At 57.3% G+C, this 68,455-nt stretch overlaps 3 protein-coding genes across 10 annotated transcripts in view; all 3 read right to left on the bottom strand.

Moving 5' to 3' along the window:
* Positions 1 to 10,633: 10,633 nt before the first annotated feature.
* Positions 10,634 to 28,056, bottom strand: IL2RB (interleukin 2 receptor subunit beta). Of its 4 annotated transcripts, XR_003520178.2 has the most exons (11): positions 27,926 to 28,056; positions 24,568 to 24,688; positions 23,992 to 24,109; positions 23,086 to 23,164; positions 20,898 to 21,003; positions 19,332 to 19,480; positions 18,088 to 18,247; positions 17,517 to 17,640; positions 16,074 to 16,158; positions 12,002 to 13,424; positions 10,634 to 11,822 (listed from the first exon to the last, which is right to left on the bottom strand). XR_003520178.2 is itself a non-coding variant. In XM_027595721.2 (10 exons), the coding sequence occupies exons 2-10, from the start codon at positions 24,662 to 24,664 to the stop codon at positions 12,669 to 12,671; spliced, it is 1,674 nt and encodes a 557-aa protein (XP_027451522.1). In that variant the 5' UTR covers positions 24,665 to 24,688; positions 27,926 to 28,056; the 3' UTR covers positions 10,634 to 12,668. The 4 variants fall into 4 exon arrangements, 3 of the variants coding, with proteins under 3 accessions (XP_027451522.1, XP_027451524.1, XP_027451523.1); XM_027595721.2 differs by having other exon boundaries at positions 10,634 to 13,424; XM_027595723.2 differs by having other exon boundaries at positions 10,634 to 13,424; positions 17,517 to 17,631.
* A 20,420-nt stretch (positions 28,057 to 48,476) lies between these two features.
* Positions 48,477 to 60,938, bottom strand: C1QTNF6 (C1q and TNF related 6). Of its 3 annotated transcripts, XM_027591673.2 has the most exons (5): positions 60,383 to 60,938; positions 58,192 to 58,259; positions 56,895 to 56,996; positions 53,897 to 54,152; positions 48,477 to 50,745 (listed from the first exon to the last, which is right to left on the bottom strand). In XM_027591673.2, exons 4-5 carry the CDS (start codon positions 54,144 to 54,146, stop codon positions 50,198 to 50,200), a joined length of 798 nt encoding a protein of 265 aa, XP_027447474.1. In that variant the 5' UTR covers positions 54,147 to 54,152; positions 56,895 to 56,996; positions 58,192 to 58,259; positions 60,383 to 60,938; the 3' UTR covers positions 48,477 to 50,197. The 3 variants fall into 3 exon arrangements, with proteins under 3 accessions (XP_027447474.1, XP_027447473.1, XP_027447472.1); XM_027591672.2 differs by lacking the exon at positions 58,192 to 58,259 and having other exon boundaries at positions 56,895 to 57,254; XM_027591671.2 differs by lacking the exon at positions 58,192 to 58,259.
* Positions 60,939 to 65,834: 4,896 nt separating this feature from the next.
* The window catches only part of SSTR3 (somatostatin receptor 3), a 9,304-nt gene continuing 6,683 nt past the window's right edge, over positions 65,835 to 68,455 (bottom strand). For all 3 annotated transcript variants that reach the window (XM_027591792.2, XM_027591791.2, XM_027591790.2), the window contains one exon: positions 65,835 to 68,455. This exon is cut by the window's right edge and continues 514 nt beyond it. In XM_027591792.2, the coding sequence (XP_027447593.2) occupies positions 67,635 to 68,455 (821 nt within the window). In that variant the 3' untranslated portion in view covers positions 65,835 to 67,634.

Below are 68,455 nucleotides of genomic sequence, written 5' to 3'. Positions count from 1 at the left end.
GTGTACCCCACGAGGGGGTTGCCCACCTGGAACCCTGTGTGCTGTGTTATGTGGGTCCCAGGGTGTGTGTGAGTGTGAAGTAGGATGATGTGTGTGGAGCGTGAGATGTGTATGTGGAGCGTAAAGGGGTGTGAGGTGTGAGTATGGAGTGAGGGATGTGTGTGAGGAGGGGGAGGTGTGTGAGCGTGGAGTGTGTGAGTGTGGAGTGGGGGTGTCCAGCATGTCTGGGCCACGTAGCCATGTGCCCCGAGGAGCAGGCAGGGTTGAGGACAGCTGCAAGGGTGAGGGGTGCTCCTTCAAGTGCTCTTACGGGCCTGCCGCAGGCGTGCGTGCATGCGTCATGTGCCTGTGTGTGTGTGTGTGTGTGTGTGTGTGTGTGAGGGGGGGAGAGAGAGAGAGAGAGAGAGAGAGAGATCCTCTCCTGGGGTGTGTCCGTCAAGAGTGGGTGTCCGAGCGCGGGGGTCTGGGCACAATTTCTTTTTTTTTTTTTTTAAGATTTTTTATTTATTTGACAGAGAGAACACAAGCAGAGGGAGAGAGAGGGAGAAGCAGGCTCCCTGCTGAGCAAGGAGCCCGATGTGGGACTCGATCCCAGGACCCTGGGATCATGACCCGGGCCGAAGGCAGCCGCTTAACCGACTGAGCCACCCAGGCATCCCTGGGCACAATTTCTGTACCGCGTGCTAGCTGCAGAGGGGCTGGCCCGGGGAACCTGGGCGGGGGACACCTTCCTTCACTTCTCCTGTTCCTCAGGCCTGCCCTGAGGGGACCCTGGGACTGAGGCCCCCAGCCTTGCCCCCGCCGCCCCCGCCCCGGGCAATATTCCCTCCTCCCTCCATCCTCCCCTCCTCCCGGGCCCCGCCACCCCCCTGCAAGCTTTCCAAGGCGGACGGGATTTGGTCAGGGGCAGGGGGCGAAGAGACCCGAGCCCTGTCTCCGTACCGCATCCTGTCCCTCAGGAGGCAAAGTGGCCCAGGCCCTGGACTGGGCAGGCTAGAAGCCGGACAGTCTGTAAAGCAGAAGATCTTGCGCAATCGAGGTCCTCTGTACTTGGCGGCCACCGGGCCATTGATCGGCCAGAGCCTTGGGGGGAGGGGCTAACACGGGAGGGGGGCAGCAAAGTGCTGAGGGGGCTGTTTGAAAGCAAGGGTGCAAGGGGCGATGGCGCCAACTCCCCGAGAGCTCAGGGAGCCGTGGGCCGGGGGGGACAGCCTCCCACCCAGTCAGGGCTTCCCTCTGTCAGTGGACAACCACGTGCCCTGGACGCCCTTTTCCCCGTGGCAGAGGGACGCGTGCACACAGAGACAGCACGAAAGCTTCAATGCCCGAGGCAGTCTGCATGTCACCTTAACCCTGGGCCCCCTTGGGCTCTAGGGACAGAGAAGCTCCCTGGAGGCCTGGTCAGTGAGGCTTCGAGGCCCGGGCGCACAGCAGGCTTGAGCCAGCAGGACCGGGAAGGACAGGCCTCAGTGGACCCACCACACTGAGGTGACCAGGATCCAGCCAGAGGCTGGAGAGTTAGAGGCCTTGGCTGGAGTCCCCTGCCTCCCCCTGTTAGTGACCCAGCAAGGCACGTCGCCTCCCCAAGCTGCCATCTTGTCAGATGCGGACGGGGGATGATAAAGCTCGGTTGTTGGAGACAGGAAAAGATGGAAGGGAATATAAATTGCAGGAGTTGTGCCCTGTACCCCGGAGGCCTCTCTTTTAATCCCAGGGGTGAGTGGAATTGGAAGTGGGGGCAGCCTGCTGTCCTCCGTCTCACACCCCTGCAGCCTCATGGTAACGGCCCTCAGGTCCTGGCTGATGCTGTGGAGGGCATCACCGTAAGGCCAGGCCCTATGCCCAGCGCTTCGCGGGCTATTCCATTTACTTCCTCTTTTTTTCTTAATATTTTATTTATTTATTCCAGAGAGAGAGAGAGAAAGAGAGAGAGGAGGAGGAGGAGGAGAAGGAGAGGGACAAGCCGACTCCGTGCTGAGCGCGGAGCCCCACGTGGGGCTTGATCCTGGGACCCCCGAGAGCACCACCTGAGCCGAAACCGAGAGTTGGTCGCTCAACTGACTGCGCCACCCAGGCACCCCTGTTGCATTTACTTCTCACAACAGCATTTTTAACCCAAATTTGCAGAGACCTCGGCCCTGGTGAAATGTAACTCCCAACTACTGTGCCAGACGCTGGGGACAGGGACATGAAGGAGACACATCTGACTTCTGTCCAACGGAGCTGGATGTTCTACAAAAGTTCTCGGCTTGAAAAGAAAACGGTCGGACATTCAACATCCCACTCCGAATGCCCAGCTCCAAATCCATAGGTGGCCATCCTAACCTCCAGCGTCTCTGGATGGGAACTTACTTGGAATTAGGGTTATAATTAGTTAAGATGAGGTCATAGTGGAGTAGTGGAGTCGGGGTCTGCCTGATGTCCTCCGAAAAAGGGGAAACGCGGAGACAGACACACACAGGGGGAGTTCCGGGTAGAGATGAAGGCAGAGATCAGGGTGATGTGTGCACTGGCCAGGGAGAGCCAAAGATAGCCAGCTAACCCCCGGAGAGTAGGAAAGAGACATGGGTCTTCCTCCCAGCCCCCAGAAAGAACCAATACCTCGATCTTGGACTTCCGGCCTCCAATCTGGGAGACAATGAATTTCTGTTGTGTGAGCCGCTTGGTTTGCGATCTTTGTTGCACAGCCCCACAAACGAACACAGTGCTTAATGAAATGGCTTTGGATCAATGCCCGCTTCTTGGTCCCGCCCCCTCCCAGGGCCCTGCATACAGCAGGTGCTCACAACTGCCCACGACTCGGGGCCTTCGGGCAGTGGCATGTCTGAAGCCATGGAGTGGAAATGAGGGGGGCAGCTCAGGCACGGAGGTCTCTCACTCCCTGCTGTCCCATCCTTAGACTAGGAGCTCCATGAAGATAAAGGCTTAGTCTGCCTCGACCCTGCCGGATGCCAGCCCGGCACACGGGACGGACAGACACGCACTTGCTGAGTGAGCAAATGATAGTTCCTGTCACCTCTCGCGATGACAATACGATCAGTCCTTTGAGCCCCGGGCCCCGAGCTGGACCCTTCACAGTGATGCTTCAAGTCCAGGATTGGGGGTGGCGAATACATGTCTCCGATCCGCAGAGAAGGAGACTGGGGCTCTGGGAGGAGAGGTTGACTTGCCCCGGGTCCCACAGCGCAGGGGCTCTGGCCCGATCCCTCTGATGGGAGGTGTGTCCTATGCCTGGGCTGCCACGAGGAATTACCATAACCTGGGCTTAAAACAACAGAAATGCATTGTCTCACAGCTCTGGAGGCCAAGATCAAATGTCAGAGGTCTGTGCTCTCTCTGGAGGCTCTAGGAAAGTTTCCTTCCTTGCCTCTTCCTGGCTTTTGGGGATTGCTAGCAACCCTTGGCGTGTCTTGGCTGGTAGAAGCATCCTTCCAGTCTCTGCCTCCCTCCTCATGTGGTCTCTTCCCTGTGTGTCTGGGTCTCTGTGCCCAATATCCCTCTACTTTTAAGGACACCAATCTTATTGGACTGAGGGGCCACCCTAATCCAGCATGACCTCATCTTAACTTGCTTCCATCTGCAAAGGGCTTGTGTCCAAATAAGGTCACGTTCACAAGTTCCAGGTGGACATGAAAATGTGTGTGTGTCGGGGGGGGGGGGGGGGGGGCGGGGGTAACACTATTCAATCCAGCGCAGGAAGCGATGGTTCTGTGCTACTGTTCCAGTGGGGATCAGCCTGGGAGACAATGGGAAGGCCACCCCTCTCAGTCAGCCTGTGCAGTGGGTCAGCCATGCCTCAGGGTTCAAGGCTGGGGTTGAGGGTGGAGTTGGGAGTCTAGCCCTCCCTGGAGGAGGTCTTCTGCTGGCCGAGCCTCTCTCTGAATCCCTTTGAGGAAATGCAGGCTCACAGGCCCAGGGGCTGCGGTGGGGGCTGAGGGGCCGGTCTCCATGTGCCCCTACCAGATGCTGCCTGAACAGGTGTTTGGGAAGACCGAACTGCCCTAAGCTCCAAGTAATGAATTAGTTCCCGAGCACTGTCCTAACAAGGTACAGCCAATCGGGTGGTTTAAAACAGCAGAAATTTATTCTCTCACCACTCTGGAGGCTAGAAGTCCAAGATCAAGGTGTCGGCAGGACCAGGCTCTCTCTGAAGGCTCCAAGGGAGGATGGCTCCTGCCTCCTCCTAGCTTTGGAGGTTGCTGGCAATCCTGGACATTCGTTCAATCTCTGCCTCTGATGTCACATGGCCTTGTCCCCGTGTGTGTCTGTCTCGGAGTCTCTTCTTTCGTATAAGGACACCAGTTAATATCGGATTAGGACCCACCTAATGACCTGATTTACATCCGTAAAGACCCTTATTTCCAAATGAGGTCACATTCCTAGGTACCAGGACTTCAACATATCTTTTAGGGGCCACAGTTCAAGGGGAAGAGGGGTGGGAACAGGCGGGTTATTGACAATGCCACGGATGCCGTTCCAAAGGTTCATGTAACCCTGAGTCCTCACATCGCTTCTGAAGCGTGTTGCGTCTCCACGCCTGAGCTACTACCGCCGTCGCTCTCCTCCCACAGAAACACAGCTTTAACCTGCCTCTTTTCCCTCCCGTGCCTCTGGGGCCCCCCGGGCAGCCGTCCTGTGGCTGGGAGGAAAGGAAGCTCCGGGAGCTGCACACAGCTCTCCCGTTGCCTCGACCAAGACTTCAGAGGCTGCCCAGGCGGGGTCCCCGGAGGCCACCTCTGTCACCTCCGCCCAGCACGGCGACTCGCTGGCTCACTTATTAAGCAGGCGTCGGCACCCACACGGGGCTGGCCTGGGCTGGGCTCCCAGGCCACAGAAACAAACCAGGCCTGATCCCTGCTCTTGAAGGACGCCGCCCAGCCCGGGGAAGACAAGACAGCGGGACAGACGACAGACTGAGCTCTCAGTAGCAGGCAGAGGACCAGGCCCTCAGGGGTACTTAGGGGTGTTCCTTAGCGTTTCAGATCCGTCCAGATGGCCTGTCATCGATTCAAGTGTGAGACCCCTCGGGAGTCACTGCCCCCGTGGCCCTACTTCCCTCAGCCGGAGGGGGATTCCAAGGGCTTCTGGGACCCTTATGGAGGCCCCGGAGACTCTGTGGCTTTGCGATACAGCTAACCAGACACAGGACTGGCCTCATCCCCTAATAAGAAAAATGGCCACTTGACCCCATTTTACAGACGAGGAAGTGAAGATTCAGAAGGCAGATGTTACTCGTTCTCATCACAAGGAGCGGGGAAGTGCTGGGATTCAAACCCAGGACCCCCTGATGTCGGAGCCCCCAGATGCCCCCCTTCTGTGTCCGTGTCCCTCCCTCCTTGACATGCCACCACGCCTGGGCCCCTCACCCCTTCTGTCCCAGCCCTGAGTCCTGGCCTCTGGCCCTTGTGGGAGGCGTGGCCCTGACCGGGCCCCCTGATGCTTTCCCAGCCAAAGGTCAGGGGAGTGGCTTCCGATCAGGGGCTTGGGGTTTGAGCGGTGCCACCTCAAGGCACAGTCGGTTGGGGACACAGAATGGAAACTCCTCCTGCATCACCCAGCCTGGCCTTCTCCACTGTGCTTCCCTCCCTGCAGTCTGGGAGCCAGAGACGCTGGTCGGGGGAGGTCAGTTGGCGAGGCTGTAGCAAGCCCGGGACCAGAACCCAAATGACTTGTTTCCCATCCTGTGCTCCTCCCCGGACTCTGCCCCAAAATAAAATTTTAAGAATAAAATAAAAGGACGGGCAGTGTCTCTATACATACAAGCCATCAGGCAGATAGTCAATAAAAATTTCCAAGGCACACAGAATCCCAAGTTTCAACATATAGGTGTACTTTTTTTTTTTTTTTTTTTTTGGTCTCAAAATGTTGTTACAGCCAAGGCTCCTCCCCTCCAGGCAGTTCCGGTTGAGGGTCCAGATCCGAGGGCACACCAGCCAAGGCTGGAGGCGCAGAAGGTTCTCCAAGGAGCCGCTTTCTTGCTGCCCTTCAGAGGAAGCATCCAGCACTGGCTCAGGGCCCCCAAGTGCCTCTCTCCTCTGGATAACTCATGTCGTCAGGGCTGCTGGTAACCCTGGTCGGGCTGTGAGAGGTCCCAGCGCCTATAGGCTCTGTCCCGTCTGCCATCCATGTTGGTTCCAATTTATATACAAGTCCAGGTTCGTAGACCTTCCCTGTAGCTCTCCTGTCCTCCCTCCCTCCCTTTCTTCTTTCCTTCCTTCCTTCCTTCGCCTGTCCACCAATATGCATATTCACTCAGCGAACATCCTGTGGCGGGTGCTGGGGTGCTGGGAGGGACTGCTGTGGGGACAGGGACCCGTGAGGGCCACCGCGGAGCATTCTAGGCCTTTTGGGTCTCTTCAAAAGCTGCGTTTATGGAACACTTAGCGTGCACCAGGCTCTGTTCCAAGCGCATTGTGTTATTAACTCACTTGATCCTTACGACAACGCCATGAGGGAGAAGGTTGGTACTCTTCTTACCCTCATTTTATAGATGAGAAGACTAAGGCAGAGTGGTTAATGACTTGCCCCAGGCCACACAGCTAGAACTCCGTGAAGCGAGGATTTAAACCGGGAGGACTTTAGCACTCATAAGGGCAGGCTTTTCACTAATTTTAAAGTGTGAGCACGTCTAGTATCGCACACAATCTCTCAGCGATCCAGTAAAACAGGAACGACCGAGATTCAGAGTTCTGTATCACAGGTGAGGACAAAGCCAAACAGGGAGTTTGGATGGGGGCACCGGAACCCTGGGCGCTCACCCTTGCATCCTACCATCTCAGGGCCACTGTTGTTGGGGGGTTGTGGGGGAGGCGGTTGGGTTGTTGATTAAACTTCACTCAGTCCCAGCGCCTGGGCCTGGCCACTGTGACAGCCCCGGGACATCCCCTTGGCTGGCTTGCTCAGAGATATTTTCCACCACCACAGTATGACACACTTGACGACACTCCCATCACAGGGCCTGGGGGGTGGGGGGGGGGGGTGGGTGGCACAGGGCTGTGGGAAAGCAAGGCCGGAAGTGCTGAGTGGGGAGAGAGATGCAGGTTCGGGGGAGAGGTACCCAGTCTACAATTCCAGGAAGCCAGGACGCAGAGGGAGGGAGGAGCTGGTGGGAGACTCATCATCTTCCTCTGTGCACCTGGCCTGCCTCATGCCATGCGCTGGCCACAGAGACCTCAGCCCGGGGCGGGGGAGTGACCGTGGAGGACACAGACTAGTAAAGGGACAGCCACACCCTCCTCTGCAGAACCAGAGTCTTCACTGGAAATACTCTGCATGGGAGGGTTCTGAAGGAATCTCCTCAACTGTGGAGGGAGAGCGACATGTTACATGGGCTTTAGCCAGAGAGGCTCAGTGACACTTCAGCTAGTTCGGGATATAGCTGGCCGAGGAGGTGGAAGGATTAGAGGGGCAGGTGGTGGGGGACAGGTGGACCAAGAAGGAGGCTGAGCAGGGATCTGAGCTCAAGGCGATGCTGCCGGGTCACAAGGGTGCAGATGGTTTCAACTACAACTGCAGTCATGGCAAGCAAGCTGCTGTGTTCATTTTTTAATTGGTTGCCAGGAAGCTTAGGATGGAATTTTGCTTATTTTTTTCCATTAATATAATCGTCCCCTGTGCAGCCCCGTGTCTGCAAAGGGCCAAAAGCTCTGTGGCCAAATGTACGGGCCCTGGAATCCCGGCTCTACCAACCATCAGCTGCATTTTTATATTTCCCTGTGCCTCAGTTTCCAAATCTGCAAAATGGGGAAACATAACACCTGCCTGGCTGGGTCTTTTCAGGTGATAAGGATAATGCTTGGTAAGTACCTGGCACAGTGTCTAAATGTAATTCTTGATCTTTTTTGAAGTCATCCAGGATGCTAATATTTAAGAGGGCAGCAATAGGTTATTCACCCTAGGATGGACGGTTTCCGCCGTAATTTGCTCAGTGGCTGTGGACCTGGCAGTTGCTTGGAGTGGGAGCTGGAAGGTAGGGAGAGAGCAGGGATACCAGATGCCTGGAGAGATGAGGAAACCATATAGTCCAAACAAATAACCCGGTCAAGAAATGGGCAGAAGACATGAACAGACATTTCTCCAAAGAAGCCCTACAAATGGCCAACCGACACATGAAAAAATACTCAATATCGCTCATCATCAGGGAAATACAAATCAAAACCACAATGAGAAACCGGTCAGAATGGCTAAAATTAACAACTCAGGAAATAATAGATGTTGGCAAGAATGTGGAGAAAAGGGAACCCTCTTACCCTGCTGATGGGAATACAAGCCGGTGCAGCCACTCTGGAAAACAGTATGGGGGTTCCTCAGAAAGTTAAAAATAGAGCCACTCTACGACCCAGTAATTGTACTACTAGGCATTTACCCAAAGGATACAAACATAGTGATTCAAAGGGGCACGTGCACCCCAATGTTTATAGCAGCAATGTCCACAATAGCCAAACTGTGGAAAGAGCCCAGCTGTCCATCGGCAGATGAACAGATAAAGAAGATGTGGTGTATATATCTGTACAATGGAATATTACTCAGCCATCAGAAAAAACGAAATCTTGCCATTTGCAACGACGTGGATGGAACTGGAGGGTATTATGCTGAGCGAAATAAGTCAGTCAGAGAAAGACAAATACCATATGATATCACTCATATGTGGAATTTAAGAAACAAAACAGATGAACATAGGGGAAGGGAAGGAAAAATAAAATAAGATGAAAACAGAGAGGGAGGCAAACCATAAAAGACTCTTAATTATGGGAAACAAACGGAGGGTTGCTGGAGGGGAGGGGGGTATGGGGATGTGGTAACAGGGTGATGGGCCTTAAGGAGGGCACATGATGTAATCAGCACTGGGTGTTATATGCAACTGATGAATCACTGGATTCTACCCCTGAAACTAATAATACACTATATATTAATGAAAGTGAACTTAAATAAATAATTAAAAAAAAAGAAACTGGAGATCTGAGAGGCTGGAAGGGCCGCTCATCTCTCCCTCCTTTTCTCTTATCACCCCTCTTCCCCACCCCACACCCTCTACCCATGCCCCCCCCCCCACCGCCATCTGCCCTGGAGGACAGATCTCCCAGGGCCCTTGGCTGCCTTGTTCCCAAATGGTGCTGCTCCTCTCCCTGCAATCTGACCCAGGCAGGACTGTCTCTGCTTCACCCTTTCCTGGCCTACCAGCTGCTCCCTCCTTACCCCGTCTCCCGAGGCACAAATTCTAATCCACCCTGGACGCGTCACACTGTAGCTTCTGGCCCATCAGTCTACCGGGTGCAAGGCGGCCCCTCATTCTGCTCACCACCAGCTCAAGTCTCTTGTCAGACATAGTGGGGACAACGGGGTTCCCTGGGCGTGCCTGCTCATAGGCCCCTCTCAGCTTTCCAGCCTCCAACACCTCAGGTTCAGTTTTCCCTGCCTGGAAAATCAGTCTGGAAAGATAAGACCTTCCGTTGTAGAAGGAACCTGAGGGATGCTCTGGTCCAGCTATGTCACCAGGCGCCAGCTATGATCAATCGGGACCTGCCTACAGAATCTAAAGCTGTCCTCAAACTTGACAAGGACAGCCATGATCGGTTAGCAATGTCTGCCATGTGTGGGTGCAATTGATTAGGGGATGTCTGCCACCGGTGCCCCTTTATGAATGCCAGATATTGCCATCCATGATCTGGTTCAACTATTCAGTCAAAGGCACAGAAGAAAAAAAAATTATATATATATATGATTTTTAATATAATTTATATATACAAATTATACGTATAAATTATATATAATAAGTATTTAATTAAAATATATAATCTTTATATATTTTATATATAAATTATATACATAAAATATATATAATCATTTATTAAATAATAAATATATTTATATTAAAATTATATTTATTTCATTTCATTTATATTTATTATGTATTCTGTCTATATTATTAACTTATATTATATTGAATATACATATCAATTATATTTTTATGATATTTTATTTTTATTTTCCCATGAGACCATGTCGGATGGTGCCCAGACACAGAATAAGATAAACCTGATTCTTACTAGCAAAAAAGATATTCCTTTTACAATCTTTTTGCTTTCTCACCGTTTGGTGCTGGCTGGAATGTCTTCAACAGTTTCCCAACACTTGCTTAGCTCCCCTTTAAACTAAGAGAGCAGATTTCCATCAGGCAATGAGTTGAGACATTTTATTTTATTGTATTTACTTTTTATAGTTACCTTTTATTTATAGTGAATATCAGCTTTTCCATTTAAAGAAGCAATACAAAGATTTTTCTTTTTAAATAAAAGTATTTAAACAAAAAAGTGAATGGATTTGAAGAAAAATTTTAAGGCAACAATAACAGAGATGGCCCACAAAGGTCACTGAAAATACATATAGCACTAATGCCCGAGGCTTGAGAAATGTAACTGTCCCAAGAACTCTTCAAAGTGTAAACTGACTCGCAGAGAGGTTTCACAGTTTGCCCTGGGACACAGAGCAAGGGTCTGGGCACTGAGCTGGGTCTGATGCTCAGGCCCGGACTGAGGAGCCTCTTGGCTCGGAACACATGGCTTGGTATGGCAGGAGGTGGGAAGGAGCCCGGTAATTAAGCTCTTCCGTGGTAACGATCCAAGACTCAGACACCCTCAGGAAAGGGGAGTTTATTTCAGGCATAAGGAAAACAAGAATCTTGAGCAAACAGTCAGCAGGCCCCCTGGCAGCAGGACTCTGGGTAGCAGAGCCCGATGCCCTCTGCTAACCGGGGTGACCTCCTCCGCAGGTTTCTCTGAGCGCCTTCTCCCCAGGCACCTGCTCCCAGGGACCTCCCTCTTTCCCTGAGTTCAAATGCTCAAGACTGAGAGAAATCTGATTGGCCAGTTCAGGCCCGGCCTCCCTGATTGGGCGGAGCTTCTGTTCTGAGCCAGTTCATAAGCTGCTTGTCGGCCTATGGGTGGGCTTGTGTCAGGTACCCACCCAATCAGCTAGGCGCAGGGCCTATAAGTGCAGGCACAGCGCGCTCACAACTCGGTGACCCGGGACAGTCCTTTCCTCGCCGGGGCTTCTAGTGTGAGAGGAAGGTTGTGGCAGACATCACGGGTGTGATCTGTGCCAGGGACAGAGGGAAGAGAAGTGGAGAGGGGGTGGTGAGCACCGAGAAGGAAGGGGCCAGCTGTGTGTGTCTGTGTTTGTGTTGCCGGGAGGATGGCCGTGAAAGGGGACGAGCCTCTTGCTGGAATGGGCCTTCTGGAACCTAGTGAGCATGGGGCTTCGCCTCTCTGTGTCTTGACCTCAGAGGGGGATGGTGCCCCCTGTATGAGGGCAGCGGGGCACAGGGAGTCCAAGCAAGGTGGTCCCAGATAGTTCATTAATTCATCCAGGGAATACGATGAGGGTGCCAAGCGCACCGTCAAGTGCGGTGAGCGAGCTGCTCTTCTGGGTGTGGGGGTGCCAGCCCCTGAGCTGCATTAGGGATCCCTCCAGTAAAGGCCTAGACTCTCTCTGACAGCCTCAGAACCTGCCACTAGGAGGGGTTTACTTTCCAGCAGCAGGCCTCCCGAGTCTGTGAAACCGCTATGGAAAGATCCAGCCAGTGTCGACTTTCCCCAGGGATTTGCGACTGTACTTGGGCCACAGTGGCAGGCACCCAGGAGCTAAGCATGCCGAGGTCACAAGAGATCCCAAGGGTGAAGTGACAGGGCCGCTTTGTCCAGCCATCCCATGACCCTGAGAACCCCCTCGGGCACTGAATCTCAAAGTTTGGGCACATTAATGGAGGCGGTATCTCCCTTCAAGGGAAGCAGAACAGACCCTTGAGGCATCAGAGGGTTTGTCACCTAGATGAGGGAGGAGAGAGCACCGCAGGGTGAAGTGACAGGGCCGCTTTGTCCAGCCATCCCATGACCCTGAGAACCCCCTCGGGCACTGAATCTCAAAGTTTGGGCACATTAATGGAGGCGGTATCTCCCTTCAAGGGAAGCAGAACAGACCCTTGAGGCATCAGAGGGTTTGTCACCTACCTAGATGAGGGAGGAGAGAGCACCGCAGGTACAGGGAACAGCATGTGCAAAGGTGTGGGGGCGTGAGGGAGCTGCTAGTGGCTCAGTAGGACCACTGGGAGGGTTCCAGAAGGGAATGTCCCAGCATGATGCTGGAGGAGCAAGAGCCAGGCCAAGAAGTGGTGTGAGGGCAGCAGGGAGCCATGGCAGGGTTTAAACAAGGGGCAGCAGAGCTGTATTTGTGGTTCAGAGAGCGCACTCTGGCTGCCCTGTGGAGGATGGGCAGGAGGGGGTGGGACTGGGGCGCGAAACCCAGGGAGGAGGACACAGTGAAGATCCCTGGAGAACCCCGAAAACTCTCCGTGAAGAGTCCTTGCGGGGCTGGGGAGGAGGGATGCTTTAGAGGCAAAAGCCATGGGACCCCACTGCAGATGAGGGGAGTCCCAGTGCCCCCACCCGCTGCAGTTCCTGGCTTGGGCCACGGAACCAGGGAGCAGCAATGACGGTTTTGGAAGTCAACAGCTGAGTGTGCAGGGCTGGGTGGGGGTGGGGGGGGGCCTTGGGGCAGAGATGTCCAGGGGGTAGCTAGACACTGGGTGACTCAGCAGTGGACAAGGCTTGAGGACAAAAAGCCCTCACCTGGGCCCGGCACAACAGTGGGCAGCGACCTGCCTGGTCATCCGTCTACACTGAGTAAGCCGGGTCCTGATCCTGCAGCTCTTGGAGGGACAGGTAGGCATCAGTATTCAGGGTCAGGCAGGAGGCAGGGGCCCTGACCTGGCCTTGCCCAGGGAGACTAGCCCAGGGGAAGCTGACCCCCTCCCCAGGGCCAGGGGCTGGGACCTCCCCTCTTCCTTCCCGTAGGGCATGCTCCGGGGGTGGCTGGCTATCCCCCAGGTCAGGCGCTCCCGGGGTGGGAGGCACCAGGGGCTGGAGGGCCCAGTCTCTGGGAGCTCCCTCCTGCCGAGAGGGGGGCAGCTTCTCTTCACCAGCTCCAGCGCCCCCCGGGGCGGGGTTGGGGGGGGCGGGGCCGCCCAGGAGACCGAGAGAGAAGAGGAGCAGGTCATCCCCCGGGGGGAAGGTGCAGTAAGCATCGTCCTCCGCTGGCAGGGGCAGGAGGGGCGGGAGGAGAGGCCCCTCGGGCGCCCCGGGCCCGCCCTCCTCAGTCTCTTCTGTGCAGGGGTCATAGGTGAAGTACACCTGGCAGGCCTCGATCTCCAGAGCATCGGGGAGGTGGAAGAAGAAGTAACCCTGGTTGGTGAAGCAGCTGGTCAGCGAGTGGCCGCTGGTCTCGGTCGAGGGTGAGGGCCCCTTCTGCTGCTGCTGCAGGAGGAGCTGTGTGGCCTTGGCGTCCCCGTCCAACACCTCCAGCGGGGAGATCTCGGCTGCCTGGGTGTTGGGGCTGAAGGATGAGGAGGGGAAGGGCGAGGAGAGCCACTTCTGCCGGTAGAGAGAGGAGATGGAACGTGAGTGGGGTGCCTCCTCCAGACTCTCGGCAACAACTCCTAACTACAGTCTACTCAGGGCTGCTACCTCCAGGAAGGCCTCCCTGACTGTACCCGCCCCCCCCCACAACCGGCTTGGAGAACACTCGGGGTCAGCCCAGGGAGGGTGCTTCCTGTAGATGCCCAGGGGATGTGTTGTTTGGATGAGGGACTGTTTCTCGAGCGCCTGCTGTGAGCCTGGCACCACGCTAGGTACCGGGCAGAGGGGAAAAGCCTCCGTGCATCTGGTGGGGGCTAGCACAAGTGTGGGAGTCCACAAACCAGTGTCAAAGCCGAAAGGGCCCTGGAGCCCGTCTTGTTCACTTTACAGATGCCCAGAGGGGGGACGTGGCCTGGTCCTGATCACACAGCCAGCGGCGGCAGGGCTGGGAACAGGCTCCCTGACAAAATCTCTGGTGGGTGCAGATGGTCCTGCAATTCTCCACCCCCCTCCCCAGTGCCGTGCAGCCCCCACCTGCCATACAGTCCCTCCACAGAGAGAAGGAAGTGCCCACCAGAGCCCTTCCCAGTGGCTCTGGAGTCTGGAGAGCCCGGGTCCTCACTGACTGTGTGACCCTGGGCAGCTCACTGCACCTCTCTGAGCCTCAATTCCACAACACTTAGCCCCCTGTTTCCCAACTTCCTTACTGTGGGCCAGCAGGAGGATGTCAGATAAGAAAATGAAGGCAGAAGTCCCTGGCCCAGGGTGAAAGGCAGCCGACCCACAGAGGCGTAAGGGACAGCAGGCCCTCAGGGGGTGTGATGGGGGCCTCGGGTGGTTACAGTTGAGAACCCCAACAGCCCTCTGCCCCGGGAGCCCTCAGCAGCTGGACTGGAGTCCCCCTGGGCACAGGGACCAGGCCCGATGGGCTCCTCCCACACTCCCGTGCCCAGCAGGCTGAGAAGAGAGGGAGAGTGCAGGTCCGGCGGGGTGGGCGGGGGGGAGGGTCCAGCACTGGAAGAGGCAGTGGAGGGGGCAGGGCCAGGCAGGTGGTGCTGGGCATGCAACCAGAAGAAGGAGAGGCCAGGCTTGTGGCCAGCACGGGTGTGCCAGGGCCTCACTGGCCCCTCTCAGAGGTGTGCGTGGTCAGCCACTTCCTGGGCCGGGGCCTCTGTCCACAATGCCCTGAAGTGGGGGTGGGAGGCAGGTGCGAAGAGAAATGTATCCCTCTTCACACACACACTCACACCCTGGCACACATACGCCCGGGTCCCATGGACAGGGGGGCAGTGGGCCTTGTGGCCTGGTAGCCAGAGGTCCTGGGGGAGAGAGAGAGGAGCAGGCCTCCCCCCCAGATGCAGAGGAGAGGGTGGGGTCCCTCTTGGCCAGGCCCAATCCCCAACCACACTGTGCCTCCCCAGGGCTTCCTCGGGAAACCCTCTCCACACCCTAGGTCTGGAGCAAGCATCTAGACCTGGGGGATGAACTCACGGGAAGATGGAGTGGTTTGTCCCTCTCCATGATGGAGCCCACTCCCACCTCAAAATGTCCTAGTCCCATAGAATCAGAAAGATTTCACCCTGGAAGAGGACTAAGGATGCATCTAGTCCAGCCTTCAACCAGGAATCCCTTCTGCTAAATTTCTGACACATAGTAAGCCAAGGCTTGCTAGAATGCCTCTGTTGATGGGGCGCTCACTACCTTTAGGGCTTTAGGAAGAATTTTAAGGAGATACATTCCCCCACATCAAGAGAACTGTAGGTAAGCTCTCCCCAGTCTTGGGAGTTTTCCAAAGAATTCCAGAAGGGGCAACTGATCGGCCGTAATAGAGAACTCCAAAGCCAAGTCTTGACACCTCTGGCCCAGTATGGCTTTCCAGCCCCTCGGCGCTCCTGCTGATCTCCCTCCACCCCCATCTCATCCTCCGCCAAATCTAGAGAGCCTGGGGACGGGAAGGTGATAGAAGCAGCCCACCACAACCCCCTTCCCCCACGACACTTCCTTCCTGAAGCAAGTGTGGGCTCAGGGAAGGGAGGCGACTGAGGTTTAAATGGGGCTCAGAGTGTTACTATTATCTGGGCCAGCACTTTCCCAGTGACTCCACATCAATTGATGAGAAGCGGCTCAAGGACTTGTGACCATGGGGGATAGGGTGTGGAGCCCACTTAGGGCTTTCTGCAGGGGGGAGAGGAACCACTGCCCATGAAGAGAGTCTGCACAAGCGGGGCGGGGGGCGGGGGAGGGTGTGGAGAAGTGGCAAGTCCTGCTCAGTCAACAGACCGGTGACAGCAATTCTAGCCAGGGCCCCTTGTGCGCCAGGCATGATCTCGGGCCCATCCACATAGTAACACTCTTTCCCTCCCGAACTAGCACAAAGACATTCCATAATGCGCCCAAGGTCACGCAGCCAGGAAGGGCTGGAGCCGGGATTAGAAGCCAGGCAGTCTGGCTCAGACGGGAGGTACTCTTCAGCCTGAGAAGGTTGGTGCCAGAGCTGGGGAAAGGGGCCCATACCCAGCCGAGAGGCCGCTCACTTCGGTATTTGTCCCCTTTCACAAAGTGCAGACCCACTCCTCCTGTGCCCCCACCCACTCACACCTCTGGCCACGCCCCTGCCAGCCTGAGCCAGCTGCCTGCTGCTCTCCTCCAGCCCCAGACTCCTACCTGGAAATCTCCTCCATGCTCTGACTTCAGCTGGGAAAAGAACTCCGAGGGGTCTGGGATGTGGCACTTCAGAACCTTCTTCAGCCTGAACAGGGGAGGAGGAGGGAGAGGAGGAAGATGAGAAGGGAAGGGGGCCACGGTATCCTGCCGGCACCCACAGCCCTGAAGGGAGGGTACGGAGCCACTCCACATTCATCTGCTGGATCAATACCAAGTGAATTCCCAGTGAGGGAGGGTACTGGACTGGGTCCTGGGGACATAAGAATGGCAGACAGAGAAGGTCCCTGATCTTAAGGAACTGACATTCCAACAGGGAGACAGACACGAACCAAAGGTGCAACACGACCATTCATTTTTTGGAAACAAAAGGCAGAGGGCTGTGCCAAAGAAGGATGTGGGGGTGCGGGACCACAGGACCCAGAGTGGTCAGGGACCACACCGAGCCAGATGTCTGGAGTCGAGTGAACGAGGAGGCGGGAGGTAGGAGAGAGGCCAAGATTGTGTGTCTTCTTGTCCAGGCTCTCATGGATGGTGGTTCAGGTTGTGCACTGCTTAAGGGCACCTGATTTTAGGGGGGTATTGAGTGGGTGCTGAATTCCAACCCATGCTCTGCTTGCCAAGCTGAGTTCCCCAGTATCTATATGCAACCCCTTCTGGTCTCCAACCACACCTGCCTCCCTGAACTCTCAGTTGTTGTAATGCTCCTCCCTCCTTCCCATGTAAGGCCTTTGCACACCCTGTTTCTTCTGTTTCTGATGCACTCCCCACCCCCTCCACCCTGCCTGGTTAGCTCCTCCTTCGGATTTCAAGGGAATCATCACTTCCTTGGGCATGCTTCTGCCAGCCACCCCTCAGCCAAGGTTCCTCTCCCCGTTGTCTGTTTCCAATTCATCGAGTACCTTCCTTTACCATCCCATTATGGTGTGTCATTGTATTTGTGTATGATTTATAAATATCTGCCTTCTCCCACGTGACTATGAGCTCCATAAAGATGGAACCGCATGCATGTGGTTTGCCCTTGTATTCCCAGCACTCGGTGCCAGGCCTGGCACTGAGCTGGCGCTCTCAACTAATAAAGGAATAAGCTAATGAATGCCAGGACCTAGAGAGATCCATGAGGACACACACATAGAGAGAGTTGGCATTTGCACACATGTGTGTATGTGTACTCAACACCCAAGAGTAATGCTCTGGGCGGGGCCTCCCTGGGGCTTTCCCCCGCCTCCGCCCCGCCCTGCTCCCCTCAGGCTGGTTCTCTGGGATTCCATCTTTGGGGTGACAAGTGCCATGCACTCACCTCCCAGGTGTTAGGCAAGGAGGACTTTGGGGAGGGCGGAGGGAACACTGGTGTGTCGGGGCAGGGGGCTCAGCCCGGGGCCTGACCTGGCAGGGGGTGTGTGTGTCAGATGAGAGCACAAAGGAGCGGGAAAGGAGGGCTCTTACCATGGTCCGATGTACTGGCAGGTGGCCAACAAGTAGACCAAGATGATAAAGCCAAAGGCAGTGGTAACGCCCACGATGATGGCGCCAAACCAAAGAAAGGGCAGAGTCTGCTTCCCTGAGGCCACTCAGGAGCGGGAGGAGAAGCAGGGAGAGGGGTTAGAGCGGCGCCCCTGCTCGCCCAGATCACTCCAGCATCCCCCTGCTGCCACCCTGGTGCTGAGGGACAGGCTGACCTCAGACCCAAGGCCTTCGCAGGTCCCGGCTAGCCCAGCAGACCTGCTTTATACAGGGCTGACAAGGGACATCGCGTGCCTCATCACAGCAGCCCTGCCGGGGAGAATACCCACTTTATAGATAAGGAAACTGAGGCTTCCAGGTGCGAGCTGCCCGCCCCCGGCCACACTGCTCACTCTGCAGGGTCACAGCGAGTGAGCTTATAATAGCAGGTGAGCACGACTGGGGCTGAGCCCTGTACCCCACTCCCAGGCCTCCCCCACCGGCTGCCCCCAGGCCACACCCCAGCCGTCCCCTCCCATCTGAGCTCCGTCCTAACCCCTTCTGTCCTTGGTACCTGCCGTCCTGAAGGCCAGGGGCTGACTCCAGGGACTCCAAGCTTTGTGGCTGCCTAGGTGGGCCCTGACTCGCACTTGAAGTTCATACAGGGTGCCTGGAGTGAGTGTCTCTAGGCAAATCCATTGCTGGTTCTGCCTGAGGATCAGCACGGAGGCCTCCTGGGGCAGAGACAGGCGGGGGTCTGTCAGAGCAGAGGGGTCTCCACGGCCCACCTCACCTCCCATGGCAGGGCTGACTGGGAGGCTGAGCAGATAACACCTTCCTTCCTCCCGGCCAGCCACCCTCCTCCCCGCCCCCCCATCCCTCTCCCCCCACGATCCCTGACCACTCAGCCCCAAGCCCCAAGGGCATCCTGAACCCCTCCCCCTCACTCATCCTCCACACACAAAGCCTGCTGCCAACCAGCTGGTTTCACCTGCCGAACCAGAACCGATTCTGGACCCTTCCCCTTCTCCCCTCTCTCCTCCCCCCATCTCAGGCAGGAGGTGGTCTCCCAGCTTCCAGCTCAACTCTGCTACAGTCTGTCTATTTGCCACGCAACCAGGAAGAGCGTTTTTCCAGAGACCTCTCCCACCCCTGGATCACTCTTTTCGCTTTTTTCCCCCGTCCTTCAGACACGCAGGCCATGTCATGGCTTCGGTGGCACCCCCTGTCTGAAGTAGCCTGCCCCAGGCCCTCCCGAATGTGGAGTCCCACTTCGTTTCCTTGATAGCCCTTCTCAATATCCCATAGTCTCCAGTCTCCCTGTTTGCAGACTGCCTTCCCACCCCCCAATGTGAGTTTCCAGAGCTCGGGGTTGGGGAGGGGGAAGCTTGTCAGGGTCGCCCTCCACTCTCTTTTCAGCGGCCAGCATGCGCCAGCACCCAGCCAGCACCCAGCGCCTAGTAAGGACTCAGTAAGTGTTGAGTGAGCAAATCCGGGGTGGGGAAGCGGCGGACCCCAGTGGCTGTGGACCACACTGGGTTTGAAGCACGGACAGGTGGCTTCCCAGGGCCCCTGAAATCTCAGAGGGCAGTCACCTGCCCCTCAGCTCTGTAAACTCTTGCTCTGGCATCTGCCACCAGCTGGAACCCCTGGGTTGTCGGGGGCACATACAGGGCGGGGGAGGCCAGAGCAGGCAGTACAGGAGAGCGGCAGGGGCTGCCTGGGGGCTGCCGTGGCTTTGCTGACATGAAGGATGGACAGGGCGACCAGGACAGCAGAGAGGAGCCCGGGCAGGTCCGGGCTGGGCCGTGCACTCACCTCCCAGCTCTGGCCCAGGGACCTCGTCCGGGCCTCAAACTCCAGGTAACTTTCAATGTAGTGGGAAGACTGAGAGACTTTCCAGGTTATGTTGCATTTGTGGGTCCCAACGTGGGTGACTTGGAGCAAGTCGGGGGCCATCAGGCGAACTGAGGCAGGAGAGAGGAAGGGAGAGTGAGCTCAGGGGATGCTGGGTGACCCTGCTGAGGGGGTAAAGCTCAGAAGCACCCCGCCTCATCTTTGCACCTACTATTTCTCCCTCCCGGCTGCCCTCCCCCACAGAGACCCTGCGTGGAGAAGCCTTCCCCCGCCACCCACCACTCTCTACCCCCTCACCTGTTTTATTTCCCTGCCCAGCCCTTAGCCCCACCTGACATATCAAATATCTATTTGGGGTTCTTTGTTCATTTTCTGTCTCCCCCACCGGACCGTGAGCTCAGTGAGGGCAGGGACTGTGGTCTCCGAGGTATCCCTGGCACCTGGAGCATTACCTGGCACGTCATAGGCGCCGGATTAAGTATCTGCTGTATGACAAAAAAGTCAAGGCCACGGTTCTCTGCATCCAGAATGGATCCGAGAGCTTTACCTGGATCATCTCGTGTAATTTAATTGAATCTCAGTAACCTTATAGGATTATAAGATTTTATGATTCTGAAGTTAAACTGACCTAAGTTTTTATAATTCTGGAACTCTGTAGAACTACACGAATAACACTGAGTGAATGTCTATTGAGCATGTGCTAAGCGGTTTCTGTGTCTGTCTCACAAACTCCTTACAGCAACCAGGGTCCGGCAGGTAACCGATTCTCCCCATTCTTGATGGGCAAACTGAGGCTCAGCTGTGTGAAATGATCTGCTGGGCAGACCACATTCAGTCAAGGCAGGGCTGCATTGAGAACCCTGCCTAGATCTCGCCCTTTCTCCCTTAGAGATGGCCTCCCCTAGAGATGGTCTGGGGACGGGGCTGGGCACCCAGTCATTCAAAACACCTTCCCAGAGCCCTGCCAGGATAAGGCCTGGTGCCGGGTACTTGGAGTAGAGACATAGGGATGACAGACGCTCTGCCCTCAGGGAGCTCACAGCCCAGTGAGGGAGACAGTCCCAGAATCAGGCAGTGAGGACCCTGAAAAAACATAAACACCCTGAAAGAGGAGGTACGATGGACTGAGAGGGTCTGGGAAGGCCTCCTGGAGGAGGTGACTCCTCACAGAGCCTTGAAGAGTGAGTGGGAACTTTCCTGGTGGGAAGAGCCTTCCGGGCTGCGGCACCCGCAAAGTCAAGGGCTCAGAGGCACGGATGGGCAAGCTGAATTCAGAGAGCTGACCTTTGGTTGTGATGGGAATACAGGCCACGAGAGGCGGGGTGCTAGATTGGGAAGCCAGGGCCAGATCCGGAGCTATGAATACCGGGGGAAGGAGCCAGGACTACGTCCCGAGGGCAGCGGGCAGTGAGAGGTCACACGTGGGTATGGAGAGAGACCGGAATGGGGAGGGTCCCAGACAGAAAGACAGGACAGGAGGTTCCTAGCCCGCCCCAGCCCCCCGACCCTTCCCAATTCCTCACTCACGGTTCTCAAAGGGCTTGAAGTCCTGGGTCATCCATGTCTTCCACCTTTCCCCTTCGTAGCACATCACGCTCATGCGGACGATGTCAGCTGCAGTCAGGCTCTGAGCCTGCAAGGGAAGGACATGGTAGGGATGGGGGGCGGGGAGGACAGGGTCGCGGGAAGACAAAGGCCGCAACAAAAGTGGGGGCCTTCACAAGCCCCACCAACTAAGGCAGGAGTCGGCAGGCTTTTTCTGTGAGGGTGCGGAGAGTAAATATTTCTAGCTTTGCACGTCAAACGGTCTCAGTCACAACTACTCAGTTCTGTTGCTGGCCTGTAAAAAGCAGTCAGAGACACCCTGTAGGGGAACGGGCATGGCTGTGTACCAATAAAACTTTATTGACAAAAACAGACAGCAAGCGGAATTTGACCCGTGATCTAAAGTGAAGTGAGCTGCCTTGGAAGGGAGGGCGTTCCCCATCACAAGAGACGTGCAGGCAGGATGAGCCCCCAAGAAAAGGCAGGTCTGGAACTGTACCTGTGTACTAGTTTTGAGTGTGAAAGCCTACCTCTCCCCATTCCCACATCCTGACTTTTTTGGGAAGGAAATGGCCAGGCGGTGAGCATCTCCTGAGGGCAGGCACTGCTCAGGTGCCTTAGGCACTTCTCTGGCTGATTCTCATAGCAATCCATCCTCCTAATGCAGGTGAGAAGCCCGAAGTCACACATGTGGTCAGCAGGGGAGTCCGGATTCAAAGCCAGGCCTCTGCAGCCGCTGCCCCCACGGAGCCCCGGCCCTGGGCCTCAGGTCCTCTCCACATCTGTGCTCTGGGTTCCGAGAGGGTGTTTTCAGCTCCAGGACCCCGGGCACAGTCCCTCTGACCTACTTGCCACAGGACCTACCCTGAGCAAACCTTGAACCTGATCATCAGAGTCCCCAGAGCTGGGAATAATTCCTCCCTCTCCACCCCAAGGACCCTGCCCCTGCTTGCGTCCGGCTGCTCTGGGGGCCTGATGTTTCCAGATAATGATGGTATTATCATCATTATTAGTACGATCACAGTCGTTGTAAAGATGCCAGGAATACATTGTGTTGGGCTCTTCCTCCGTCCCAGGCGCTCTTCTGCGTGCTGGACACACGTTCTCTCATTTAACTCTCCCATCACCCTACGGGACAGGCACTGTGGCTCTTCTCATCCTGCAGCTGAGAAGGCTGAAGCTCCGAGAGGCTAGGGCCTTGCCTGACATCGCACAGCTAGGAAACGGTGGGGCCAGGATCTGAGGGCAGACCCTCTGCAGAGCTCACGGGGACAGGCACAGCCGTCTGGCTCCAGCCGTGTGAGCCCATCTCCACATCCTCCTGCCCCTTAAGAATGGGTACGACCTGATGACGGCTGGAAAATGTGGTCTGGGCAGCCCTGGTGTCCGCCGCTGCCGAGGAGAGCGTGACAGATAATAATTTGGTGCACACCCGCATGGACATGGCCGCACGCCCATCTAGAGGCAGCCCATCTAGAGGGTTCAATTGCAGCTCTCTCCCCTCCCTGGCAGGGCCTCTCTGAGCCTCAGTTTCCTCACTGATAAGAAGGGGACAGTGCTGGGGCCCACCCACAAAGTCGCAAGGATCCACGGACTACAAAGTCAAGTGCATGCTCTCTTCTGGGTGGGGTGCCTAGGGCTTTAACCCACAGGACAGCTCTATGAGGCAGGTGCCATCATTCTTGCCATTCTGACTAGGGCAGCCTAGGACTCAGGAGTTGCCCGATGTCACCCAGCGGGCGTTACGATGAAGCCAGGGCTAGCCCCCAGACCTTCAGCTCTGGGATCCGCACTTTTAAGCCCACGTTGCCCTGCATTTGCCAAGACCTTGGGAAGAGTCAGAGGCGGTGTTGTCGTTGGTGGGCGGCCCCCCCCACCTGATGAGGCGTACAGAAGTGTCACAGGACGCACAAAGCATGGGGGAGGCGGTGAAGCAGAGGCAGAATGACCGAGCTTCTCAGACCACAGATCCCTCAACCCCCAATCGGCCCTGAGTTCTGGCCTTTGGACACTGCCCTGCTTCCTTCCGCCTCTCTTGCTCCGGGCAGGCTGCTGTGCCGTGGTCTGTAGCTAAAGCCACTGGGCTCGCTGGGCCCCAGCTCTGCCCCTGGCAGAACCCGCCTCTGCCCCTGGCCTCCCCGGGGCTCTCTTCTCAGCTCCCACTACTCACATCTGGGGATCCAAGGATCAGGTGACAGACCCACAATGCCAGGCTCACCGGCAGCAGCTCACAGGATTTGTTCCAAGGCCTTTCAAGGCAAAAGAACCTTCTTAGGACAAAAGGAGGGACCCCCCAGAGCCAGCCCTCGGGACGGCCCCCCATGCAGCAAGGCCAGTCTGTGCGGGGCTCTATGCCAACCTTGGTAGAGACCCCCGTTCCCCCACCTGTTTCACCTCCCATCACGAGCACCTCTTCTTGCCCTCCCCAGCCTGGGCCCACAGGAGCCACAGTGACCTTCGAGAAACAAGCAGTTCAGGACATCCCCCACCTAAAGCCCTCCATAGTCTTCCCATGGAGCTGGAAGGAGCCTTTGGAACCCTGTGGAATCACCACCTACCCAAGGCCATGGCCAAACCCAAAGGCACCTTTGCTGTTGCCACCAGGATGTCCAGATCATGGCAGACCCTTCCCTGACTCCCTCCCAGCCCCCAGGCTCTCAACCATGCCCCAGGCCCCTGTTGCCACAGCTGCCCTAGGAGTCTCGCAAAAAGCTTGGGGAGCCCCCTTTCTGACCACCCCCTTGCTTCTAAATCGACTCTAACCTTGGCCCATCAGCCTCACAGCCCAGTGTCCCCAAACTACCCTGTCTAGCTCGTCCCCGGCCCCTCCCCTGTAGACTGGACCCCCACTGCTCACTTCCACCCTGGTTCTAGGAATCTAAACATCAGACTGCTACACTTTCCAGACATCTGTGATACCAAGAGTCTGTGGGTCCCTATCAGTCCAAATTCTCAAAGTGCAACATCTTGGCATCTACCAGTAAGGAATCCCGAGAGTCTAAACACCAGTGATGATAAGAACCACCACTTCCCAATCCTGAGATGTTGCCGTTTTGCTGGTCAACCCCACACTAACCGTCTATCCGGATGAGCGTGGATCTTGCAGGACGTGGCCTGCGGGTCCCCATCCCAGCTCCAGACACAGGAGATGTTGGCTTTTGAGTTGTAAAAGCATGTGAGCTTGGAGGTGTCTGCTGACAAGATGAGGCATGAGTGGCTGGCCGCGGGGTGTCCACAGCCCCCCCAGGGCTCGCCCACCACCCTGTTCCTTGCACCCTGCGCCTACCAGATGAGGAGGGAGACAACCCTGCTGGGCAGAAAGGAACTCAGTGGATCCATTTCAGAGAGGACAACACTGAGCCCCAGAACGTGCAAGGCCCCATGGGCAGGCCGAGGCAGAGCGGGCATGAAAAGCCAGTGTCTGCCTTTGGCGTGGGGAGACACATGGGTGCAGCGGGGACGGGACAGAAGGGCCAAGGGAGAAGGTGGGCGCCTGATCTCTGGTCCCATTGCCCTTGCCTCCCTCCTCCCCTGCCTCCTGCCCCTGCTGCCAGGACTCTGCCGAGAAGCAGGGGTCCTGAAAGGGGTTCTACAAGGGTGTTGGCCGCCTTCCCAAGAGAAAGCGCAGCTATCCAGATGCCAGGGTCCTCACCATTCACTGCTGTGGATCCACGAGGGATGGCCAGGGCCAGGAGGAAGACAGGGAGGGACAGACACCAGGACAGACCAGGAGCTGCCATCACATCCATGGGTGGGAGCTGGGGAAGGGAGCCCTAGAGGGAGGAAGAAGGGGAGAAAGCACAAGTGAACACCTGCTCCAGGTCCCTCACCACTCCGAGAGGCAGGCTGAGCCCTGCCCATCTCAGGGTGCCTCGTTCTGCTCTCTACCAAGCCAACACCATCCAGCCTCAGGGCCTTTGCACCTGCTGGTCCCTCGGTCCCCCACACACCTCCTTCCTTTAGGGATTCAGGGAGCCATACATTGTCAGGGCTGAAAGGGCTCTCTGAGTGAGCCCACCTCCTTGTTCAAAAGCTGGGGAAACTGAGGCCCAGAAAAAGGAAAGATTTGCTCAGGTCCACATAGGGAGGCCAGCACAGAGCTGGGATTAGAGCTCACCTCTTCTCTGCCCTACTGCCCCCTTAATCACACCTAAAGCCCTCATCGGGAGGCTCCTAGATGCCAGGCTGACTTAAACTCTTTAAATGAAGCAGTAAGAACTCTATTGGAGATACTCTTATTATCTGCATTTTCAGATGGGGAAACTGAGGTACAGGGACATAAAGCAAACTGCCCAAAGTCATACAGCTGATAAGAGGCAGATGTGGAATCTGCGCCAAGGCAGACAGCCCAGAGCCCGGGCAGGGAGGGGCTCCCGTAACTTCTCTGACTATATCTTCCCCCACCACCGAGACAGTTGACATGCTCGATACTCATGTACTGACTATGTCCCAGCAACACTCGTGGGGTGTACTGAGCACTCAGGCTGTGCCCAGCATTTTACGCACACTAGATCATCTTCTCTTCCCAGCAGCCTGGGGGCTGGGTGCTTGTATTATCTATCCGCTTACACAGACGAAGGAGCTAAGGCTCTGAGTCATTAACCTGCCAAGGTCACGTGCACAGAAGAGGCAGAGTTGGGATTTCATTCCCGGCTCACTCACCCCCAGGGCCTATTCCCTCATGTCCTTCGGCCCTGCCCAGACCCCGCCCCGGGCACCGGTCCCAGAGGTAAGGCCAACAGCCTCCGGGCCCTGGAGTCGCGGAGTCAGGGCCCAGCAAGGGCACAGGCCAACTGTCAGGTGTCTGGCTTGGGTTCGAAAAGGAGCCCAGAGAGGTACCTATGGGCTCCTCCTTGCCCGGCCCACCATCCCCGCAGGAGCGGGAGCTCCCCAGTGGGGGTAGGGGATGGGGGCTGGTTGCCTTTTTCCTTGGGAACCACCCCCCCCCCCCACAGCACAGGGCACGGCATTGGGATCCTCAAGGGGTCCAGCAAGCCCTCCTGTGCCCCCCTACTCACTCAATCATGGCCCTGGAGCATGGGCACTATCCTCTCCCTGGAGGGCGTCACCCCAGGCCAGCACCAGCCAGCAAGACAACCCCATGCCAAGGACAGGACCTGGTATAGAGCCTCAGGATGAGGGGAGGAGGGTCGGGGCAAAGGCGTGCAAGATCACAGGAAGGTCAAGGCCAAACCACAGCCCCAGCAGAGGCAAGCCGGCTGGAGCAGAAGCATTGTCTAAAATGAGTTCCCTGCCACTCATAGCAGAAAGGGTGCGGCGATGTACATCACAATGGCAAAGGGCACAGGGAGGGGAGCATGGGCTATTCCAGAGCCGGTCGGGGCAGGGAGGGCTCCTGGCCGGCGCTGAGGCTGCACCCTCCAGCAGAGCAGGGCACTGAGACCCAGGGAGGCTAAGGAACCTGCTCAAGGCCACGGGCCCAGCCTCAGGGAGAGCAAGCAGGACCTCTGAGTCCTAAGCACCATAGGTCCCAGGTTCTCAAGCACACCCACGCACCCTGCCCTTCACGGCTGCACAACCACACTCACTGACTCATGAGGTCCCCCCCGCAACCCTGGAAGGTGGCTGTCATCACCCCCCTTTGACAGATGCCGAGACTGAGCTCAGCGCTGCCCGGGGAGCTGGACTCAAAGCCAGTCATCTGATTCCAAGTGAGGAGATGATAATGACAGGGACAATGACGATGACGATGGTGATGATGGTGACAGGGATGGTGACTAATACTCGGCTCTCGTTCTGTGCCTGGGTCCTTAGCACTCAGCAGATATCACCTCACTTGGTCCCCACAGCAACCCTGGGAGTAGGTACCATTATGACTCCTTTTCTCAGATGAGGAGACCAAGGCTGGTAAGCCTCTCGCCCAGGCCAGAGTGCGGCCGAGCCGGGGGTTGAACCGGGTCAGTACCGCCTGATTTCCCGCCACCGCCGGGGCTGACACTGTGGGCCGTGGGGCGCCGGGGGGCGGGGCGAGGACCAGAAGCAGGAGCACGGCAGCCAGACCGCTGGCCGTGATGGGTGCCATCTCCCCTGGTCCTCCTGGCCCCCCCCCCCACACACACACAGGGTGGTGGGCAGACGGGCGGGGCAGGGGGGCTGGCCCCTTGCTCTTTAACTCCAGAGCATCTCCCCAGCTGGGCTCGGAGTCCCGGCTGTGGGACTAGGAAGGGGGACCCTCAGAAGTGGCTCTGCCCCTCAGCCACCCCACCCCACCCCTGCGGTGCTCCTAACACCATTCAGGGCAGGAGGCCTCATTCCCCAGGAGAGAGGGCAGCTCCAGAGATGGAGTCCCATCCCCTCCAGCGGTGCCTAGAGACAGTACTGACCTGCCCGCTCACATGGCCAAGGGAGGGACAAATCCGGACTCAAACATGCCGGTCTGGCCCCCCCACCCAGGGCTCCCGGAGAGGAGGCAACCCTACTTCATGGCCAAGTCTCAGAGGGACCCCCTCCCTCCGCTCCCACCCCACAGCCTCTTAAGGAGCACTTTACACAGGGATGCCGCCCCAGTGTGGGTCCCTCCCCAGCGTGGGTCCCCTTCCACAGCCGCAAGCAGGGGGCTCGCGTGTCCCCCCACCCCACATCCCAGTGCCCTCCATCTGGGGCTCAGCTGGCCTCCCCCCCCCCCAGTCTTCCTGCCTCTTTCCTCACCCCTTCTGGGTTGGGAGGCCCCTCGTCCCAGAGCAGCCCCCAGCTTCCCCAGGGATGGGCTGGGAAAGAGGGGTAGCCCCAAACTAGGGACCAGGTTCTTCTCAAGCCAAAAGCCATGAGATCAGGACCTGCCTCATCCTTGAGGGATTTCAAGACAAGGCTGGGGGCCGGGAGGGCTGGGAGATGGAATTTCCAGCAGAATCTCCTGGGGCATCTAAGCGAGAGCTGAAAGTTGTGCCATGACCTTCACTTCCAGCCCTGGGCTGGTGGCAGGGCCGAGAGGGAGCCCCCCCCCCCAGGTCGCTGGGAACCAGACGGGGGCAGAGTGAGGGCAAAGTCACCTGGCTGAAACATGGGGATGCCACGCACGCTCTTGGGATCTCTCCACTGCTGGGTCCACAGCCATCTCCCCAGGGCCCTGCTCCGACTCCGACTGCAGCAGCCCAGGTAGTAGTTGGCTGATGAGGCCGGCAAAGACTCAAACCCCAGGGCCAGCCCACTTCCTGTGCAGAGGATGGAGGGGGCAAGGCCTGGGGTGGGGACGGGGAGAGAGCAAGCTGGTGAGAAACTCTGAAACTCCTGAAGCACCTAGGGGACCAGATAAAGATCTCCCTCCTCCGCTGGGGGGTGGGGTGGGGCGGTGTGGGTGTCTCGGTAGCAGACACACTCACACACGCGCGCGTGCACTCACACACGCACACGTGAACACACCCAGTGCCTCTTAAATAGGCGCCTTGCTGCCCGTAGGAGCCCGACACAAACATGTCCTTTGAGGTGTCCCCAGCACTTCTCACACCCTCGGAGACCTCCCTTTTCACCCAGCCTTCCAGGGAGCCCCTTACTTAGTTTAGCATTGGAGGGGACCATGTTCCAGGGCTCTGCAAACCGTTTGATGGCCTTTTATTGAACATTCTAGAACCTTCCTTTTCCTTTCAAGTCGTGGTTCCTAAGCCTTCCCTCCCCACCCCCCTGCTCAGGACTATTTTCTCAAATGATGAGAAATTGGGGGCCCCTCTTTAGAAAGGTGCACACCTAGTGAAGTCCCATCCAGCATCTAGAAGCAGCAGCTCTGCCTTCTCTCTTTCTCCTGATTTTGGTGACCCTGCTTCGGCGGGGGCGGGGGGGGTGGTGGTGTTCTGATAAGCACTTCCACAGAACCTGCCGTCTGCATGGAAGGAAGAGCAACATTGACAGCCCTGGGGAGAGAGTCAGCAGGCTCCCTTCTGAGGAGAAGCAGAAGCAAGATGCCAGCGTCCCTGAGAAGAGCGAGACCTTCTTCAGAGCCTGCCCGCAGAGTGAGCCTCCCTTCCCGGGCGTCGGTGTCCAGCGGGCAGAAGGACCTGCTGGTTCCGACCGTCCACCGCACAGAGTGGGCTCCCCCACCTCTCCTCTCTCCCAGAGCAAGGCTTTCTGGTTGCAGGAGTAGCTAATCAACACAGCCACCACAAAGATGAGAGTAGCCAAGATTTATTAAGCCTAGAAGATTTCTGGAAGCTTCTCAAGAAACCGGGAGCGCTATTTCTCCCAGGAAGGAAAGCCAGGTCAGGAAGGGGGAGGTAGGAAGGATGTTTTTCACTGTAGACCCATGTGTACCACCCGAACATATTTCCTGCCCCCAAATCAATGCATTCAGTTGAAACTTTTAGAAACACATCAAGAAAAAATACATCCCCGGGCGAAGCCAAAAATCACAGGCCCAGCTTGCCGTAAGTAGCCACTGCCCGCAGCTTTGCCCGTGGGGGTGGCTTTCGCCTGCCTGCTTGGCCGGCCCGAAACCGTGCCCGCCTCCGCCCTTCCTTGCTTAGTCCTTTCTTTCGTTCATTCAGCAAGCATTTATTGAGCGTCCCAGATGTCCCAACAGCAAGGTGGGAGGGAGCCTAAGCGCCCTCACCCAGGCCCAGAGGGTCGAGCTTTTGCGTAGGGGCTCAGGCCAGGACCCCCGAGGTGGGGAGGCAGGGGTGGCGATGGTGGGGCCGGCCCTCATCCTCCACCTAAAATCTAATGGCTGTAGGAACACGCAGGAGGGGGCACATCGTGGTAGGGAGAGAAAGTGGGAACAGGTCCCTCTCGCCCGTTGTGTTCTGTCCTCCTGGGCATCTGCTGGACTCCACAGGTCAGCCCCCCTCGTAGTCCAGGGGAGCCGTGGGGCCGAGGGGCCAGTGGGGTGTGGTGGAGTGATTTCGGCCTCCTTCCGGGCCTACAACCCGGGCCGTGTTCCCCCTCTACCTGGGTCTGTCTCCTTCCGCACTCCTCCTCCCCCTCCCTCTCTGTCTCCCCCGCTCCTTGCCCCTCCCCTGCAAGAATCCACTAGAGGATGTGAAGCCCTAGCAGGCACCTGAAGGCGCCACTCCCCACTCCCCAGCCAAACCACACTGCACTGTAACAGGAGCGAGAAGGGAAGGGCCCGGGAGGTTCGGAGGTTTGGCTTCAGCAGTCGGTGGGCTTCACCCCGACTGGCACACAGAGGTGCCACTGGTGCCGAGCTGGGTGGTAAAGCCAGGTGAGGGCTAAGCGGGCAGGCCGGGCTTGGGCCCCCCGGGCGTGTGCAGAGTGGGCGGGGAGCAGGATGCTCTGTCCAGCCCCCACACTGGTCCCAGCGGCCATCACCTGCCTCTGAGCCAGGTGCACAGAAGCCCCCCCTTCCAGGCCCCCCGTTTCCACTCCTGATCTGCCCCCCCAGTCTGTTCTCCACTCAGCAGCCAGAACAATCTTTCCCAAAGCCAAATCAGGTCATTCCTCTGCAGCACCCCTTTTAAACTCTCCAGTGGTTCCCAGCGCTTTCAGAATCAAATCCGGACTCTTCGTCTTAGCCTCAAAGCCCCATAGGAGCAGCCCGGCCGCCATGTCTGGCCTCCTCCTGGGGCTCAGGCATGCTGCTGTTTGGCAACTCCCCGCGCCTCGGGGCTGTACGCACAGCTCCTCCTGCTCTCTGCCGAGCCAGCCCCTTCCTTCCCATCCTCAGGCAAGGAAACTGAGGCTCGGCGGTCATCTGACAGAACGTGGCAGAGCCAGGATTCGACCCGGGGTGTGTCTGAGAGAGGATATCCAAGTCTCTGAGGGATCCTGAAGAGGAATCCAGAAGCTTGTCTAATGGCAGGGGCCTGACAGAGCCCACTGAGGCCTGCCCAGACCTTTATCTCAGGACTTCTGGGGGTCAGACCTAGCCTCCTCCTCTGCCAGCCGCCAAACAGCCAGGTGCATCAAAGGCTGGTCCCTAGAACCGCCTCTCCCGTGCCCTCCGCACCTCCACCGTCGCTCCCCACTGGGTCTCACAGTGCCCACTGCCCACACCAGCCACCCTGCACCCTCAGCTTTCAGGGCACAGCCCCAGCAGCTCCCGGCTCCCGAGGGGGGACCCCACTTTCGTAGGTGCCCTGGGGCAAGCACATATGGGGTCTTCCGGCTTCCTCCTCCTTATCCCCCATGCGGAAGCCCCCTCACGTCTCGTGCCAACTGTGCCTTTCACATAGAAAGTCATTTCCTGCGGCGCCTGGGTGGCTCCGTGGATGAAGCATCTGCCTTCGTCTCAGGTCCTGATCCCGACGTCCTGGGATCGAGTCCCTCATGGGGCTCCCTGCTCCGTGGGAAGCCTGCTTCTCCCTCTGCCTCTCCCTCTGCCGCTCCCCACTGCTTGTGTGCTCTCTCTCTCTCTCAAATAAATAGATAAAATCTTCAAACAAAAAGCAAGCCTGCCTCCCCTCTTCCTCGCCAGGACTGCCTGAGGGGAGCTAGCTGTCCCGCTCTGCCTGGGCCCAAAAGGGTTTCAGGACATGGGACGTTCAGTGCCAAGGCTGGGAGAACATCAGTCACCCATTCCCACCCTACTCATGCCCCACTAACTCAGCCCACCCAGCCAGGGCGGCTTCTATGCACACATGGGCAACTGCGTCTTGTGTCACGGCGGGCAGCAGGAACTATGTGTGACTCATGCAGACAGTTCCAGAGTCTAGAAGTCACTTGGCATACAGCATGTGTCAAGATTCAGGGAAGGGAGGAAAAGGAAGACTCAGAGTTTCCAAATCTAATACAATGACGATTCCAGAAGATACAAATTTAGAAGGACACAGGGAGTAATGTATTTGACGTTTGCCGTCAGCATGGTTTTAAAGGTTGGGTCACTTCATCGGTGGGTGCTCCAAGGGGACCCCTCTGGGGGGTAGGTTTTGACGACCTCCATCAACAGCTCCGGCCCATGACCCAGTCGTGGCATGTCTCAAGCTCATCCTGCAGAGAGAGGCGTGCACACATAGGAAATGTGTGCGCCAAGCCTGGAAGCAGCCAGAATGTGCATCAACAGAGGACGACTGGTGAGTGAGTTAAGGACTATCCGCACAGCGGAATGCGATGGAGCCGAAGACAGCTTTCTGTTCCTGACCGGGAACAGTCCCCAAGGTGCATGGTGGAGTGACCCAAAGCCAAGTTCAGAACATAATGTGTGTTGGCCATGACCTGTGTAGAAGGGGCAAACGCGAGTGTGTGAGTGTGTGAATGTGAGAAAGGGTGTGCAAGTGTGTGGCGGTGTGGATGTACATGAGGGCGAACTTGTCTGTGTGAGTGTGTTGCCCGGATGTGCATGTGTACATTTGTAAGGGTGCATGTGAGGGTGTGATGGTGAGTAGGTGTGAGCACACATGTCGTGAGTGTGTGCTGGGTGCGAAGGTGCACCTGTGGGGGGGAGGGTGTGGGTATGTGAGTGTGTGTATTTGTGAAAATGTGGTGTGTGCGTGCCTGCATCAGGCTAAGTGTGCGTGTGCGTGCGAACGTACGTGTGTGAGCATGTCTGTGAACTAGCGTGTACGTGCACTAAGTTGTTCTGGAAGGAGTTTCTAGAGACTGGTAGCAGTAGTTTCTTTCAGGGAGGGGAGCTGGGAGACGAGGGAGGGTGAGGAAAGGGAGGACTTTCCTCAATAATCTTTGGTGGCTCAGTCGTTAAGCGTCTGCCTTCGGCCTAGGTCATGATCCCAGGGTCCTGGGATGGAGTCCCGCATCGGGCTCCCCGCTCAGCAGGGAGCCTGCTTCTCCCTCTCCCGCTCCCCCTGCTGTGTTCCCTCTCTCGCTGTGTCTCTCTCTGTCAAATAAATAAATAAAATCTTTTAAAAAAATAATCTTTGGTGCAATATGAACTTTGTTTCCTCGGAACATAATACCTACTGAAGAAAATAAAAATTTAGAACCAAATACAAAATAAAAACTAGGGGGCCCTTTGTGGGAGACAAAGCTCCTCTGAGGGCTCCCCAAATACCAGTCCTCCTACGACCCCTGATCATTTCTCACCCTTTCCGAGGAACCTGAGAATGTCCTCGAGCCTCCAGGCCTGTGGGACCACCTCCCTGTGCCAAAGGAGCATGGGGAGAGAAGCATGCTGTCCACAGTCATCCCGACTCCTAACCCTGGTCTCTCGACTGCCAGGCCACAGTCCCGTAATGGGGACATTTAGAAGAGCGCGAGACCCTCTACCAGCACCTGCAATGGTCTCCCCCTTTCCCGTGGGAAACAGGTAGAAAAGAATCCTTTCGCTTTTTCTTCAGCAGGTTTCACCAAGATCTGTGATCTTTCTCAGAAGACAATCTAGGTGTTGCACCAAGGAAAGAGAATGTGTGATGTTTGCAATGTGTCCGTGAGAAGTTCCTCTCAATCTAGAAGTTATGCTTGCTTGCTTTTTTTTTTTTTTCTTGGTGTTTTTATTAAGGAATCGGAAAAAAATGTAAAGGCCCCTCTCTACGGAGGCTGTGCCTGGCTGTCCCCACTGCCTACGGTGTCTGCTTGGAGGAAAGCAGTCAGGTGGGGTCCAAAATCGGCCCCAGCTCTGGAATGACGCCCCCAGTCAAGCCGGGCTCCGGCAACAGGACCCCAGGGCCCCCAGACAACGGGGGACCCCCGGGAAGTAAGGATGGCAGCTTCCGGCGGGGGGCAGGTGCCAGGTGGGCCAGCCCTGGCCCTGTCTCACATAGAGAGACTGTAAAACCTTCCCCTGGCCCCTGACCCTTGGCATCCTGGCATGTCAGTCGCATTGCCACCTCAAGAATCTCAATGAGGCGGCACTGAGAGAAAAGGGGCAACTCTCCGTTGGCAGATCCCGAAACAGGACACAGGGAGGATACAGAAAACCTGCGGGTCTCCTTCTGGGAAGAAGGGGACCGAACTGAGCTTGAGGAAGGGATGTTCTGGGCAGGCGCAAAGCCTCTAGAGGTGCTGGGCCAGTGAGAAGGATTCATGGATAAGGTTCCCTGCGGGCGGTGCTCAGGGGAGCGTGGTGCTGCTGCGGGCCCCCTCATTCTTCCCAGGGCGCCCTAACCCTGACCCTTCCCCACCTGCGTACCCACACAAGCACGCCATCAAATTGAAAACAAGGATCCCCGGGCAGCATTTCTAGGTATATGGGCTTTGTAGGGACACTCCAGGGGCCCCCCCAATCCCATTGCCAGGACATCATGGCCCACATGGTGGCTCTAGACGATCAGCAATGGACCGAAACACACCCCACCATCTTGGCCTCCCAACCTCGAGGACGGTCATGCGAGGGGGGCATCTCCCTCACGGTGGGTTTGGGCAGGAGTCCACAGCTGATATGCCCAAGGGGGCCAGGCGGGAGCGCAGGCCTGAGGCCGGTGGGGAGACCAGGGCAGCATCCCCAGACTCCGTCCGTCCGTGCCGAAGAAGGCAGGTGGGCATGTTGGCTCCCTCCTGCCCGAAAACGCCCCTTTTCAAGAGATGCTCAACACTGGGGTTTAAAAACTTGTGAAATCATCCCATTTCACATATTGGCCATCAATGCTCACAAATACACAGCACATATTCCGCGCCCCCGCCCCCCGCCCAGGTCTGCCTCAGAAAACAACACAGGAAGGGGCATTTGGGGGCGGGGAGGCTGGGGCCCAGGGCTGATGCAGGACCCTCTGTCGGGGGCGTTTCATCTCGGCTGCTGGCCGGATATTTATCTTCCATCGTGGTCACAGAGCAGCTCTGCAAACCTTTCCTGTGTTGGAGGTGTTTGCTTCTCCAGGAGCCCTGTGTCCCAAGCAACCAGCCAAAGCATTACTTTCCAAGCCTCCTTTGCAACAGGGGGTGGGCAGGTGACCAGGCTCCTCCAATGGGAAGTCTCCACTGGAGACCTCAGTTTGGGAGCCTGGAGCCCGCGAGGCCAGTAAGGGGGCCAAGGACTCCAGGAGGCCAGAAAGGGGGCGATCCACAGGGCCTATCCCACATGCGACACCCCTCCAAGCCTGAGTTGCCGGTCCTGCCAGAGATTCCCGAGCTTCAGAATATCCTAAATAAATCCCTTTTCTAATGAAACAAGGTTAGGCCAGGTTTCTGTGGCTTGCAACAGGTGCTTTTGCCGCATGTGGAGGGACAGTCGCTTAGCACACCGATTTAAGATTTGAAGTTGTCCTTAATTGCCACCCTACCCCCACCACCCCCTTTGGCAATGGCTGACCGGCTTGCGGGACAGCGAGGTGAGAATCCGGTGAGAGGACGAGAGAAGTATGCCTGCCCCACAGTTCTCTCTCCTGCGGCGTTGGCTGGGGGCCCAAGGTGTGACGCAGGCCCTGCAGCCAGGTGTCAGCCCTGGGTCTCAAGGGGACAACACAGGAGGGCCTAAGACAAAAACTTCCTGCGGCCTAGTGAAGTCAAGGGGTAGGTGACCCTGCAAAGGGGCTTTACAGCGGCATGTCTTCCTGGCTGGCTTCATGGTTGAACGGCTGACTTTCAAGTTCTAGTGAGGCCCATGCACACCCCCGTCGGCTGGCTGACCTTGAATCTGTCCCACTGACTGGTTTCCACTTTGGGTGCTGGTTAATAAAGAGACAGGCTGCAGAGCTTTCAGAACCAGCAGGGGCCCCTGTATTTGGTGGGTGGCTGGTTTCGCTTTCACAGTGAGTTAGACATGGCCCCATTGTGGGTACTCCCACCACACGGAGTCACAAACCCACCCCGGCTTGTCTGAACCAGGTCAGCACATGCTCCGGTTACCAAATGCTTGTTCCCCAGGAGGCCCTGCACCCCTCATCCCCAGCCCAGAGCAGAGTTCCTACCGCCTGCCACGGGTGCTGGGCAGGGCCAAGGTATGTGTCTGTGACACGGGAAGCCTTGCCAGCTCACCCCTCCCCGCAGGGAGCCCACCTGTCTGGTTTCCATGCGCCTCCTCACACTTTGCTCAGTGGTCAAGCCACCAACCTCCCCCGCCCAACTCCACAGACAAGAATATTCATTTCTTCTCTTCAGTTCCACTTCATTTAGGTCCTGCCGTTCCCCTCGGCCAGAGGCTCCTCTCAGGGGACATGAGTGCTGGCTGGGAATCTAGACACCTGAGTTCGAGTCCCAGCAAGTGCCACCAACTCACGAGTCACATGTCCCTCCCTGCGGTAATCACTGTTCTAGGGCTACAGGCCACAGGAACAAGCTGTGGCTGACTTGAGCCAAACAGAACTAGCCAGAAGAATCTAGAGCGGTGTACACGTTCTGGAAACAACAGAAGACCCAGACCTCGGGGGGAGCAGACTCCAGAGCAGCTGCAAGAGTGGAGCTTCGAAGACCCCTTCAGGGTACCAACCTCCAGCTTTTTCCCAGGTTCCTTCTGCTAGAATTCCAGGAGTCTTGTTGGCTAAATGGGGTCAAACACCCACCCCATGGCTGGAGATGATGGGGTACTTTGACTGACAGCTTGACCAGGACCTCATCTAATGTAGGAAGGTAGATTTCCAAAGAGAAGTGAGGCGCTGCTCCCAGGAACGGGGGGCCAGACGGACGCTGAGCCGGCAAGAGCCACAAGAGCCAACAGCCCCACAGGGATGGGATCAGGTCCGATGATCCTGAAAGCTGCGTTCTCTAACTGGAGGACTCTGACCTGGGCACCTTGCCTCCTTCAGGGGAAGTGGGGCTCTCTGCAGCTCTCAGGAGTGGCTGCAGGCTCAAGGGTGCTTTGCATGCCCAACCAGAGGGACCCCCCCCACCGCCCCCCGCCATCTAGGAGAGAACCAGGCAGGATCAGGGCTGCCTGAGTGGAAAGGAGGGAAGCTCACCTCCATCCCCTGTGTGAGGCTTGACCCAGTGACCTTGATCTCATGGGGCTCCAGGGGCTCATGAGCCAACCTGAAAGCAGCAGAGGGTAAAGGGCCCCAGGCCACGCCGCTCTTTCTCAGGGCGAGGCCTGGGGAGGGCTGTGACTGGCTCAGTTCCTCGGGGCCTGGCCCTGAGGCAGCTAGCTGCACCAGCTGGGGGGCCCGGGCTCACTCCTAACTGATGAATGGTTTGTGTTCCCTGAGCACTATTCACGGGTCGTCGAGAGGGACCCCCCGACACTGCCTGGGAGATGGAAGACAGAGACCATGAACGAGGGTGTGCCGGGAGAGGCGGCTCCTTCCCATACTTGGCCATCCGGCCTCCCCCCGGGACGCTCCCTCTACACCCTCCGCCCCCAGCCCCTGCAGTCGCCCACCCCCAGCCTCCTCCACCAATCCAGAAGTACTGAGAACCCCAGCTTCAACCCTCCCCAAGCCAGGGCTCAGGGATCAAAGTAGGCCTGGTGGCCAGAGGCCCACAGGGCGAGGAGGGGGTTAGGGTCAGGGTGAGGAAAGAGCCCTGGGGCCCTGCCATCAGGAGGATGCAGCCAATGGCTTCAGGCCTGGGGTTCCAGCCCAGAAGTGCTGCTGGCAACCTGGCTGAGGTCCCCTGTGCCTTTCCCGCCGAAAGCCGGGGTAGAAGGAGTGGAGGTGGCAGAGGTGTGGCCGGGCGGGGGGAAGCGGCAAGGTGTGTGGTTTAGGCTGTGAAGTTCGCACCAGAGAAAGCCCGGACACCCCGGTGAGCGGGCCAAGAGAGCCGCTGCTCGCCACCAGCCCCTTTTCCTGTTTCTCTTCTCTGTTCTCTCCTCAGACCCTCCTCTGCCTGCTCCCCCTCCCCCCCAACATCTGTCCCTCCACAGGGCCCAGAGCACAGACCCCTGAGGGGGTTCAGAAGAGCCCACTCAAAGATTTCAGAAGCTACAGCATCACTAAGTTTCCAGAGAACAGAGCAGCATCCAGGATGAAGAGGGCAGAACCATCTAGAAGCCATATGCTTCCCTGAGCGGGGCCAGGTAACTGTGCCTGCAACATTTCTCCCAGCCCTTACCGTGGGCCAGGCCCTGTTCTTAGCGCTTTAGACATTAATTCCTGAATACACCAAGTGTGGTTTGGCACCCCCAGGAGCTTGTTGGAAATGCAGGGTCCCAGGCCCCACCCCAGACCTGCTGAGTCAGAATCTGCTTTTTAGTTAGATCCCCAAGCGATTTGCGTACACCTGGAAGTTTGAGAGGCATCCTGTTAATCATTCAATCTTGACAACAACTCTTTCAGGTAGGTACTCTTTGGGAACCTATTTCATGGAAGAGAAAACCAAGGCACAGAAGCTTAAATATCTTGCCCAAGGCCATACGGGTGGTAAGTGCCAGAGCTGGGACTTGAACGCAGGCTGTCGGGCTCCAAGGACATGCTCCTAACCTAACCGCTAGGCTGCCACTGCCTTTGGCAGGAGAGAGACCTGGAAATGCAAGGCTCTGCCAATGGTTCTGTGCCCATCCTCTCTGGGCTACCCTGGCTCTCCAGCACCCAGTCTGGCCCTCCACCATTTCCCTGACCCTGAGCTCTCCAGGGAGAGTCGGAACCGGGCTTTTCCCAGGCATACAAGGTAAGAACCCCGTGCAGTCAGCATGGAGCCTTCGTCCCGCACCTGTATCAGCCCAGCTCTGGGCTGGGACTTACGGCGGCGGCCACAGGGGCTCAGGGCAGCCTGGCCTCAAGGAGCCCAGGGCCTCGTTAGGGAGCCAGGAAGCGGGCACATGTGTGAATGCGGTAACGGTAACCAGAGTTTGCAGGAGGTGTTCGGACACTCCCTGGGCGACTGCTTCTTCAGGGCAAGCCTCGTGGAGGAGGCAGCTTTGAGCCAGGCCCCGAAGGAGGAAAAACGGCTAACAGAGCTGAGCAACGAGGCGGAGGTGGGGATGAGCACAGCATAAAGAGGCCTGTGCAGCCAAAGCCAACACCTGGAGCTTTACACATATTCCCAAGTCCAAGTCTCATCCAGGGCCCAACTCCCCTCCCCACACACAGCATTTCACCGGGAGTGCCCAGCCTCCCTTGAATTCCTCCTGTGACGAAGAGATCCCTCCTTCCCAGAGGAGCAAGCCCAGTCCGGCTCTGGTGTGCACGGGAGGTGGTGGTGGGGGGCGCGGTTCCAGCCAGCACACCTGTGCACAGGCCGGCCTCCTTCACGCAAACCTGAGCCAGGCAGAGCCAGCCAGCCCCGCTGCTAACTGGGGAGCGAGAGATGCCTCACAGGCCCAAGGTCTCCACTGCACTGGACACCCCCCATCCCCGGCCCCAGCCTTATGGTCTTGAAGTCCTGGCTCCTCGGAAATGCCACTGTCACTCCACAGTATATCTGCAGGGGACCCGTACAGCCCATCTCCCTACCTGGAGCACTGCAGGGCCGGAACTAGGAAGGGGACCCTCTGCGCCTGAGCTCCACCTTGCCTGGAGAATCCCCAAAGCTGATGTGTCCACACCCAGCAGTGCGCCCCCTGGACGGACGGCGTCTCCTTTGAAGGCACTGAGCCCACCTGTGTTGTAAGTGCAGCCTGGGCCGGGATCGAGGCTGCACACTGTCCATGCATCGTGCTGTTTAGTCCCTGGTGCAACCGTAGCACCCCCTCTACCATGATTCCCAGGATGAGGACCCCCAGGACCCAGGAGGGCTAAGAAGCTCACGTGTAGCACAAGTTGGCTCCATTTTAGAGCACCACATAGAGAATTCCTTCCCCCTTTAACCTCACTGCCGTTCCTTCATGCCTGGCTCAGAACATTGCACACGAAAAGGCACTCAGGAATTGCTCAGTAGGGCGCAGGGTCTGTGATCCCAGAAGTTGCCACCAGAGGGCGATGCTTGCTTCTCTCCAGCCTCTACACGGGGTTAGTGCAGCCCGAGGAAGAGAAGGTAAATGCCAGGAGTGGCCCACATCAGTCCCTGCTTCCTTCCCGGGAGTTCCAGGGACCCCCTCCCCCCATGCAAGATGGGATGGGGAAGCAGGCAGGGCCCCTAGATTCCAGGAAGACAGCATGAGGGGTGCCCAAAGAAGGAGAAAGCCGAGATCAACGACCAACAACGGAACTGGAGGCTCTTGGGTCCATCCCCTCCCTGTACTGATGATGAGTCTGAGTTCAGAGAGGGCAGCTGTCAATCTTAGGTCACACAGCAGAGTGAGGCTTGAACTCTGGCCTGCAGCCTCCCAGATCCCTTCATCCCACTCAATCCGCAGGCAGAGCAGGGAACTTAACCCAAGGGGCTCCTCGTCTTCCTTTACTCAGGACCGATCAGAAACAGATTCACCTCCCTCTCTAGGCCCTGACTGTTAGGGTCCCTGAGACAGCCCTCCACTCCTCCTGCATCGCTTTCCCTTAGCCCTGGTGATGGCATCCTCCCCCACCTCTGGCCCTGACCGCCCCTGAGGGCCAAGGACTCACAGTCCGGCCTCTGCGGCCCAGACTCACATCCTCAGCCTTCCCTACCAAGTACCCCTGCCATTCCCTCAGCCCCAGCCAGTGGCCGCGTAAGACAAAAATCAGATAATGTCACGTCCCTCCCTGCTTAAAACCCTCCAAAGGTTTGCTGCTGCACTCCCAATAAAATCCCGACCGTGGCTCCTCAAGTTCCCGTGGCTGGATGAAGGGGAAGTCTTGGTATCAGACTGAGGAGGTGTCTCTTCATACTTTCTTTAACTCAGCAGGGATTTACTGGGTCCCTGCTGGCAGCCCCATGCCCCTGCACTACGGGACTTGCCATCTGCATAATTCAAAGCACCTTCTCCCAGTACGGGGGCAGGACGAGACACAAAGAGTTATAACTAAGGGACCACTGGCTTGAAATTTCAGGACAATCCCAGTATCGAGTGATAAGAGGAAGCTCATGAGATTTCATTCTAAACCTTTTAAGGCTTTACCTAAATAAATTAACAAGACAGAAAAAAAGAATTATTCAGTCTACATAGGCAATTTTGTCTTTAGAGAAAATGGTCATAACGAGTATAAGAGACATAGAGTGTGCCCAGTTCAAAACAAGACACAGGCAGAAGACAAAAACCAGAGCTGTGCTTGGCTGGGGCAAACAGGGAGAGCCTCTCCCCAGCCACCCTTGACCTCCCCAAGTCCTAGAACTCGTATTCATCCAGGAAACAAATATTTATTGAGTGCCTGCTATGTGCCAAGCTCAATTCTAGGGGCTTGGAACACAACAGTGAAGAAAACAAAAGAGTCCTGCTCTTAGAGAACTCACCGTCCAGCAGCAGGGGTGGGGGAGACACAAACAATAAAGAAAACGACCAAGTAAATGCCACAGGAAGTAGAAGAAGACAAACGTTACAAGAAAAGAAAGAGCAGGGGCAGGAGGGGACCAGAAGCGCCATTTTAAAGAAGGTGGTTGGAATAGACCTCCTGAGAAGGTGATGTGAAAATCCGGAAAAAAGCAAAGCAGGGGGGAGGCCGGGCAGAACTGGAGGAGGGATGAAAAGTATGGACTGTCTTTTGACTGTGCACAATTGCTAGACTCCCTGAAATGTGCTCCATGACCCCCAGCCCGAGCCCTTGCCCGTACCAGCCTGTAAGTTCCACACAAGACGAGGTGGCTTGACTTGCTCGCGGAAAGTATTTATGGGATTTATGGGTTGGATCGTACAGAATGGAACACTACCTGCAACCTTCTTCTTTGCCTTCCTCCTAGCAAACTCCTACTCATCCTTCAAGACCCAAACACGTATGAACAGAGTTGGTTGCTCTCTCCTTTGAGCTACCCACTCTTATTCAAGGCTTGCACCTTATACAGATTTCTTTGATAGCCCCCAGTGAACGTATTTCCCTTGTTTTTCTGAAGGTCTCGTCCTTCCCTGCACTGGGAGCCCTCAAGGGGATCTGACCTCTGGATCCCTAGAACCCCCTGGAGATGCTTGGTTAATGGTAGCAGAATTGCAATCACCTATTGTCCCTTCAGTGCTCCCTCTCAGGTAATGGTTTCCATTTCTGGGGGCCTGGGGTACAAGAGTTGAGGTCCTTCGGGTTGTGAGCAAGATAATTCAATTTTTGTTCGTTTTAAAAAGTTGGAAAAAAAAAAAAAGCGGTGTTGAAGATGGGAGCTTGAGCCCCTACCAAAGCTCAGGGAGGGAAAAACCAGGGCCCCAGGACTTTGGCACCTACCATGGTTCGGTTCCCTGACTGGAGCCCTTCCTGAATGTGCCCAGCTCCGTCAGCTCTGGCTGTGGCTCTGCTTCCCTGATCCCAGGAGCAGGACTCAGTCTGGTCCTACTGGGATTGGGGCCTCCCTTGGAGCCCTCAAACACCCTGGCCACCAGGGGGCAGGGTGAAATAGACAGCTTGGGCCAGGGGTGAGGTAGGGGCTGGTGGGGTGGTAAGGGGTCCCATGTAGAGGAGGTCACTGAGCCTGGGGAGCAAACACCTGGAGAGCCTCTTTCCTGTGGCCCCACCCCACTCAAGCGTGCCCATACCCTTCACGTGTGAGGGACCCAGGACTCCAGTCTTATTCGAAGGGTAGGTGTGAGGGAGGTCAATGCCGTGGGGAATATCTTTCACCACAAGGCAGCTCCGTTGTTTTTTGTGTGTGTGTGTGTTTTTTAAGATTTTATTTGTTTATTTATTTGAGTGAGAGAGAGAGAGAGAGAGAATCCCATGCAGACCCCACCCTCCCCCCAGCTGAGCACGGAGCCCAACACGGGGCTTGATCCCAGGACCCTGAGATCACGACCTGAGCCGAAACCAAAAGTCTGACTCCCAAACAAATGAGCCACCCAGGCGTCCCAAGGCAGCTGCATTTTTAATGAAGGCTTTGTTTTGTAAAAATTAAAATTGTAACATTTGCCAGTTTCGGTGGCCAAAGTACTGCCACCAACACGGCAATGTCCCTGACCTCAGAGCTGGGAAGAGACACGGAGTTGGCCATCGCCAGCAGGTGCCAGCAGGTGCCAGCACCCCACTGGCTGTGCCCGTCGAGGTTCGAGGCCATGAGCTCCTCCAAGCCTCCTGCAAGGAGTCCTGCCCTGTCACGAAACTGACCAAAAGAACTTGAGGATGCATCGCACCTTGCAGCCATCCGCTGCTAAATAATAGCTCAGGCCCTGGACACCTGTCAGAAAGGCTTGGGTTGGACTCCTTCAGGCGCTGCCCACTGGCTAGGTCCCAAATCCCCTCCTCCCACAGCGCTCTGGGGTGGATGCCGTTATCAACCTCCCCATTTTCTAGGTGAGGAAACTGAGGCACAGAGTGGTCGGGTGAGCGCCCTCATTTCTGGGTTCCATTTGGGCCCGGGCAGTGTCCCCAGCAGACTCTGATGCACTCAAGGAAGCTCGACTCTGCCTGGAAGGGCTGGGGAGGGTTCCGGGCCGGGGTGACGGCGGTGCCCCTCCAGCTCAGAGGCCAATCAATGGGCAAGGCTGTAACCAGGGGACGCTCAGGGCCAAGGGGGCCCCCCAAGACTGGGAAGGCTCCCTAGGACCAAGACATCTTGGCTCAGTCAGATGCCCACATCTGGTAACGTGGCCAGAGAGCTTTGGGGAAAATGAGCCGGCCATACTTTTGACCCCTTCTCCCCCCATGGCCCCCCTACCCCGATCCTGCTTGGGGGTTCAGCCCATACCCTCAAGGTTCAAAGGTAAATCTTGCTTCCCACAATCTTGCTCTTGGGCCGTGTGTGTGTGTGTGTGTGTGTGTGTGTGTGTGTGTCTGTCTGTCTGTCTGTCTGTCGGTGTGGTCACGTGACCCGCTCAGGCCAATGAGAAGTAGGGAGAGGCTGCGGGAGGAAAGACTGATTCCTCTTTCACCTGCCCTGGGGTGACAGCTACCTGGGACCCCCATCTCGTGGCCACCATCCTGTGGCCCCGAGGGAAGCCAGAAATATGGGACAAACCACGGTCCTTGGTGATGCTGCTGAGCTGCTGGGTTAACCAGCCCTGGAGCTGCCCTATCTTGGGATTTAAGGTTATTTTTCCTTTCTTTTTTTTTTTTAAATTTTACTTATTTATTTTAGAGAGAGAGAGAGAGAGAACGAGCAGGGAGGAGGGGCAGTGGGAGAGAGAGAGGGGGAGAAGCAGACTTCCCGCTGAGCAGGGAGCCCAATGCGGGGCTCGATCCCAGAACCTGGAGACCATGACCTGAGCCGAAGGCAGACGCTTAACCAACTGAGCCACCCAGGCGCCCCTATTTTTCCTTTCTGATGCTTTCCGTTCAATAAGCATTCCTCGCACCCAAAAGCATCCTAACTGATACAGAAGGGATGTGTAGCGAAAAGCAGAAGGAGGAAAGGATTCTTTCTCTACGTTTTAAAACAGGAAGGAGAGAGCCTGTGTGCCCGGCGAGAGCTTTGGGAGAGGATGCACTGACAAGACACGCAGTGCCCCCACCCCCCGCCCGCCGCCCAGGACCCAGCATAGCCCTGGGGGGAGGCGGGCAGAGGGCAAGAAGGGATGCATCAGTCTTGGGGTTCCTGGATGAAGTGGATCCTGGCCCCTCCTCCCCAGCTGAGCCTGGGAGCTGCACACAGAAGATCCCCAGCAGGTGTGGGGCATCTGAGACTCCAAGGGGCCATCCCTCTCTCCCAGGCCGGACCCTGGGGACGCGGCTGAGAACCCAGGGAAGAAATGGCCCCATGTGTATTCGGGCAGAGGGGGCCCAGCTCAGACAGCCCTCTGAGGGACACAGAATTTGTGAGGTAAGCACCTGTGTGGAGTGGACCCAGCCATCCCAAGAGGGGTGAGGACCCAGGAGGCTCTGCTGGAAAGAGCATGATTCGGCCAGTATGTGGACAGAGCCAGGAGCCCAGAGCAGTGGCACTTTGACAAACTCAGCAGGTGTCATGTGGACGCGCGGGGCCAGCTGCCCTCTCCCCGCCACCAGGATGGGGCGCTTAGGAGCAGCCCCCCTCGGACACGAGATGAGAGAGGAGCCCCAGGTGTGGCCCAAAGCGCATTTCTTCGCCTTCAGCAGAATGGAAGTGCCTCATAGAAATTAAGTTTAGTGGGGAAGAAATCAAGCAAGTTCTAGATCATGTACATCTGAACTTGGGGCATCAATTCATCCCCGCGCCCCCATCCTCCGTGGTGAATAGCAGTCAGTCAGATGAAGGACCGGGACGGCCACCCACGCTCTCACCCTCGCTCTGCTCCCCACCTGCAGCAGGTCCCCTGTTTCCTCCGTGTGCCCAGACCTCAGTTACTACTTCCTCCCGCCCACACCACCACCTCCAGGCCAACTTCACACCCCAGCCTGACCCTGTTCTGCGCACCCCCTGCCCCCAGCCTTCCTTCCTCCTCCTGGTTTGCAGCCCAGCTGCTGCCAGGCACAGGGCTTAGCAGTGCACTCTTGACTCTTGTCTTGGAAATCCCTCCTTCCTCTCTGGCTCTCCCCTTGCGGGGCCCCACCCAGAATGTTCTTGACATCTGGTTCTGGTCATGTTGTCCCCTCCTCCAGACGTACGCGTGGCAGTATGTGGCTCCTGGGCCCGGGCCGGGCGGTGAGGCTGGCAGGAGCAGGGGGAAGCGGCAGAGGGAGCGGCATGATTTCAGCTCCTGGCCGAGGACGCCGGTTCTTGTTTCCCGCTGCCCCTCGCCCCCCCCCCCCCGCCCCCAGCTCAGGGAGAGTCATTTATCCGACAAAAGCCCTCGGAGCCCCCACTCTGTGCCAGCCTCCGCTAATGCACAAAACACCGTCATGTTTGGTGCTGAACCAAAACCGAGACTCCGAGGGACCAGGTGACAAGCCTAGCTCACACGGACAGGAAGAATAACAGCGTCTGCTCTGAGCCAAGAGCTCTCCTGAGGAAATTCAGACCCAGGGATCAGAACCAACCCCCCCCCCCCCGCCGGCCAGCCTCCAGAGCCCACACCCTCTGGTGTTTGAGTACTTACTGCTTCTCTGAAACATCTCTGGCCCCTGTCACTTGGCACTTTATATTTTCTGGGACAATCGGCACTAATTTCACAGTCCTCTCCATTGTTAGTCCATGGGTCCTGATCTGGGGTTCTGAAAAGAGTCACCGGTATAGCCTCGGAGACCCCCACAGGCCTCAGCAGCGCAAGAGAGGAGGGACTTCAAATCCGATGTGACAGATAAGGATAATGAGGGGGTCCAGAGAGGCCAGATGAGTTGCCCAGCCACCCTCCAGTCCTCGGCTCCTTCAGGGGACTCCCCAGGGCAGAGCCGGCACAGGGGCCTACCTCCTGGTGCCTGGGCCTGCTCTCTTCCCATTGTCATAGAAACATCTGGTAGGAACAGCAGAGCCTGGTAGACCCTTTGCCCAAGCTGGGCCGCGCCCCCCCCCCCCCACCTGCCTGCCTTCCTCCTGCCTCTCTGCTTGTTAAACCTCTTACCTCCTTTGAAGTCGAGTGGGAATACGGCCCTCTCCTGCAGGATGACGTCTTCAGTCCACCCTCTGTCCTCCCCTGGGCCAGCTGCCTCTGGTCTCACCCCGTACAATCCATGTTCCACCTGGCCACCAGAGCAGTCTGCCTCTTAAGGTAGCTCTAACCAGTGACCACGCTGCTCAGAACCCTCCAGCAACTCCCCAGCACCTACGAGGTCAAGTCCTGACTTAGCCAGACATTCGAGGCCTTTAATGTCTTGGCCGCTCCTCCCTATCTGTCCAGCCTCAAATCCCATCCTGCCCTGTTTCTGCCACCTTTCCATTTACATAGCATGCTGGCCTCTCACACTCCCCGGAACGTAGACTGAACTGTCCCACCTCCACCTCTTTCATTCTGCTGTCCCTTTTCCCCACACCGTGTGTCTTTCAAACTCCTATTTATCCTCCAAGGCCCTGCTCAAATGTCCCCTCCGCTACGAAGCTTTCCTAGATCACCCTCTCTAGAATTCTCTACTCTCTTCCCCATACTCCAGTGCAATAGAGGAAGGACCGCCTGTGTGGATCCTCTTCCTAGGAAGGCTGAGGACTCCCAGATACACCCTACCCAAGCCCACGGAACGGATCCAGCCCACCCATCCAGGTAGCAGGCCCCCTGGGGACACAGCCAGCTCAGCTCCCTGTAGCAGCTCTGTCTGATCACCCTTCCCCCGCAATATTCCCTGCATTCCCCCTACCCCACCCCCCGACCAAACGATGGCACAGCGGAGCTGAAGTCCCCTGACGCCCAGTCTAGGCTGTTTTCCATTTCATGGGCTGCTGCTTCTCCTCTCCCCTTCCTTGTTCGCTAACACTTTCAGAGGGAAATACTATTTTCAAAATTTGTAATTGAAAGGGGTTGCCGGGGTGGGGAAGGTAGCTACATGGGCTCGCTGGGAGCCCCCTGACTCCTGGGGTCACCAGGACTAAGCATTGCAGATCTCCTGGGGGACATTTTCCCCACAAACCTGGTGGCAGGCTTGGGGGCCTCCAGTGTTCCAGGGCCCTAGCCCAGCCCCCACTGAGATGTTGCCTTCTGGGAGGGTCCCCATCACAAAGCTCCAGAGGCTCTTACCACCCATTGGAGATACGCCACCCAGCCGGGAACTGGGCTCCTGTGGGAAAAACTGGCGCAGGCAGACCTCAGAGGCCGCTCAGAACCAGGCTAGAAGCATCTGCAGCAGGTCAGCTAAGACCACAGAGGAGCTGTGTTCTGAAAGCCCCGAACTAATGTGGCCTGGAAATGTCTGTGACCTGTGGCCTCAGCTTGCAAAGGACAAACTTCAGTTCTCCTGCAGGGGCTTGGCAAGACGTTTCAAAAGCTTTGCAGTCAAAAAAAAAAAAAAAAAAGACTTTGCTGCCTTAGCAGATCAGCAAATACCACTTGTCCTCACAACATCCATGACAAGAGGCTCCTGGCACTGGGGGCAACCTTTACCACCAGGGACACAACGGGAGGCCTGGGGGTAGGGCAGTGACGCATGAACAGAGCCTGGGCCAAAAGCATGCCGCGGGGTCGCTCCCCCGAGTAGCCTCTGACCTGTGAGGAGCACTCAGGTATAGTGGGAAGCCTCTTGCTCCATATAGGTTCCAGAGAAACGGAGACTCGTGTCTCCCCTACCTGGGCAGCAGGCCCCCGGGCTGGGCTGAGTCCCGGGGCCGTCCTGGTAGCTTCATTCGTCATAGCTGGCTCCTGCACACGGCGCCCAGAAAGCCACCGAGCACAGCCGTAGTGATGCACAAAGGTGCAGGATGCCCCCCCCCACCTCGAGTGTGTCAGGGGAGCCGACAGGGGTCACCGCAAATGTAAATACATTTATGTGACTAGCCCCCGCACTAGCTTAGAAAGTCAGAACCTGTCAAGCCAGTCCACTATGGGATGAAGTTGTGTATTTTCCTCCAGAGAATAGCCAACAGTTCTCTCGTAAATATTAAACACAAAATATGAGACAGAGTCCCCAGGTCAGGACCGGGGCGTTGGGGGGGGGTGGTCAGCACTTGCGAGTGATTCACCGGAACGTAAACTCCACGGCCTTCTCCGAGGCAAGGTGATGGATTGTGCTCACCCTGCAGCCTCCGAGCCTAGTGCGGTACCCAGCACACAATAGGTACTCAGCAGGTGTCGTTCAAAGGATGAACGCGGTGCTCCCCAGGCAACCTCTCTTCTGATCCTTGTGGCTACCCCCTGAGGTAGATTATCTCCATCCCCATTTTACAGACAAGGAAACGGAGGCTCAAATGTGTGGGGACTGGCCTGAGGCCGCAGACAGGGCATGGCACAGCCAACTCTGAGCTGGCTCCGCTAACTTCAAGGCCTACCAGACTTGAGTGAAGGAGGGGACGACATGGGGTGGGGAGCACATGGAGGGGAGCCCTGCAGCGGGGACCCCAGCAGAACCAGGACTGGCCGCCCTCCCAAGGGGGGCAGAGGGAGCCGAGCAGAAAGAACCAGCCCGAACTGCCAAAAAGACACACACACTTTAATCACTCTGGACAAGCAGGGCAGGGGCGAAGTCAGGCGAGGGGTGGCTAGATAGCACCAGCCTTCACGGCACTTGGTCAGGTCCTGCTGCCAGCCCCCAGCCACTTAGCCATGAATCTGTCGGCTATGAGTGAGCACCAGAGACCACCGCCAGGGCCACCTCGGCCTGGCAGTCGGCATCAGCACCAATGGGTAGAGGCCATTTCCCTCTGGTGAGAGGTTCAGGCCCCCTGGGCTAGGGGGAGAAGGCCGGAGACCGCCAGGCTGCCCCACCCTGGGAGAGGGAGAAAGGACAGAAGGCCGGATGTCCCTTACTTGGCCTCAGTCTCGCCCAGGGCCTGTCTTGGCAACATGGCTCAGAGGAGGCTGGCCCGCCCCGACTGACCTGGAGTGTGGCCCGCTTCAGTCCCCTAGACCTGCTGAGGGGTCCAAAGCCCGGCCCACGGCCCAGTGGCTTGTGTAAAAGCAGCATCAGGCTGGGCAGGAGCTTCCCACTGGGGCCTCATCAGCACCTTAACCAGGCCTGGAAAGCCAGGGACATGGGGCTGGCGAGAGGGGCCAAGGAGGGTCAGAGAGCACCTGGGGACAGACGACAGTGTCTGACAGTGGCTGGGAGCCTGGGAGAATGGAGGCCCAGGCACCTTTGGGAGGGTGGGCTGACAGGGCAGGGAAGGGGATGTGTGAAGAGGGGAGGAGTCCTCGAAGGTTACCGTCCCCGGCGTGTGGGGAGCTGTGGGTCTGGGCTCCCTTCCCCAAGGGCCCTCTTCACCCCCAGGCCCCTGGATCCTCGCCTCATAGCACCTTTGCCCTGACCAAGGCCCTTCTGGGGTTTGCTTTAATGAAGGGCATTGGGCGGGAAGGAAAAGAATGGAAAGGATGAAGAACACCCCCACCTTGGGGACTCTAGCCCACCTTGGGGATCTGCAGGTAAGGAGCGGCCACCGTGCCCGAGTGCCCAGACACAGACTTCTGTGCGGAGAGCCCCGGGCCTTCATCTGGGTCTGGTTTCCTGATCCTGAGTCTTCCTACCCTGGCTGGACTGGGCGCCCACCAAAGGCAGGGCCTGCGTCTGATTCTCCTCAGCTTCCCCAGAGCCTAACACAGAGTGAGTGCTCAGCGAGCGTTTGATGAATGAATAAGTGAACTGCGGCTGCATAGGCGCACGAGAGAGTGACAGAGAAGGTGGAAGGAGCGAGAGGACACGGCGGGTGGGGGAGTCCTGGAGGGATGAGAAAAGTGAAGGATGTTGGGAAGAGTCTAGAATGTTTGGAGGAGTCCAGAATGTTCAGAAAGTCTAAGAATGTTGTGAAAGTTCTAGAATCTAGTTACTTAAGTGGGGTCCACAGACCAGCAGCATCAGCATCAGCCAGGAACTTCTTAGATGTGCAGAACCCCGGGCCCACGCCAGAACCAGAATCAGATTCTGCACGTTAGCCCCGTCCCCAGGTGGTTCACACCCACTTTCAAGTTTGACAGGTGCTGGTCTCAAAGGCTGGGAAAGTTCTAGAATATTTAGGTTTGAGGACTTCTTAAAGTACGTTTAAGAGAGGAGAGAGAGAGAGGAGTGAGGGGGGTAAGGAAAGAAGAGGAAGCCCACCCGGAATGCCAGGTCCCCGGGGCCCACGTTACGGAGGGGCACACCGAGGCCCTGCAGGACCGCCGCCGCCCACCCAGCCCCGGGGCCGGGGCCGCCCTGCTAGGGGCACTAATCGTCCTCGGGCTTGATGAGGTGGCCGCTGAAGGTGATGTAGGTGTCCACGTCGTCGCTGTAGACGGCGTTCTCCCGCTCGCGCTTGAAGAGGCGCACCCAGACGCGGTCCCCAGGCACCAGGGCCAGCATCACGCTCTGGCTCTGCATGATGCTGCGGTCGCTCGGCTGTGCGTACAGGATGACGGCCGCCTCCTCGTTGTGCACCACGTGCACGTACGTCTCCTTGAAGTTCCAGCTGTGTACGTTGAGGCTGAAGAAGTAGAGGCCGCGCAGCGGGGCGACGAAACAGCCAGAAGCCAGGTCGAAGTGCCCGTCGGGGTTGACGAAGACGGTGTCGAATAGCAGCGGCTGGAAGCCCTCGCTGCTGTGGAGGGCCGTCTTGCGGCCCACCGAGAAGGCGGAGAAGCGCGTCTGGCACGGGCCGCCGGGGCTGCCTGCCTGCCCCTTGGCGCCCTTGGTGCCCTGCGGGCCGCGCTCCCCCCGGGGACCCTCCCGGCCCAGCTTCCCGGGTGCGCCCAGCAGGCCTCGGTCCCCTTTGTCACCTGTGGGGACAAGAAGGGGAAAGTCAGGGCAGGCACCTGGGCCTGCACCAAGGGAGTACCCGTCTGCGTTTGCAGAGGGCTCCACCCTGCCACAAGAAGGAAGGCCAGAGAAGATCCAGCATTTACTGAGCACCTACTGCCTGCCGGGCATCACCTCCCTGAACGTCCCTCTGAAGAAGATACCATCACCATCTCCACTCACAGGAAGGTTCAATGACTCACCCAGGGCGCTCAGGAGAAGCAGGAGAGGCAAGACTCGGGATGCTCTGTCTTCCACCCGCCCGGTCCCCACCCCCTCCAGTGAAGGTGTGATAAAGTTCCCTGGGAAGTCAGGCCCAAACCCCAAGAGTCACTGCACCCAGCCTGACTCCAGTGGAGATGTGGGGTATGCAGGATGCACTTGGCATTCCTTTTTTTTTTTTTAATTTTTTATTTAAATTCAATTTAGTTAACATATAGTGTATTATTCGTTTCAGGGGTAGAATCTAGTGATTCATCAGTTGCATATAACACTCAGTGCTCGTTACATCACGTGCCCTCCTGAATGCCCATCACCCAGTCACCCCATCCCCCCACCCCCTCCCCTCTAGCAACCCTCGATTTGTTTCCCTAGAGTGAAGAGTCTCTTATGGTTTGCCTCCCTCCCTGTTTTCCTCTTATTTTATTTTTTTCCTTCCCTTCCCCTATGTTCATCTGTTTTGTTCCTTAAGTTCCACATATGAGTGAAATCATATGGTATTTATCTTACTCTGAGTGACTTATTTCATTCAGCATCATACCCTCTAGTTCCATCCACATCGTTGGAAATGGCAAGAGCTCATTCATTTTGACGGCTGGGTCGCACTTTGCGTTTCTGACCCAGAGAAGGAGCCAAGGAAAATACCTCTGCCTACCTGAGGGGAAAGGCCCTGGTTAGGAGCCAGGCAGCCCTTGGTTGGTATTATGTCCCACTGGGGCATTTCACGGTCAGGGTCTTGGTTATTTTCTCTCTATCTTGAAGAGGATCATGTCCACCTCACAGGGGTGGTCCCTGGGTCCTCAACAAAATGTCCTACGGGAGAGTGCTCTACAGACTGCAAATATGAAGCAGGAGGGTCCACCCAGTAACACTCAACCCGTTCCTGATTGCCCGGGGGTCTGGCAGCATCTAACCTCATCCTTAGGCACACAGGCCTCTCCCCAGCCTTTGTTCCAGGCTGACCTTGAACAGCGGAGGAGCAGGTGACCCCCTATGTCTTGAGACCCAAATGTCTTGATCCCAAACATTTCCCTGCTGCCTGTCACACTGCCTGAACTCCCACCATTAGCCACTCCCCTTTGAGAGATCTGCACGGCCCTGTGTTTTCCCAAGGTCTCCTGTGACCAGGGCAATATTGCTGGAAGGAGCAGAAAGGAAGGCGTAGACCCACAGAGGACAAGCCTGGAAAGAAGTGGGGAAAAGGGGGTCCACAGCTCTGCAGAGGTTTGGCCTCAATGGAGAAGGATCTCCTCATGTGCACCGCACTTTACAGTTTGCAGGGCTTTTTTTTTTTTTAGCAAGCATAACTTGACTTTATTGTGGTATGTCCATTCAGAGGACCTGGTCTGTTAGGATTTTGTCACAAGGGCTTCAAAACTAGGGATTTAAAGCAAGTTAAGAAGAGCAATCTAATTTATGCATTCACTAGAAAGTGTCCATACTCTTGTTACAACTATGAAAGAAACTGCCTCTCTGCCCCAGCCCAGTGGGAGGGGGGTGAAGGGTGGTCCTAGGAAGGGGTACCTTCTCCTTTTTACAAACGAGGCAGCAAGCCAGGGACGGAGAGACAAGTCTGAGCCACACAGTGAGGGAGCTGAGCAGCTGGGGCTGGGACCCAGGACTCCTGACACCAGCCAGGGGCCTCCTGCCACAGCCAAGTGTCCACCCACCCCAGCAGGCAGCGAAGTATGGCCCAGGGGTGTCCTCCTAAACCTGGGGTTTTAGGAAGACAGTGTGGAGAAAAGTACCTCCAGAGGCCAGGCAGCTCCTCAGCCTCAGGCAGGGGCTCTGCAGGCCTTGGGGAAGATGGGGTGCTCGAAGAAGGGAGGTGTCTCCCCCCATGAAACCTGAGGGCCGGAGGTCTCAGAAGCCAGCCAACCCCTGGCTGGAGGGTGGACTGGCCCCATGGAGACCTCAGGGACAGATCCTGGCCTCGCTCCTGACAGCTGTGTGCTCCGGGGAGAGCTCCTCCCCTCTTGGAGGCTCAGTTTCCCCCTCTGCCAAATGGGAGGAATGACCAAGTACTGACCTCTTGGGGTTGTTGTAGCACAACCCCAGGTGAAGGGCGTCTAGGGCCTGGCCCCAGCCCCAGCTATTTGCAGCCCCCAGCAGCAGAAGCCTCTTCCTGATTTTTGAGGACAGGGAGCCTGCTCTCACCTGGACAGCCCTAGTGGCATAGGTCTCCCTGCTTCCACCCTTGTCCCCTGCCAGCCATTCTCCACAAGACATTAGAGGGATCCATTTGCAACCTCAGTGGGATCAGGTCCCTCTGCTCAAACCCTCCCCTGCTCCCCATTCCCACTCAGGGACACCCAAGTCTGACCCAGCCCCTGTGTCATCTCCAACTTCAGCTCCTCCTCTTGCCCCCTGCTCCTTAAACACACCAGGCCCACTCCTGCCCCAGGGCCTTTGCACCTGCTGCTCATGCTCCTTGGACTACTCTTCCCCAGATATCCACATGGCTTCTCCCTCACCTCCTCAATGAACTGACACTGACGACCACCCCGTTTAATACGCAACCTATCCCCCGCACCTACACTCCTGATGCCCCTTACCCTGCTCGACCTTGGCATTGCCATCCCATTTCTCACTATCGAATGTTCTGTCTCATTAACTTGGGCAATATATTTATTTCTCACTCTCTGTCTCTCCCACGAGAACAGCAGTCGGCACTTCTGTCTGGTTCGCTCATGCTCCGTCCTCAGAATTCAGAACAGTCCTGACACATAGTAGCTGCTCAATAAATGTATGAATGACAGAACGGGTGTGGGACAATTTTCTGTCTGTCTGGGTTTTCTGTCTGGGTTTTTCCTGCTCCCTCCACCTCACCGGTCCCAGCCCAAGGAAAGGGCCCCATGCCCTCCCCAGCCCCAGCCAGGCCAGTCTAGCCTGAGCCAAGAGTGCATAACTCACCCTTCAGGATGGTGATGTTAATGTAGGGTCTGACCTCAGGCAGCAGGTATGGGAGGGCGGATGGAGAGGCCAAGGACACTGCTTCATCGGCAGGGGCCAGGGGGTCCTCAGAGTCACAGCACCGTTGACAGTATCCGGGGGAACCCGAGGCCACAGCTTCCCCAGAGGAGGGCTCCTCGGTGGGGACCCCGAACACCAAGACAGGGAGCAGGAGTGTTGCACAGAGGAGGCCCAGGGCAGCTATCCCCATGGTGACCTGGAGCAAGGAAGGAGGGGTGGAGATTCTACCTAAGGGAACATCCACACCGCGAAGATGCCCAGCACGGATGCTGCCACCAGAGCATCGGCGCGCCTGACGTAACTAAGGGGCGGAGCGTTAGCGTCCCCATTTAACAGATGAGAAGACTGAGACTGACACAGAGAAGCAATTTCTTCAAGGTCACGAAGAGACCTGTGGCCATGCAGGGCCCGCAGGCTGAGTCCCTTGGAACCCAGTCTGCGGGGATTTCCAGCACACGTAGGCCTGGGAAGGAAACCCCTCTAAAGAGAGTCACAGCCGGGAACAGACGAGGGTCCCGGGAAGCCTTTGCTGGGGTGGGCGAGGAAGATGCTCCAGCCACCCACGTGTCCTAACCAATAAGACTGTAAAATGCTCCCCCCACCCCGCCCTGCCCACCTCCCTTTGGCATGGTTTCTTGCCACGGACCCCTCCATCTCCAGCAAGCACAGGCCACTGGCGCAACATGAGGTTAGTGGGCCCTTGGGACAAACGCAAATGATTCTGCAGGCTTGTTTTTCAGGTGACGGGACAAGTGGCTGAGCCCATGGGCTGGCGTGTGAGCACCGTGGTCCTGACAAAGATCTAGGAAAGTTCATTTATTCTAGCAGTCGGGAAGCAACATCCAGAGAAAATGCAAGGGGTTATGCACAGTGATGCTGTTACTGCATCTCTGAGAATTCAGGAGTAGGTATGCAGAACTGCAGACTGCAGACCACTACTAGCCTGCCTATACGGTGTCCATGTGCAAGGCAGAAGCAGGTACCTCTCTGCGCGGACAAATTAGAAACAAAAAAAGAAAAGAAGTCATTTTTGGAGAAATGTAACACTAAGGGTGTGTGGGTTGGTAAGGCTTGTTGTCAACCCACCTCCCCCCCAGCACCTTTGTGCAGTCAACAACCCACACAGCTCAACCTTACACAGAAGCCCCAAGGCTCTGGAGTTAATTCATTGGAAGATGGTTGTGTCAGTCGTCACAGACCTACCAATCAGCTGCCAAGGGGGTAAATTGGAATTAAGGAGCACAGGACTAGGGGGTCTGGAAAAATCGAAAGGCTCGGAGACGCTCAAGGGTTTATGAAGATGGGTCTTTGGCCCTGGCCAGGAGAGGTTCCAGAGTTCCAGGAGGGGGGCAGGAAGTGGCCAGGACAGCAGACACTGGGGCTGGGTGTGCAGGAAGCCGGGCAAAGAGCCTTTGAGGTGGTAGCAGTGTTTGGGGGCTGGCATGTTATCGCAGGATCAGAAACTCGGCTCTTGAAACCAGACTGGTTTTTACACTTCTGGCGTTTCTTTGTTTATTTCCTTTTTCTTCCTTTAACATTTAGTACAATTCAAAAATATGTTTTCTGTGGTTAATACATGTGAAGTTAAAATTATTATTTTTAAAAAAATGCTGTTCTATCTCCACTGAGCACTGAGGTAAGGGATGGGTTTTAAAGGGCAGGAGCCACCCCCCCCCCACACACACACTCCACCCTGCTGGGGGCTGGGTAGTAGCAGGGGGGCGGCCAGGCAGTCCCCAAAGATACCACCCTTCCCTTAGAGGTGACCATTCCCGAGCTCCACCCCGGTCTGCTTTCCTGGTTCTGCTCAATAAGGCAGATCAACTTCTCAGAGATTAACATCCTCTCTGTCCAAGATTATCACCCTCACCCTGTGTTTGTAAATGTCGCATCTCCGTGATTTTTGAGAAGAGCAAAAATCCCCTTTTTCCTGGCCATATATGTGACTTTATGGGAAAGGGTGAGGCCTTAGGGTTGGACATAAGATCCCATGATAGTTTACAAGCTGTGTGACCTCGGGCTAGTAGCTTAACCTCTCTGCGCCACCTCGCTTCTCCTTGACACTTAGAAGGAGCTGAAACCACTGCCCACCTCCCAGGTTATTTGGGAGGCTCTGGATGCAGGGCAAGTGCCAGACTTGTAAGACTCTTAACACAAAGGACAGCGGAGGGAACAGTCAATAACATTGCAATAACATTGTACGGTGACTACACTTAACAGTGGCGAGCGCTGAGTAATATATAGAATTGCCGAATGACTATGTTGCGCGCCTGAAACGAATATAACATTGTGTGTCAATTACACTTCAATAATAAACAAATAAGATTAAAAAGTATTCCTTCCTGTGACGGACAAGGCCCTTTCCCAGTACCCGCACAGGCTGGGAAGAGCAGAATTTCACTGGAGGACGAAGATGTTTCTGTTGGCAGAGGCCAGGTGGGAGTCAAAAGCTCTGAGACACAGAACTGTGACCTGGGGAGCGCAGGAAGCAGGAAGCAAAGCAGCCTTGAACAAGAGTAATAATAACCACAGCCATGATCATGGACTGGCCCTGGGGGCCAGGGCCAGGCAGGGATCGAGGGTGGGGGATGGTGCCATCTGGGGTGATTTGGGGGAGGGTCCCTGCTGCCTCCACTCAGGAACTGGGAGCTCTCTGGGGTGGGAGGGGGCTGGGCCTGCTGAGCTGAGGAGGTGGTGAGTGTCGGGGCAGGGGCGGGCACAGCCGAAAAAGCAGGGCAGCCCTTCACCAGGGGCTTAGGTCTCAGCCAGCAGGAGGGAAGCGGGGAAGGAGAGCTAGAGGGGCTGGCCAGGGTCAGAGGGGGGGAGAGCAGAACCCAAGATGTGTCTAGGAAGAGAAGAGGGAAGGAGGGAATTCCGGGCTCTGACCCCAGCGCCTTGGGCCCTGCTGGGGGAAGTTACAGGACCTTTCATCACTCACCCTGTGTCCAGCGGCCTCCACCGTGGCTCACGGACCCCCGGCCTCTGGGCAGTCTCTGGCTCCTTGGCCCATGTCTGCTTGTTGCTGGCCCAGACCCCCAGGCTGAGCAGAAGAGGGAGGGAGAAAGGGAGGGAGAGAGAGGCGGAGGGAGGGCGGAGGGAGCGGGCTGAGCTGGCTTCCCACTTCCCCTCCTCCCTGCTCCCTCCCCTCTAGCCTCTGGGATCTGCGGGAGATGAAGGGAGCCAAGGGAGCTGGGGATTTCCTTTGCTTAACTCTTTGGTGGTCCAGTGGGGTCTGGTTTGAGTCAGAGGCCCAACAGAGTCAGAGCAGGAAGGGGCCTGAGGCCCCTTGAGGTGCAGCCTAGAAAATCAAGGGAAGGGAAGGGGCAGGAGCCCCCCAAGTTGCTCAGGAAGGGGGAGGCAGCGCTAGAATCCTGGGTGAGGGGTGGGCTTGGCCTATTTGCTCTGCGTCACAGGGGCAGGATGCAGAGTGGAGAGGGCAAGGCTGCCCACTAGCTCCGGACTTGGGCCGATCCCTTGACCTCTCAGTCCCTAGGTGTCTGCAGAACTCCAGTCACCAGCCCCCTTGTGCCAGGCACAGGGGAGGCTCAGCACATGTCGATGAGCAGGTATTACCCCCTCAGGTATCAGGTAAGGGCTGGGCAGCCAGGTCAACACCCCCCCTCCCCAGTGGACGCAGGAGTACCCCTCCTCTGCCTGGAAATCTCCCCTGATGGGTCCACCCCCTGGGTCTTCTGGAGCCAACCCCTCTATGGAAATGAGCCCTAAGAAGGGTCCTGCTGGCAGGAGGGGCAGCCTGTGAAGTATGCCGCTGGACCCGGACGGGGGTCCTGCCCAGCTTCCTTCCGTTGGGCTGTGGAGGTTTTCCAAAGCGGCAGCCCTGGGATTCTGGGGTCTGAGGCCCCCTGTGCACAGACTGTCCCCAATGTCCTTCCCGCTCCAGCACCCTCTCCTTCCGCACTAGCTGAGTACTTACTTCCCCGGGCCGGGTCCCCTCTTTGCAGGGGCTTTTGGTCCCTGAAGGGCGTTCCCATCCATTATTTCAACTAAGCCGACCACAGCCTTGCGCTTTCCCAGGGTCACAGCCCCACAGAAAGGTGGGGTCCCCACCCCACTAGAGTCCTATTAGCATGCCTGGCCACAGGGGGCAGGTAAAATCTGTCCCCTGGGAAGAGGAAGGTGGTGACATTACTGCCCTCTGTACAGAAATGTTGAGATCTGAGGGGGACGGATTTCAGTCTGGGGCTTCGGACACCGAACCCTAGTCCCCACTCAACTAGGCAAATGTGGAGGATAGAAAGGTCCCTGGCCTGCGTGTCTTCGAGCACGTTGGGCCTCGGTTTTTCTAGCAGTTTTGGGGATAATCAAACAGCAGAACGTCAGGCCTGGAAGGACCCTGAGAGATGGCCTGACCCAATTACTTAACGTGACCAGCGGAGACTCTGTGACCTAGGACAGACCCCAGTCTTTGGCTCAAGGTCACAGCAGACCGGAGTCCAAGCTGGAATGAGAGCCAGACTGTCCCAGATTCGAGGTGCGGCTCTCACCTCCCAAGCCCACCTGGAGTCTTCCCCTTGCCCCACACAGGCCTACTTAGGGGTCCCGGCGGGTCCCCCAAAAAGCAGATTGAAGTACTGTGGCATTGAGGAAACACCAGGGCCACACTGGCCATGCCCTCTGCGTGGCCCTTCCCCAGGCAGCATTCCCAGGGCCCCGAGCCCGAGCTGCAGAGGGCGGGAGCCAGGGGGAGCCACCCTCCCCACCCTCCCCATGCCGCTACCCCCAGGAAAAGGGCTGAGTCGGCAGCACCAGAGGGGGAGACAGCTCCTGGCTGCCTCTGAGCCCTTTGGCTTTGAAAGCCTAGAGTCAGAGGAAAAGGAGAAGGGAAGGGAAGACAGATGGGGGATGGGGAGCGCAGCTCGGGGACACAGGAAGTTTATCCCACGCTGTGCCGGCACTGTGCCCCCATGCCACACTCAGCAGCCCCTCTGCCAAAGGCCGCTCATCCCATTTAACAGGTGAGGAGGCTGAGGCCAGGAGAGGGACTGGAATTGCCGGGTTCTAGGGCCAGCTCCTTTGGCTCCCAGCCAGGCCAATGTCCCAGAAAAGGGCCCCTGGTTCTCTTTGCCCAGAATAGCTGGCTGGAGGCAGGGCGGACAAGAGAGCAAGACTCTGATATATTATACTTCAATATTTTTCCTCTCACTCTCCCTCTGCCTAAAAATACATTCATTTGCGCCACATCCCTTGGTCTCCCAGCCATTCGGAGGATCTCCCTGGCTGGCCAGATAGCTTGGAGACAGAGCTCCAACCTGGGGCAGACAAAACTGGGTTATGTCTCATCTCCAGTTCCTTCTAGCCGGGTGACCTTGGGCACGCTTTCCTACTTCTGAGCCTCGGTGTCCCTGGGCCAGGGAGACATGAGGAGGCCAAGAGCACCTGAGCAGTCTGGTGGGGTACCCAATAGGGGTACCCTCTACTGGTCACCCATCAGTGCTTCTCCATGGTTACGTTCTGAATAGGGTAAGGGTATGAGCCCCTTCTCCTCATGCACACCTAGGAGACAGCACGTCCAGAGGAGAAGATGGCCCGGGATACCCCTCATCACTCTGCCATAACCCCCATCAGCAAGGGTACAACCCCAATGCAGAAAGCCAAAACCTCAGTCACCAAGACCAGAAACCCAGGGCAGAGCTGTGTCTGCCCCCACCCACCCCCTGCCTATTGTCCCTGCTCACAAAAGACAGCTTTTACTCCCTACCAGGCTCTGTTCTGAGGTTTTTACGTGTGTTAGGTCATCTAATCCCTCAACGATTCTCTGAGGTAGGCACAAGTATTATCCCCATTTTACAGATGAGGAAAATGAGGCCCGGACTCAAAGACTCTCAGAACCAAGCTCCTAGCCACACCTAGGTTACAAACCAGGGTTGGGGAGAAGGTATAAAAATAGTGAGTCTGCGTTTACAAAGTGCCAGGACCCCTCATGTATTTAAAAAAATAAAACGCGTGCCTGTCAAAAAGTGAGATAGAAAACATGATTCCTGGAGTCAGCATTGCAAATTGTGAACGGCAAGTTACGGATCTAATTGCTCAGGGTCAGCAGCCGATTAAGAAACTAAACAAAGGAAGCCGCGAGCGCCACCTGCTGGGGAGAGCCACCGGGCCCGGCGGCTTGTGCGACCCATCCCCCCGGGCCCCCACTTCATTCCACCCGCGGCTTGTGATGCTCCCCACCCGTCCCATCCCCTTCTTCAGGAGCTAAGGGGGTAGGAGAGGGGTAGGAGAAGGATGAAGAGCCCACTGCGACGCGCTAGGGGCTGGCTGGGGCGCCCATGCACTTTTTCCAAACCCCACTCCCCGCAAAGTGGCCAGAGGGTCCAAGGGGACCCTCCCTCTCCCAAGCAGTTCGTCCCACTTCCTCCTGCGCGGAGAACCCCAGACCTGGGTCTACGGAGCCCTTTCACTGACCAGCCGGGTTGTCCTGGGTGAACTTCCACCTCCAGACTCAGTTTCTCCACCTTGGGCTTTCAACAATCCATGTCTGATCCCAAGGGTGTTAATCCGAGTTGGGCAAGTTTAATTCCACTTTACAGAAGGGGAAACTGAATCCCCAAGAGGCCCAGGGAAGGAAAGAGCAAGCAGGTCTTGGGCGTCTGCCCACCGCCCCCCACCCCGCCCCAGAAGAACCCTGTGAACTGTTAGGGGGGAAACTGAGGCTAAAGGGAACAGGTGCAGCAATGGGCTCCCTCCCCACGGCCGACTAGTGGCAGAACCAGAATGATGAGGCCGCCAAGGCGCGCGGGGAGGCAGCAGCCAACCTCCCCGCTTCGCTGGGCAAAAGTAGGGGAGCGGCTCCCCGACCCCAGGCCCACCCGCTTCGGCCCGAGCACTGGGAAAAGACCGTTGCCGGCCGCGGGCACGCTCCTTTGGCTGCCAGCCAGGCTGATGCCCCGGAAAAGCACGGCCCAGGGCTCAGCCAAACCGGACCCCGCCGCGCGGACACTCGCGGCTCTGCTCTGGCCTAGGGGCCTCTACCCCGGAAGCCCAACCCGAGGCCGCAGCGAGGAGCCGCCGCGGCGCCAGGGAGGGGCCTCTGCGCGTCCGGCGCCGAGCGGAGTCCGGCACAGCAAGCAAGGCCGGACTTGGCCGAGCAGAGCCGAACCCTGCCAAGTGCTGCCGAGGACAACTGAGCAGAGCCGAGTCTGGCCGAGCCTGGCGGGGGCGGCCGAACATGGCCGAGTCTGACCGAGTGGAGCCGAGCGTGGCCGAAGAGAGCCGAGTCCGGCCGAGTGGAGCCGCGACCAGGCGGAGGTCTCGCGGCGCCCCCTGCCGGACACAGAGCACAGCGTGGGCCCCGGCCAGAGCCAGTCTGGTACCTCCAGGTCCTGCGACAGTCCTGTGAGGTGAGGGTAGGAAGCCCATTTTATGGACGAAGAAACTGAGGCTCCAAGCGGTTCCAAGGCTAGGCCGGAGGCCCGCAGAGCTAAGAAGTGGTGGCGCTGGGGTTGGAGCCTGATTGCGTGGCTGACAGCTCAGCTGACTGCCCCCCACGTAAACAGGCATTGTGAGTTTGCTTCGTTGTCCCCGTGATTGCTGCTATTTTACGGCCAGAGAGCAGGGGGGACCTGCGCTGTCTGATGAGCGGAGGGAAGCCGGAGCTCAGAGACAACCCCTCCTTACAGATGGAGAAACTAAGCAGGCTTCGGGCCGTGTTGACCAAATGCAGCGCAGGACTGGCCGATCGGTGTGCAAATATGACATTTGCTGGTAATTAAAGCAGATAGCAGGACCCGGGGGCCACGTCCCACCCCTGGCCTCCCTTTGCCCACCTGTAACAAGCCGGCCACAGGGGATCTCGGCTCCTGGCTGCCTCCAGGCTGTGTTCCTGGGATATGTGAACCAGGACTTGAGGTGTCTGGGACCCTGGAGATGCCAGATGTGGCCCAGGCAATTTTTTTTTTTTTTTGAAAAGGTGCCCTCCACACACACACACACACACACACACACACACGCACACACACGCACAAGTGTTTGCCCTTCGTTCACCCCTGTGCGCACAGCAGCCTGGTCTGCCAGCCAGGCCTGTGCTGGGCTGCAGGGCTCATTGGAGGGTGGCTGAGCCTCTAGGAGGCCACGGAGTCCCCGCCGGGCCTGGGCTGCCCTCATGCCTGTCTGGTCTTCCCTGAGGACATCATCTGCCACCACCCAGTGGCCACCGAAGTCCTGGCACCAGCGGCCTCAGAGTTCTCTCCACTCCCCGCATCGCTCCTGCCACCTTGCCCCTCAGTTTCATAGTTTTTTTTTTAAAAACTATAGACACTGGACCAAGGGCTGGGGAAACAGGGTTCTTGGTCCTGCTTCTGGTGCCGTGACCCTGAGCCAGGTGCTTGACCCTCCCTGGCCTCACTGTCCTCTGCTGTAAATGGGTATCAGAGCTATCCTCAGTGCCTGGACCGTCCTGCATGCCCCCTTCCCTGTGCATAAACTCCAGTTTCCTCTTTACACTCAGCAGGGCCATCACGCCTCCTGGGGAGACTTCTACCCCCCACCCGTGGAGGGATTCTTGCTTCCGTGAAAGCGCGTCTCACGTTCATTGAACACAGCACCTAACGCATCAGACTCTGTGCGAAACTGTTAAGAAATAGTCACTCAGTTAAACCTCCCAACAATAGAGACATCTGCTCTCATCCTCCTCTCAGAGAGGAGGAGACAAAACACAGGAAGGTTAATTAACTGGCTCAAGGTCAAACAGCTAGTGAATGGATGAGCCGGGATTCAAACCCAGGCAGTTCCAGGGTCCATGTGCTTCAGAACTGGCTAGTTTATCTCTTCTCTTTACTGTGACTTCCTTAGCTCCTAAAAGACAGGCCTTGCAACTTCTCTGCCTTCAGCCTTTTGCAATTGGCAGTTGCCCCCCAAAACACTTGCTGAATGAAAGAGTGAGCAGGCCAGTCCAACAGACCCCGCCCCCCCGGAGGTCCTGGAGAGGAGGGACCATAGTCCCTGTTTTGCACATGGGGAGCTGTGTTCGCTCGCTGGGGGCTGCTGTAACCAAGTACCACAAACTAGGTGGCTTGCAACAGAAATTCATTTGCTCCTGGTTCTGGAGACTGGAAGTCTGAGATCAAAGAGTCAGCACAGTTGTTTCCTTCTGGAAGGCTCTGAGGACCTCCCGCCCAGCTTCCCGCGCTTGGTGTCCCGGGGCTTGTAGAAGCATCCCCTGGCGTCTTCCCTGGGCTCCTGTCTGTCCCAATCTCCCCTTTGCTTAAGAACACCAGTCGCATTGGATTAGCGGCCACCCTACCCCAGTATGACCTCATCTTAGCTACTTTCATCTGAAGGGACCGGACTTGCAAAGAAGGTCACATCCAGAGGCACAGGAGGTTAGGACTTGAACATGAATTTGGCAAGGAGACACAACTCAACCCGCAACAGGAGTTAACCCCTTACGAGGTCCTGTCTGACACAACTTCTGCCCCTCAGCCGGGCCCTACCTCTGCCTTTCCTCCTTTTCTTGACTGCGTTCCTCTGGCCTCCAGGTCTTAGCACACACAGGTCCCTCTGCCAGGCACTCGGCTGGCTGACCCTCTGCTCCCCGCGCAGAACCCTCCCATGACTCCTCTCCCATCACACTTCCCTCCCGACTAGACAGTCATACATTTACTTGTGTGGCTGCCCAAGAACAAGGGCGCAGGGACTGTGTCTTCCTCCACCGCACCTTCAGTCCAGGGTCAGAGCCTTGTCTACTGTCCGTGCTCAGGAAAATCTTTGTTAACTTCATGAGCTACGCCCAGAGAGGTGAAGTAAATGGCCCAAAGCTGCACAGTAGGTTTGTGACGGAGTGGGCCTCTGTCCCAGGCCTCCTGATTCGGGTCCCATAACTTTTAGGGGATGCATTTCCCCCCCAGCCTTCCAGTGGTCTCACCAAGAATGTCACCAGGGCCTGCCAGTGACAGGGGGCAGTGCAAGGCCGTGGCAGGACTGTGGCCTTGCGCTACTCCAGGGAATGGCCCTCACATTCCAGCCTGGGGGTCTTGCCACCTTTAGAGTGTTTCCTTCTGTGTTTGTAGTCCTGTGGAGCCCAGCTGTCACCTCCCCACGGGGTGGTGGCCTCTGTCTCCCAGAACCGCTTGTAGGTGAGGACAACCTGAAGCCTGGGACCTTGGCTTGCCCTAGCCCAGGCCCTGCAGACTCCCAGGTCCTCCACACTGATGCCGATGCGGACGCTGACGCAGGAAGTCCTGGTCCCGAGCCTGGTGGCCATGGGCTGTTGCCTGGCAACCGTCTCTGAGAGACAAGTTCAAGGTAAGGCCCTGGGTGTGAGCAACTTGAAGATCTGGCGAGGGGGAATCAGGCAGGGAGGGTCATCACCACCCCTTCCTGCCTGCCTAGGCCCCCAACCCCAGGCCTCTCCTCACCCTGCGGCTCCTGCGCTTCCAATAACCCACAGATTCCAGGCCCAAACCCCTATACAGGTTCCTCCCATCCCCCTGGCCGTCCCCCCATTGATTCAGGGTCACTGTGTGGCACACATCCAAAGGAGGCTAGAGTCACGGGGTGAAAACTACCCCTGGAGTTTGTGAAATGGAAGTCCCCCATTCATTCATTTATTGCAAGTAGTCGTAGTTACCTGACCCTGGGAACACAGTCCCTGCCCGCAGAGACAAGGCTGATGTTGGGACACCCACACGCATAAATGTGAGCGGGCACCGGCAGTGACACCTGGCATGGTGGGATCCGTAGGGGGAACCCTGGCCGGGAAACCACTCCCATGGGACACTTAGCCCCCAGCAGTCCCTCTGCTCCCACCTCATGCACACCCACCTCGGGCACAGTAGACCCTTGGTGTTAACACCCCCGCGCGCGTTCACTCCTGGATGTGGCTGAGATGCCCAAGCCCCTACCGTGCACCCCGTGCTCACAAACGTACACACAGTCTGTGGTTGCTGCCTGGAGCGCACCCCTGCCTTTGGGTCAGGCCAGACTGTCCCTCACAGCGTTCCACTTTCTCCGGCCGGGGGTGGGGGGGGTGGGGGGGGATAGGCACGTGACCCACACCTGACCAATCATCGCACTCCATCACCTTGTCCTTGGTGATTGGCCCAAGGAGCTGTCACGTGACTCAGCCAAGCCAATCAGCTTTCTGCCATGAGATTTGCTGTTGGGGCACAGGAAAAGACTCTCTCTACTGCTTTGGGATCAAGATCTGTAAGGATGTAAGCTGAGGCTTGTGGGGCATCTTCCATGCACGCTGGAGACCTAGACTTGGGGAGGCCATACACAGAGACCTGGGCACACAGGGCTGAGAGTTGAATAGAAGGAGAGACGTCGTACACACACCCATCCATGCCCACCAAGCTACACACACAGCACGTGGCAGAGGAACTGGCCCAGATCACAGCTGGCGTCATGTGTCACCATCTTTATTGACATGAGCTAGGGGCAGGAGAAGCAAAGGGTTTTCCTCAGGGGTTTTCCAGCCACCCCTGCTGAATAGGCTCACCTGTCCCAGGAATCAGGAAGGCAGGGTCAGCCAGGAAATGCTGAAATGCCGGGGGCCCTTCTTCACTCAGACCCCCAGATCCTCCTCAGGGGAACCCCAGACTGAGGACTGGGTCTCCAGTTCCAACATCCATACAAGGTCTGATTTTGTGAACCTCCAAGCGGGTGCACCCCCCCCAAACCCCACCTCTCCATCTTTGGCCTCTGCCTCCTCTCAGCCCCCGAACCTGGGTCCCACATGATCCTTACACCCAAGGGCCAGAGACAGAGAGGCCACCTGATGAAGGAGCAGGTGTAGGCCAAGCCTGGCATGGGAGCTGCCTCCACTTTATAATCTGATACCCCCACGCCTACCCATTGTATTGTGCGGGCCTGTTTGCCCAGCGTGACTCATCCCGCCCCCCCCCCCCCCCGCCGCCAAATCCGAGCAGGTAGACATACTGGGACAGCCTCCGTCTTATGATGGGGAAACTGAGCCCCAGAGAGGTCAAGGCTAGCCAGGATCCTGAGGTGGGTTGAAGATCTAGGTCTTCCAACTTGCAGTTCGCGTGCTTTCCTTGAGGACCCCCCCCCTGCCCTCTGCCAGGGTGGGGGATGGAGGGAGTTAGCTTGAGGTGCCACTCACCCCAGAGCCAATCTCACCATGGCTCTGAGGGCTTATCTCTGGGAGAGAGTCCTTGCATGGCGGCCCCTCCTGTCCTCGCCAGCCCCCCCTTGCCTTGTCTTCCCTGGGCCGCCCCACACTGTGGCCCCGGAGAATATAGAGATTGGGGAGGCCTGATCCCCAACCCGCGGGGCCCTGAGTCTCAGCTCTGTCCCTAGGCCACCGTCAAGGCGCAGCCCCTCTTACCAGCGCAGACAGGCCCTCAAGGGAGCCCGCGCTGTACCTTCCAGAGCGTTCGCCATCCCATCCTGACTGCATCCTTCCCTTGAGATTGATCAGACCAGGCATCCACGACGGGCTTTCAGCAGCGCTACCACCGAGCTCAGCCCAGAGGGACCGAGGATGGCTGCGCGGTCATGGAGCGGATCTGTCCTCCACCCTCTTTCTCCCCCTTCCTCTCTTCCTTTCCCCTCCCTCTTCATCCTTCCCCTCCTCCTCTTCCTCCTTCCCCTCACCATGCTAGTTAGACACTGCCTTTCCCCACCAGTCCGCCTGGCTTGGGCCCTGCCTGGGCCTCTGGGAGGGGAGGAAGGCCGATGGTGCTGTATGCGGGCGATCCCATAGCCGAAGGGCCAGTAGGACCGGGCGCTCTGGGCAGCCAGGAAGGGCAGCCCCAGCACGAAGAGCTCGGCGGCCAGGGCCGGGTTGAGGATGTAGACACTGGTGACTGAGCCCTCAGACACGGAGAGACAAGCCCCTCTGCAGCCACAGGACACAACGTGAGCTGCTTCGGGGATTGGTCAGCTGCCCTCAAAAGCGCTGAGTGGGGCTTTGAGTGGCCTAAATGTATGCAGTTTGGAGACCCTCTTTATGAAAATGAATATAAAATTCCAAGTACAAAATGAGATACAGGGCCTTAGGTGGGCCCAAGCGGGACGGGACCCTGAAGCTGGCCTGGGAGACGTTCCTGGAAAATCCACGGCCTCTCAGGGCCAGGAACACAGGAGTCCCAGCACTGACCATCTGGGCCAAGAGGGCCTGGAGGTTATTGGGTTGTTCAGCAGGTGATGCCTGAGGCCCAGAGAGGGGGAAGAGACGGCTGAGGCCTTGCAGCAAGTGGGGGAGAGCTGAGGTGGGGCCTGAGCAGTTCCTACCCCTCCCTGCACTGGGTAAGACTTTCTTCTACTTCTACACCAGTCCCTCCCCTGCGAACCTGACTCTGAGCCCGGGAAATCCAGACCTTGGTCAGTCGCTACGAGGGCCAAGATTCAGGCTGGTCCACCAGGATGCTCTTTCTTTGAGGGGGAAGGCCAGTCCGCACCTGCCCCCTGAACTGGGCCCCACTCAGGAAGGCCAGCCAGAGGCGATGCCCCTCCGGACTTCTCATCCAGCAGAGCTTGTCCTGGCTGATTATTCCCATCCCTGAGTCACAGAAGAGAACACAAGGCCCAGAGAAGGAAAGAGACCTAGGCAAGGTCACCCCGCGAGTCTCAGCAGCTCTGGGATCGGAGCCCAGGCCTCCAAGCAGGGGGCCTCTGGCACCATGGACAGCCATGCCCTAGGCGCGCACAGCCTCTGTCCTATCCGTGGGCCCCGCGGGCCCTCCGCAGGCCCCTACAGATAGCTGACGTGCAGTGTGCCTGGCTTGTCCCCAGCCGAGGCCTCTTGCGGGAGGAACTGCTTGTCCTTGCTGGCCTTGCCGCTGGGCGGCCGCTCCCGCCTGCTGGTGCCAGGCTGCGTGATGAGGCTGACCCGGCCATTCCTCTCCTGCCCCTCCCCCTGCTTCCCTGCCCCCTCCTCCCGCTGCTGCTGCTCCTCCTCCTCCTCCTCCTCCTCCTCCTCCTCCTCCTCCTCCTCCTCCTCCACTGTCCTCCCCGGGGGTCCGGCAGAAGGCTCCTGGCTGCGCACGCGGCGGGAGGGTCGCAGCAGGACCCTGCGGAACCCCTGCTGGAAGCGGTAGGAGAGGAAGCCATAGAGGACGGGGTTGGCACAGCTGTTGGCATAGGGCAGCGCCACCACCAGGAAGTAGAGGCCGAAGAAGGCGGGCTCCTCGGGCAGCGGGCACACCACGTTGACGATGTTGAGCACGTAGAAGGGCATCCAGCAGAGGACGAAGAGCGCCACCACGGCCACCACCATGCGCGTGACCCTGCGCTCCGAGTGCCGCCGCCGCTGGCACGAGGGCGCCCGCACCCGCCGCCCGGCCGAGCGCACCTTGACCACGATGAGCAGGTAGCAGAGGCAGATGATCAGCAGCGGCCCGAAGAAGCCCAGTGCAGCCGTGTAGATGATGAAGCCGGCGCGCCAGGCGGCCGCCGGCTCAGGCCACTGCATGTGGCAGGTGCTCATGCCGTGGGGCACCCCTGAGAAGACCACCACGGGCAGCACCACCACCGCCGAGGCCACCCAGACGGCCACGCTCACCATGCGGGCCA

The sequence above is a fragment of the Zalophus californianus genome, chromosome 9, assembly GCF_009762305.2.
Source record: "Zalophus californianus isolate mZalCal1 chromosome 9, mZalCal1.pri.v2, whole genome shotgun sequence".
Classification (NCBI taxonomy): domain Eukaryota; kingdom Metazoa; phylum Chordata; class Mammalia; order Carnivora; family Otariidae; genus Zalophus; species Zalophus californianus.
The sequence above is the reverse complement of the archived record's forward strand: the minus strand, read 5'-3'. Positions and strand labels throughout refer to the sequence as shown.

Bases quoted from the DNA above. Each gene is read 5' to 3' on its own strand.
- IL2RB (XM_027595721.2), bottom strand. From the start codon at position 24,664: ATGGATGTGATGGCAGCTCCTGGTCTGTCCTGGTGTCTGTCCCTCCCT. The intron at 21,004-23,085 runs GTGAGTAGTGGG...CTTCCCTTGCAG, and splicing joins TGATCCTTGGATCCCCAGAT to GCTCAGAGCCTGACTGCAGC. The intron at 19,481-20,897 runs GTGAGTGAGGAA...CTCCTGCCTCAG, and splicing joins CTTCAAGCCCTTTGAGAACC to TTCGCCTGATGGCCCCCGAC.
- C1QTNF6 (XM_027591673.2), bottom strand. From the start codon at position 54,146: ATGGGGATAGCTGCCCTGGGCCTCCTCTGTGCAACACTCCTGCTCCCT. The intron at 50,746-53,896 runs GTGAGTTATGCA...TTGTCCCCACAG, and splicing joins TAACATCACCATCCTGAAGG to GTGACAAAGGGGACCGAGGC.